This window comes from Vulpes lagopus, chromosome 20 (genome assembly GCF_018345385.1).
Source record: "Vulpes lagopus strain Blue_001 chromosome 20, ASM1834538v1, whole genome shotgun sequence".
In the NCBI taxonomy this organism is placed as follows: domain Eukaryota; kingdom Metazoa; phylum Chordata; class Mammalia; order Carnivora; family Canidae; genus Vulpes; species Vulpes lagopus.
The window spans coordinates 1,863,509-1,921,423 of record NC_054843.1 but is presented as its reverse complement, the minus strand read 5'-3'; the positions used below and the strand labels follow the sequence as shown (position 1 = coordinate 1,921,423).

At 60.4% G+C, this 57,915-nt stretch overlaps 3 protein-coding genes and 1 pseudogene across 4 annotated transcripts; 2 read left to right on the top strand and 2 right to left on the bottom strand.

The window, feature by feature from the left end:
* The first annotated feature begins 206 nt into the window (after positions 1–206).
* Positions 207–12,992, top strand: PWP2 (PWP2 small subunit processome component). The gene is made up of 21 exons (XM_041735134.1): positions 207–257; positions 502–614; positions 1,592–1,686; positions 1,916–2,015; positions 2,771–2,914; positions 3,662–3,797; positions 4,014–4,240; positions 4,503–4,646; positions 4,769–4,839; positions 5,200–5,336; positions 5,516–5,664; positions 5,819–5,966; positions 6,184–6,334; positions 6,779–6,959; positions 7,984–8,131; positions 8,533–8,641; positions 9,911–9,976; positions 10,778–10,996; positions 11,147–11,297; positions 11,414–11,488; positions 12,438–12,992. Exons 1-21 carry the CDS (start codon positions 240–242, stop codon positions 12,607–12,609), a joined length of 2,754 nt encoding a protein of 917 aa, XP_041591068.1. The 5' UTR covers positions 207–239; the 3' UTR covers positions 12,610–12,992.
* Positions 12,993–17,789: 4,797 nt separating this feature from the next.
* LOC121479227 lies at positions 17,790–21,360 on the bottom strand (annotated as a pseudogene).
* Positions 20,868–31,981, bottom strand: LOC121479226. The gene is given in 8 exon segments (XM_041734691.1): positions 20,868–21,194; positions 21,470–21,499; positions 21,677–21,724; positions 27,920–28,110; positions 28,113–28,947; positions 29,035–29,354; positions 29,357–29,869; positions 29,872–31,981. Coding segments are annotated over 8 exon segments (3,726 nt in total). The 5' UTR covers positions 31,334–31,981.
* A 5,388-nt stretch (positions 31,982–37,369) lies between these two features.
* GATD3A (glutamine amidotransferase class 1 domain containing 3A) lies at positions 37,370–46,863 on the top strand. 2 transcript variants are annotated; one of them, XM_041735170.1, is made up of 7 exons: positions 37,370–37,527; positions 37,640–37,692; positions 38,721–38,834; positions 39,573–39,692; positions 42,822–42,914; positions 44,887–45,043; positions 46,136–46,863. In XM_041735170.1, exons 1-7 carry the CDS (start codon positions 37,417–37,419, stop codon positions 46,262–46,264), a joined length of 777 nt encoding a protein of 258 aa, XP_041591104.1. In that variant the 5' UTR covers positions 37,370–37,416; the 3' UTR covers positions 46,265–46,863. The 2 variants fall into 2 exon arrangements, with proteins under 2 accessions (XP_041591104.1, XP_041591105.1); XM_041735171.1 differs by lacking the exons at positions 37,370–37,527; positions 37,640–37,692 and adding an exon at positions 38,157–38,565.
* Positions 46,864–57,915: the final 11,052 nt, after the last annotated feature.

The window sequence follows — 57,915 nt, the reverse complement described above, 5'->3', positions numbered from 1 at the left end:
GGGGCGGGGCCTGCGGCTGGGGCTCCGCCTCGGGATGCGGCGGGGGCGGGGCCTGCGGCTGGGGCTCCGCCTCGGGGCGCGGCGGGGGCGGGGCCTGCGGCTGGGCTCCTCCCTGCGGCCCCGCCCCTCCGGGCCGGCTGGGGGCGCTGTGGCGCGGCGCGGCGTGGCGGCGGGTCCCGGAAGTGCGCGCTTGGGGCCGCGGGCGAGCGCGGCGCACACGTGCGGCGGCGGCAGCAGAGATGAAGTTCGCGTACCGGGTGCGCGCGGGGTCCGGGTCGGGGTCGGGGCGAGGCGGGGCGGGGAGGGGCGGCGGCCTCCGCGGGTGGCGGGCGGGTCCCCGTCGGGCGGCCGGGGCTCGGGGCGGTGGCGCCCCCTGGGGTCCCCGGTGCCCCCTGCCCCCCCCGCCCGCCCCGGGAGGCGGCCCGAGGGACCCGGGGCTGAGCGGGGCCGGGGCGGGGCTGGCTCTCGGGCCCGGGACCACGGCGAGCGCCTTCCTTTCAGTTCTCCAACCTGCTGGGGACGGTCTATCGCTGCGGAAACTTGAACTTCACGTGCGACGGCGATTCCGTGATCAGCCCCGTGGGGAACAGAGTCACCGTATTCGACCTGAAAAAGCAAGTGGGCAGCGGCGACGGTCGGGTCCAAGCCGAGGGGCGCTTGTGCTTGACGTTCGCTTTCCTTGTTTTTTTAATGTATTTATTCATGAGAGAGAGAGAGAGACGCACAGGCAGAGGGAGAAGCAGGCTCCCCGCGGGGAGCCCTGTGGGACTGGATCCCGGGACCCTGGGGTCACGCCCTGAGCCGGAGGCAGACGCTCACCACTGAGCCCCCAGGTGCCCGCGCTTGCCCATTATTTTTTTTTTAATTTTTTATTTATTTATGATAGTCACACAGAGAGGGGCAGAGACACAGGCAGAGGGAGGAGCAGGCTCCATGCACCGGGAGCCCGATGTGGGATTCGATCCCGGGTCCCCAGGATCACGCCCTGGGCCAAAGGCAGGCGCCAAACCGCTGCGCCACCCAGGGATCCCCGCGCTTGCCCATTTTTACGCCGTTTCCCATTCTGTCCCGGCGGCTTCATGGGGACGCACTGTCCTCGGGGTTAATCCCTTCTGTTGAGCAGTTGGCTTGGGATGCCCTCGTACAAACAAAATCAGGAACAACCAAAGCTCCTCTGCCCCTTTTCTTTTTTTTTTGGTGAGAGAACTAGAGAGAGCAAGTGAGGGAGCCTGTGCGTGGGAGGAGGGCGAGGGAGAACGAAACAACCTGCAGGGCCCATCTTCTTCCTCAGGGGGCTCCATCCCACGACCCTGAGACCGTGACCTGAGCCAAAATCAAGAGTCGGACCCTCCACTGAGTCCCCAGGGGCCCCAAACCAAAGCCCATTTTTAAGGGCTTGAATTCACTTCGCCAAGTTTTCTCCAGGAACCTGGTCTTATTTCCTCTTCTCCAGCAGGGACCTGGGGACGAGCCGTGAGCTCTGGGCCCGGAGCCGGCCAGGGACAGGAGGGGGCAGGGGGTGGGTGGTCTGAGGCCACCCCCTCATCCGACAACTGGGACCAACTACCCGACTGTGGCTTTTGTTTTATAGCAACAAATCCAACACTCTGCCCTTGGCTACTCGGTACAACGTCAAGTGTGTAGGGCTGTCCCCAGACGGCCGTCTGGCCATCATCGTCGATGAAGGTAACCACCCTCGGCCAGGGGGACAGCAGCTCAGGTGGTCGGTGGGGGGCATGAGGCCAACACCCTGTCCTGCCTGGGATCCAAGCCACTGGGTCCTCTGCCCCGGTCACTTCCTTGCCTGGGGCCCTAGTGGGCTTTGGGGTGAGGGCGTGTGTGTGCAGGACGTGCATGTGTGGGCTGTTGGGGTCGTGGGTGGGGTGACAGCACGTGCCACTCCCCGTCCCTGCAGGGGGGGACGCGCTGCTGGTTAGCCTGGTCTGCAGGTCCGTGCTCCACCAGTTCCACTTCAAGGGCTCCGTGCACAGCGTCTGCTTCTCTCCCGATGGCAGGTAAGGGCCTGGCGCTTGGGGCAGGGAGCTCTCGAGGTCCAGACACCGTGACTGATGCAGCAGGGCTCTGGGGCTCTTCCAACCAGAGGCGTGTCCGTGGGAGCCGTGCTCCTGCCTCATCAGGCTGCTGGGTCTGGCTCCTGCGGGGCCGCATGGCCACAGTCCCTGCTCCCCCTGCTCCGGGGCTGGTGTTCCCACATGAAGATTCTCGACCAAAACCGCTTTCACGGCAGTTGTGGTCCTCAGGCGGGTCTTGTGGCCTCCAGGCAGCAGAGCCTCCAAGGAGCCCCTGCCCCCCAGCTTCGCCATCCACCGCGAGGAGAATGTGTGTGGACAGGGTCTAGGCCAGCCCCGGCCTTGCTGTGGGTCCCGGGCCACGGGAGAGGGCTCGTTCCCAGGTTGCTCCCCCGAGGCTGACCCGGATGTGCTGGGCAGGGGGCGGCTCTGGGTTTCAGCTGTGAGCCGCATCCTGTGTCCGGCCTCAGAAGGCCCTTGGAGGGCAGTGGCCGCTCCCCTGCACCCGTCGCGTGGAGCCCATGTTGTCCTTCCAGCTCCGCAGGGGTGGCCTGGCCTCAGCCACGGTCTCCCCGGCTGGCGGCAGCATCGGAGGAGCCTGTGCTCCGGGGTTCGGGGTCCCTGCCGGAGAAGAGGGGGCTCGGGGGCCGTGGAGAGGCAGGTGCACATGGCCTCCGGGCAGGGCGCTGTCCCCAGCCTCTGAGCTGGTCTTGGGTCACGACGCCCTGTTTCTGTGGCAGGAAGTTCGTTGTCACAAAAGGCAACCTTGCCCAGATGTACCACGCCCCTGGGAGGAAGCGGGAGTTCAACGCGTTTGTCCTGGACAAAACCTACTTTGGGCCGTACGATGAGACCACGTGCATCGACTGGACAGACGACTCGCGGTGAGGCCCGGGCGTGGGGCCTGAGGGGGACGCCGGAACCAGCCTCTTGTGGGGTGGTGAGCCCTGTGTGTCTTGTTGCATCCCGCAGTTCTGTTCTGAAATGGGCGCTCGGGCGTCCTGTGGGGTGGCAGGGCCGGGTGGGCTGCTGGTCCTGGGCTGGGCTGCACCGCCCTGGCGTCCGTCACTGGAAACCAGGGCGCAGACCTAGACCAGGATGCTCGAATCCGGAGCAGCTGTGTCAGTGGGACGTCGGGGCCTCCTGGAGCACGGGGCCGGTCCCGTCCTCTCACAGCGGTCACCCCTAACCACCCTGGGAGGCTACTGGCTCGTTCTCAGCTGCCCTGCACTGTGTGTGCAGGGAGCGGTGGGAGCTGGTGGTTGGTGCCAGTGTGTCCACCGGCCCACTGTGGCGGGCAGCCCTCGTGCTCCTAGCCGGTGGGTGTTCGGGCCGGGGTGGGTGCCCTGCAGCCAGGCCTTCTGCCTCTTCAGCGAGGCACCGCCTGTTCCGCTGGCTGTGTGTGTGCGGTAAGCGGGGTCCCTTCAGATTGGGACTTGGGGAGTCAGGGAGGCGGGTGCTCAGTGCTCTCCTGGGCCGCCTCCTGGAGGGACTGCTTCGTGCAGGGGGGTGGTGACCCATCCCCCAAGAGACGGACGGAGCCGCCAGCTCGGGAGGAGGTGCGGGCTGGGCAGACCCAGCTGCGGGCGTCCCCCAGGGCCCCTGAGGACGAGCGTGGGCTCCTCTGGCAGGTGCTTTGCGGTCGGGAGCAAAGACATGTCCACGTGGGTGTTCGGAGCTGAGCGCTGGGACAACCTCATCTACTACGCGCTGGGGGGACACAAGGACGCGATCGTTGCCTGCTTCTTCGAATCCAGCAGCCTAGACGTACGTTCCCGTGTCTGGGGTGTCTCACCCAGTGGCATCCCGGGTCTCAGTCAGGTGCCAGGCCTTCCCGGGTAGACACAGGTGGCCTCCCGGGTCACTGGGGTGCGTAGGAAGCAGTGGCGTCCCTTGGCGATCTCCTGGGCGTGGCCTCTGCCAGGTGGCTGACGTGGGCTGACGTCAGGGTGACCCGCGCCCACTCGCCCGCACCCCCTACAGCTGTACACGCTCAGCCAGGACGGCGCCCTGTGTGTGTGGCAGTGCGACACCCCCCCGGAGGGCCTGCGGCTGAAAGCCCCCACGGGCTGGAGGGCAGACCTGCTGCAGGCGGCGGCGGAGGAGAAGGAGGACGGAGAGGAGGGGGAGGAGGAGACCACCGTCCGGGGCAAAGCCACGCCGGCTGCCGAGGAGCAGCAGGGGAAAGTCAGATACTCTCGGCTGGCCAAGTAGGTGCCCCCCGGGGGTGAGGCAGGACCTCGCACCCTCCACGCTGAAACGTGGCACAGAGGCTGCCCCGTGTCCCAGGGACAGGGCCCGGGGCTGGGAGGGCGGAGCCCTGGGTGAGGGACGAGAGAGGCCAGGGCTGTAGGGCCGAGGGTCCTGCGTGGAGCTGGGGCCCTGTCCCGGGGTCTGGGGGCTGGGCGCAGGCTGACGCGGCCTGGCTCCCTGGTCGCCCGTCCACCGTCCTCTGACCCCCCACCCGCGTAGGTACTTTTTCAACAAAGAGGGAGATTTCAACAAGCTGACCGCTGCGGCCTACCACAAGAAGACCCACCTCTTGGTCACCGGCTTTGCTTCCGGAATCTTCCACCTTCACGAGCTGCCTGAGTTCAACCTCATCCACTCCCTGAGGTGAGCGCCCCGCTGGGTGCTGTGGGGGCCCGGCTGTGCGGGGTGGGGGTGCAGAGCGGCCGGGCGGGCAGCAGGCGGAGGGGCTCGCCGTGTCGCCTTCTCACACCGCGCTCTCCCGCCAGCATCTCTGACCAGAGCATCGCGTCCATCGCCGTCAACAGCTCCGGGGACTGGCTCGCCTTTGGCTGTTCAGGTTCGTCTCCTACAGAGTCAGGCGAGAACAGGAACAGGATCGCTGACCCCCCAAGGCCGTGGGGCTGCCCAGGTCCCGGGAGAAACCCCCCCGGGCCTGGGGCCCTGGGGCCAGGGGGCAGTGCAGGTCCAGGACTGGCGCTCCTCTGAGCTGCGAGCGCCTTGGTGCCTGAGCCGCCGGGCCTGTGAGCCGCCAGGCCTGTGTCTGGGGGGCGGGGGCACCCTGTGGCTGTCGGGGGGGTCGTGACACCACAGCAGGTGCCGCCCGCAGTGACTGCTGGGTCCCCTGCTCACGTGTGAAGGGGTCCTAGCCTCGGCGGCTCAGGTGCTCAGGCTCCCCTCCCCCACGTGTGCTCTGTAGGTCTGGGCCAGCTGCTGGTGTGGGAGTGGCAGAGCGAGTCCTGCGTGCTCAAGCAGCAGGGCCACTTCAACAGCATGGTGTCCCTGGCCTACTCCCCCGACGGGCAGTACATCGTGACCGGCGGGGACGACGGCAAGGTGGGGCTCCTCAGGCGGCTGTGGCCTGGGTGGGGGGACCCGAGCCCTCACCTGCCGCTCACCGGGAGGCAAGGGGCAGGTGCGCGTGCATCTCCGGGCTGGGGGACCCTGGTTGACGTGCCCGGGTGTGCGTGGTCCTGAGCCCTGGCCACCCCGCTCCTCACCCCGCCCACCTGCAGGTCAAGGTGTGGAACACCCTCAGTGGCTTCTGCTTCATCACTTTCACGGAGCACTCGAGTGGGGTCACCGGTGTGACCTTCACTGCCACCGGCTATGTCATCGTGACCTCTTCCATGGATGGGACCGTGCGTGCCTTTGACCTTCACAGGTGATCTTCATGTTCGTCCTCCCTGTGGGCAGGCGTGATAGCGGGGCTTTGGGCTCGTGGCACTGCTGGGGGGCACGTAGTGTAGACGGGCTCAGGGCAGCCCCAGGGACTCGGGGTGTGAGCGGTGCCTGCCTGGACTTGTGTCTTCGGGCAGGTACCGGAACTTCCGCACCTTCACGTCTCCGCGGCCCACCCAGTTCTCCTGCGTGGCCGTGGACTGCAGCGGGGAGGTGGTGTCTGCGGGGGCCCAGGACTCCTTCGAGGTCTTCATCTGGTCCATGCAGACAGGGAGGCTCCTGGACGTAAGGGCCGCGTGGCCGGGGGCCGGGGGCCGGTGTGGGGGTGGGGCGGGGGCACGGCCCACGCGGGAGGGCGTCTCTGCGGGCTCGAGGGCAGGAGCAGCAGGGTCCTTTGGCCGCGGACACCCCATGAGCCTGCCAACCCACAGCCTCAGGGTGAGGGCCTGGTGCACGGCGTGGCCCCACTTGTCCCTTCACACCCCTGCTCTGGACGCCGCAGGTTCTGTCTGGCCACGAGGGCCCCATCAGCAGCCTGTGCTTCAACCCGGTGAAGTCGGTCCTGGCCAGCGCCTCCTGGGACAAGACGGTGCGCCTGTGGGACATGGCGGACAGCTGGAGGACCACGGAGACGCTGGGCCTGACCTCGGACGGTGGGCGCCCGGGGACGGGGACCAGGTGCAGCCGCGGGAGGGAGGCCTGGTCTCAGGACCCCTGGGGTCCTGCCGGGCGTGTGTGGGTGAGGGTGGCCTGTGTCCGTAGGGCTTGACCACACTGACCTCCCGCCTCCCACCGCTGTGTTCCGAGTCTGTCCTGCGGTCCTCTCAGAGCCCCCTTGGCTGTGACCTCCGTGTGACTCCCCCTGCTCGGCCTGTCCTGGCCTTGTGCCTGTCAGGGACTCCATCTAGACCCCGGGGCCTCCCTCGCAGGGTGGAGCCTCTGAGAGCCGGGTGCCACTGCCCATCGTGCGCAGACTCAGGGCGCTGCTGCTGCACACCTGGCTCTCCTGGATGGAAGCTCGGGCAGGACTCGGGACGGTGCGGCCGCTGCGGGGGCCTCGGCTCCTCCTCGGGGCCTGATCACATGTGTCCTTTCAGCTCTGGCTGTGACCTTCCGCCCTGACGGTGCGGAGCTGGCTGTGGCCACGCTGAACTCCCAGATCACCTTCTGGGACCCTGAGAACGCCGTGCAGACGGGCTCCATCGAGGGCAGGCACGACCTCAAGACGGGCAGGAAGGAGCTGGACAAGGTCACCGCCAAGCACTCGGCCAAGGGGAAGTGAGTGCCTCCGCGAGCCGTTTATACGCCAAGAAATGGTTGAGGAGCCAACGATTTCTTGTTTTAGGCCCTTAAAAATCACAGTAACGGCGGGACTCCTCCCGGGGCGCGGAGCACGCATGGGGGTCATGATCGGTGTGTCCTCGTGCCCCGTGGGCTTCGGGAGCCCCGTTGGCGTTGGCGTGCGCGGCCGTCCTCACGTCTTTGAGCGTGTGTTGGAGGGGAATGGCCCGTGGTCACGCGGTAACCGGGGTTGCTTCTCTAGGGAGTCCGTGTCCTGCGAGGTGGCTGTGCCGTCCACAGCCCCAGCGGCCCCTTCCCATGTGCTTTCGAACCGGCAGCCCTTGGGCTGGGGTGGGCCGGTGTCTGCACGCGGTTGGGGTCTGCATGTCCGTGAGGGCTGGTGCGGTCCCGCGTCCTCTCTGCTGACCGGCCCCCCGGGGACGGGGACTGGGGAAGGTCTGTCCGGTGTGTGGTCTCGACTGGCGCCGTGAGAGTTCATGCGCTCGAGATGGGCGACGCCCCAGGGAACTGGGTTGGAAATCTCTTGGCGCCCTGGGGGCTCTTCTCACCCTCGACGGTGTCTTTGGGTTTGGTGAAGTCTCGCCGGTCCTCCTCCTGTGGCTTGTGCTCTCGGGTGTCGCAGGTGATGCTGCGTGGGGTCCTGTGAGCAGCCGGGCCAGTGCGTGCCTGGTGCTGCCCGCTTGGGGCCGCGTCGACAGCCCTGCCAGTGGTCATGGTCGCTGCGTGCGTGGCGGGCGGGGCAGCCTCCTTTGCCATCTGATTTCGACAAGGAAACCTTGCGGCATGAGCCACGTGGTCCTTCCCGTGAAGGGGTCCTGTCTTGGGAGGTCCCTCTGGGGTGTGCTGCTCCCACAGAGCGGAGCGGGTGACGGGGTCTCGTGGGGCCCAGGCCAGAGCCCTGCCCAGGATGCTGGGGGCGCTGGGTGCCCTCTGGGGTGCGGGGAGCGGAGCACATGCCAGGGGTGCCCGGGGCGACTGCGCTCCTGTCTCCCTGCCTCAGGGCCTTCACGACGCTGTGCTACTCTGCGGACGGCGAGAGCATCCTGGCAGGAGGGATGTCCAAGTTCGTGTGCATCTATCACGTCAAGGAGCAGATCCTCAGGAAGAAGTTTGAGATTTCCTGCAACCTGTCGCTGGACGCCATGGAGGTGAGGGCGCGAGGCTGCCCGGCCTCCCCTGCCCTCCGCACACCCTGGCGCCGCTGCGGGGCGACGCCTGTCCCTGCTGAGTGACCCCGGGGCATGGGTCCCGTTGCTTCCCTGAGGACCTGGGGCGGGCAGGCTAGCGAGCAGACGCCTGGCGTGACCCGGCCTCGCGGAGGCTGCCGAGAGCCCTTGTCCTGCTGCACTGGAGACTTGGGGCACCGCGGTGGCCGCAGGCTCTGGGGGCGAGGGCTGAGGACGGGCTGGTGGCCGTCTCAGGATCGTGCGGCCCATGTGCATTCCAGTGCTTGTGGCCTGTGAGCTGGGCAGGGGCTGGGGGCCGGGGGCCGGGGGCCGGGCTCAGGCCCTCCACCTGACGGCGAGACATCTGGGCTTTGTCCTTCCAGGAGTTTTTGAACCGAAGGAAAATGACAGAGTTTGGTAACCTGGCGCTGATCGATCAGGACGCTGGGGCGGAGGACGGAGTCGCCATACCATTGCCGGGCGTGAGGAAAGGTGAGCAGAGGGCCTCTGGTGTCCCCCAAGGCCCCGGCCGCCACAGGCTGCCCTGCCCACCGCCCACTTATCCTGGGTGACAGCAGCTGTGCTGTCTCGCTGGGGCCACAGGGATTGTGTCCAGGAGCTCTCGCCACACACGAGTGGTCCGCGCCCTCCCCTCGCCCCCCCGCCTGTCTGGGCCTGTGGTTTTGCTCATTGGCTGCCGCCCAGCCCTGTGCCTCGTGCTCACCCCCACGTGGGCTCCGGGGAGGGCTCCAGGGTCAGGGATCAGGGGATCCAGGAGGCCCAAGGGGTGCACACCCTTCAAAAGGTCAGGGCAGGAGAGTGGGGTCTGTCAGGCCCCAGTAGACTGTCAGGGGGGCCATCCGCCAGCCAGAAAGCCCGCATGCCGGCTTCCCCGCCGGCCTCCCCCTAGGCAGGCTCATTCCAGCCCTGCTCTTGCCACGGCCAGTGCCTGGGGCCCACCCTGCCTGGCCGCGTGGTGGAGGGAGGACTGCACCTTCCACGCAGGCCCTGGAGCAGCCCCTGCCTGTGCCACGTGTTCTCGGGAATCTCCTGATGAGCACGGCGTCCCTAATCCCTTAGTGACATGCACAGGTGGGTCTCAGCCTGTCTGGAGACGTCTCGATGGTCACTGGGCAGAGCAGGTGCTTGTTGGCACCAAGTGTGGAGAGACCGGGGGCTCTGCTGGACCCAGGTCATCCCGAGGTCGAGAGCCCCCAGCGGAGGGTTTCTGGGGAGCCAGGCATGAAACATCACTGAGGTGGTCTCCAGGTGGCCTGGGCCCGGCAGAGAGGAGCCCGATTGTTCTGACGATGGCCCGTCACTGGACTTCATGCTATGGGAACGTACCATCCCTGGGACCGCAGATTTGAAAATAAATTTCCAGAAGGGATTTGCATGGTGGTGGCCAGTGAGGATGAGCCTCCACCCACAGCTGCTCCATGCGGTCGTGGGACAGGCAGTGCACAAAGAGCCTGGCAGGACGGGCCCATGGGGGCTAGAGCCAGCCTGCCTCACAGCCCTGGGTGGGAAAAGCAGACGTGCCACTCACCGGCCAGGCGGGATGCCTGCGAGCGGTGCTCCAAGGGCTCGTCCGTGGAGGCCAGTGGCGCCCGTCACAGCCTCCGGGGCCCTGGCGCGGGACTCCCATGCTGCACCTGCAGACGGGGCAGGGAGGCCAGGGCAGGGCTGCGCAGATGGCCCAGAGCGGCAGGGGCCCTCCCTCCAGCCAGCAAGGGGCGAGGCGCTGCTGCTCTCTTCCAGGTGACATGAGCTCTCGGCACTTCAAGCCTGAAATCAGGGTGACTTCGCTTCGCTTCTCTCCCACCGGTGAGCCCCATGCAACTGGTGGTTGGTGCTGGGAGGGGTGGGGGGAGCCGCTGGGCTTCCGGGCTCACGGTGACGTGGTGCACCTGTCGCCTGTGTTCCCAGGGACGAGGCTGGTCACACTCCCGGCTGGCTCAGGGCCCTGCGTCCCCCATGGGTAACACGTGGTCACCTTTGTCCTCCTCCGAGGACGCCGAGGAGGTGGCCTCAGACGCGCTGGGCTCTCAGACTTGCCCTGGGCACCGTGGACATGTGCCAGTCTGGGAGGGGCTGCAGGGGAGAGTCTGTCCACGGGGCCTGGAGCCTGGGGCGGAGCACGCAGGAGGGAGGCTCATAGGGAGCTTGTCTGTGGGGTCACAGCCCCCCTCCCTGGCATCGAGCAAGTGCCCGAAGCAGCAGGGTGCAGAGCAGCACGGGGCCGCGTACCACAGTGCGACCAGGGGTGCAGACCGGGGCCCGGGGGGCGACTCGGGCAGCCCCTCGTCTGTGGGCCTGGGGTTCGGCTGCACGCCGTGCTGGGTCTCCCGTGTCTTCCCCGGGGCACCACAGCGTCGCAGCAGAGGCTGCGTGGCCCACAGAGCAGTGTGTGCCCCACGGAGGAGTTCCTGGGCCTGCTGCAGACGGGACGGCAGCGCACACGTGTGTGTCTGCTCACGCAAGCACATGCTGGCGGGGCCGGGAGTGGCGGGAAGGCAGCCCGTGCACCTCCCTGCTGTTACGGGGATAAGGCAGTACCTGTTCTTTAAAAAAGTGGGGAGAGTGGAAATGAGCGCGGAGGAAGGCCCTCGCTGCTTCGCTTCCCAGGGCACTGCTGGGCGGCCACCACCACCGAGGGGCTCCTCGTCTACTCCCTGGACGCCCAGATGCTGTTTGACCCGTTTGAGCTGGACGCCAGCATCACCCCCGCGCGGATCCGGGCGGCCCTGCGCCAGCAGGACTTCACCAGGGCCATCCTCATGGCCTTCCGGCTCAACGAGAAGAAGCTGCTGCAGGAGACCCTGGAGTCGGTGCCCTGGGACGAGGGTGAGCACGGGCCGACCCCGCGGGGGCTCGGCGCTCGAGGTCGGTCTCTGGGGACGCTGAGGGGCTGAGCCGTCCTCGCTCTTGCTCCTGACGGGGGCGGGGGGGGGGAGTTCTCTGCAAAGCGAACCCGGCTTTCTCCCTGTCCCCCAGTGGAAGTTGTCAGCTCCTCACTTCCTGACCTGTACGTGGAGAAAGTGCTGGAGTTCTTAGCTTCGTCCTTTGAAGTGTCTCGCCACCTGGAATTTTACCTCATCTGGACCCAGAAGCTGCTCATGGTGCACGGCCAGAAGCTGAAGTCCAGGTGGGACGTGCCCCCGGCCCCTCGCTGCACCTCGCACGTCGGGAGGGGGACGTCGTGCGCGGGGGGCCGGGCGGCCGTGGGCTGGCGCTGTGTACCAAGGCGGGTCTCCCTTGCAGGGCGGGGAAGGTGCTGCCGGCCGTTCAGTTCCTTCAGAAGAGCATCCAGCGGCACCTGGACGACGTCTCCAAACTGTACGTGTGGCCCACACGAGGGTGGCCGCCTGCGTCGTCTGTCTGGGGGACTGGGGGCCAATGTCGCGAGGGGCTTCTTCCCCACCTGGGCTGCCCCACGGTGGGACGCGAGGTTGGCCGGCTTCGGGTGTGGCCGGGAGCTGGAGGGAGAGCGCCCTCCGAGGAAACAAGTGTCCTCCGGGTCAGGGCGGTGGAGGCTGTGCCCCAGCGGAGAGGTGGGCACGCAGGGACCTGGCCGGGGTGTCCCCACGCCATCCCCGGAGCTGTGTTCTCTGCCCGGTGTGCACAGGTGCAGGCCCGTGTCTGTCCTTGACGGCGTCCTGGGTCTTTAGGAGCCGAGGACAAGCCTCCCTCCCGGAGGGTTTTCTTCCGAGAGTCCCGCCTGTGGGACGCCACAGAGCTCCTCTCGGACCAACGCTTGTACTTCGGCGTTGGCGTAAAGGCATCGTTCCCGGGACTCCCGCGTGGGGCCATTTGCTGCTGCTGCACAGGGTGCGGCCAGCTTTTGAGTATTCATCCGCGGGAGGCTGCAGTTACGTTGCCAAAGCTAGATTTTGTTTCGATTTCCCACGGGGGCAGTCGTGGCGCCCTGCGGGCCCTTTACCTCTACCTCGTTCTTGCCACGTGGTTTTCTATGTGGGAACAAGGATGTGATTTTTGTCTGTGTTCATGTGGGGAATTAACTGACTCGGGGCGTCCCTTCTGCTCTCAGGCGGCCGTGAAGCCGTGTGCCGGCCCCTCCCTCGGGGGCTGCTGGGGCTGCTGGGGCCGCCTGCGTCAGGCCCAGAGCAGGGCAGGGTGGCGAGGACAGACCAGCATGGGTGCATCGTGCCGCAGGGCAGGGCGGGCAGGTCGGGGGCTCACAGAAGGTGGTCGGGCGCCGGGCGAGCCAGAGTCCTGATGGGAGAGAAGAGCCATCACTGACGCGACCCCTGTGTGCTTTTAACAGCTGTGACTGGAACCGCTATAACATCCAGTACGTTCTGGCAGTGTCCAGGCAGCGGGGCAGAAAGCGCCCGTCAGAACCGCTGGGCAGCGAGGAGGAAGCAGACACGTCCGATGACGACACTCTGCACCTGCTCGGGGGAGGGCAGGGCGATGGGGCCGCGCAGCCGGTGTAGGGCCGGCCCGTCCCAGCCCCGCTTGTTTGGATGAAGACCCCCGAAGACATGGAGCCCGCAGCCCGGGCCCCGGAAGCGAGGGAGGGCAGTGCGCAGGGCTGGGGGGCACCGGCCCGGGGGACTCCTGCCGAGCCAGACGCGGCTGCAGCTCCGGAGCCAGCCGCTCCCCGGGCCAGCACGGGCTTGACGCACGGGCCGGGCACCCGCGCTCCGAGCAAACATGAGCTTGGCTCATCTGCTCTTGGAAACGCCTCTTCAGGGAGGCAGATGGGTTCGTGTTTATAGACTTGAACTTTGTAGGAGTGTAATTTATATTTTTAATACAGTTGGGATGATAGATGAAAATGAGGTTTTCTACAATAAAAGTGTGGAGTAAACCTGAACCCTGGATTGAAGATATTCAAGATGGATCCTGGGTCACGGGATCGGGGTCTGTGGCGGGGGAATGAGCAGGGCAGCCTGGCACGCCCCAGCCCTCGCCCCCAGAGTCCCTGCACACTGGGGAGGAACTGCACGGTGCTCTTGGGAGCTCGCTCGCCCCTGTGCCAGCTGGGCACGGGTGGACGGAGACGCTGCTCTTCCCTCCTGGGCCCTGGGGCTCGGTGGGGAGGTGGGGACAGCCTCCATCCAGGGGCAGGATGGGCACAGCTGGGTGCAGCACTTCCCCAACTGGTGGGCACAGTGTCCATCCACTGGGTCCCAGCCTGGGGCTCCCTGCAGGCGCTGCCAACCTCCCCAGGCCGGCCTCCGTGCCCGGGAGCCACTGTGGCCTGCACCCGCGCCTGGGGGCTCCGTGATCTGGGCTGTGCACTCACACTGCGCTCAGCCCCTGCAGTCACCGGGGTCTGCCCACACCCCCCCCCCACCCCATGCGCGGCTAACCCAGTCATCGCCTCTGTGGTTTTGGTAAGGTTCACGTATGCACACAGGTCTTGAAGGTTGGCAAAAGGGACTGTCCTTTAGAGCGGAGTCTGGAGGCCAGCGGGGGGAGCCCCCGGCCCATCCCTCCGGGGTTCCTGCAGACCAGCCGGGGAGAGGCTTCCAGCCCCCACTCTACTCCGATGGGCACTCGTTTTACAACAGCCCCGCCCCCCTTTCCTCTATAGAAGAGCCTCCGTGCTGTTCTCCTGACTCGTCTATGGTTTCCATTTTCCTGCTGAGTCCTCATGGTCTGCAATTCTCTGTTTTCCAGTGAACACACTTTTGTTGGTAAAACAACTCCGCTTTACTTTTAAGATTAGAGCTTCATGGGACGCCCGGGTGGCTCAGCGGTTGAGCGTCTGCCTGCAGCCCAGGGCGTGATCCTGGCGAGTCCCACATCGGGCTCCCTGCATGGAGCCTGCTTCTCCCTCTGCCTGTATCTCTGCCTCATGAATAAATAAAATCTTAAAAAAAAAAAAAAATTAGAGCGCCGTGAGCAGACCCCGGGGTGCAGAGGAGTGGGAGCAGAGCTCTGCACATCCCAGAGCTGTGGCCAGGCTCCTCCCCACACACAGTCTGGCAGCAGCAGCACCTGCCACAGGCCTGGGAGAGCGGCCGGCTGCAGCTCGGCTCCTGGACCCACCAAGGCACAGTCTGCATGTAGCATAACCTGAAAGGAGCGGGTCCCGCGATCCCACCACTCCGGCCAGCCCCTGGCCTGGGCGTGACACTGACCCGCTGGACCCCTGCTGCAGTGAAAGGACGAGAACGGCTCTCCTGGGTCCGGAGAAATTGGGTCCATGTGTAGAAACGGAGGGTCAGGGATGAAGGTTCAGGAAGCCGTGACTGTTCCAAGCTCATCTCTGGTTCTACTTTTATAATATCCACTGTTTACTCTCACTTCCCAGGAGAATCTCTGCAGACATTAACCGTAGAAGTCTTAAAAATTGGAACAACTGTGAGGGGCAGCCCCGGTGGCTCAGCGGAGAGCCCAGGCTGTTGTGCCCAAGATTGCGAATCTGAGAAACCACCAAGGAGCCGACACCGATGCAAGTACATGAGGGTTTATTTACAAGCTCTGGCTTGGGTCCGAGTATACTGCACACAGCGGAGCAGGGGCTTGGACCCCGAGGCTAAGAGGCGTAGCAGCTTTCTAGGGGCCCGTGGCCAATGGGATTGTAACACACATAGAGAGTTGCACAGTCATGTCAGGTCCACACGCAGGTGGCCAGTGGAATCACAATCCACCCTATAGTGACCATTTGCACTGGCCTATGGCCCTGGTCAGACTTGGTGCGCGGTTTTGGCGGGCACAAGGCGGGGTTACATTGTTATGAGCCAGTTTCTGTTAAGGGTGTGCTCAGCGGCCCGACTAGGGTGGGGAGCGCCCTGAGCACTAAGCAGGTCATGTGGGGGCCATACAGGAGAGGGCGGGTGCAGCACAAAATGGAGTTAGTCCTGCTCTGCTTGTCCAGGGGTAGGGGATTTTTGTTAAATTTCCTGGGTCCCACATTCCCCACCTTTTTCAGAGGATCCTATGCATGGGTTCTGGGTTTCTGTAGAAAGAGGCAGTGGTTGGCATTGTTGCCTGAATACCATGAGTTGGACTGTATTGACTCAGTCCTTGATGAAAGCTACTGCTCTATCAACAAGGCAGGGTCCGAAGGTCAGGAGGAGGAGGGTGACGAGTGGGCCCGCCAGGGAGGATAACACGGTAGTCAGCCAGGGGGAATGATGGTACCGGGATTCGAACCATCCTTGTTCTCGTTCCCGTTTTCGTCTAGCTAAACCTTCTCTAACCTTTGCCATAGATTCTCGGACTATTCCCAAGTGGTCAGTAAAGAAGCACCATTCTTCGTTTAGGGCACACATAACCCCCCGGTTGTAAAAAAAAAAAAAAAAAAAAAACAAACCTAAATCTAATCCCCTTCTGTTTTGAAGGACAACTTCAGACAAGGATGTTAGGGAGTCTTGGAGGTGAGAAATAGACTCGCTCTATATCCCGATCGATTGCTGCTCTGCTCGCAGACCTTTACAGTGGGACTGCGTAGTCCGTGAAGCGACACCTGTCCCTGCGCCTGTTAATCCTAATCCTACCGGCACAGCGATGGTGACAGCCGAGATGGGTTCTCTTTTATCCCGTCTGTGGGTACCCGCATCGAACCACTGAAGCACCTGCTCATCTGAGTGATAGATAATTTTAGGGAGTAGCTGTACTAGCACACAGAAGCCCCCAGTTCTGTGTAGACCGTGTCCATGAGCGCAGGGACAGGCCCTCAGAACAGGCCCACCAGCTGTCTTGGGGCGGTAGATGACACCCGGTACTGTTTACGGGCTGTGTAACGTTGCACAGAATCTGGTAGTGGCGTGGAGGAGGGCCTATGCAGAGCCTCTGGCCTGACACGGATTGTAAGGTGAGGCCTTTACTACCAGTCTTTGGGTTCCACCTGCAAGCATTAGGGTCTGTGGTTGTGTTATATTGACCCATTTTTGCAATTCCTTCATAGAAGGGGGGCCGGATGTCATAGCGCAGCCAGCGGGATCGGATAAGATTGGGTTTAGTTGCGTTGAGGAATTTGTAAGCTTGGGACATCAGGGCCCAAAGAGGGTATTGAGAAGGGTCGAAGGGAAGGCGAGTCGGGCCTGGGGTGCCCCAACCGGAGGAGTTGTGGGAAAATTTCAAGAGGGTGTTGTAGATGTTACTTGAGATTGAAGAGGCACTAGCACAGGGTCGGGGCCTATCCCTTGGGTTTGACCTTGCGGCTTCTCGACTTGTCTGATCATGAATAGGACTCCGTTATCATACCCGCTTTGGTAAAGTCGGAGTCCCCAGAGAAGTCCTACCCCCCAATTTGTATCTCGTTTTCCGGCCTCTGTGAAGGAAATGGTGACTTGATTACAGAGATAGCGGCCTGACTTCCCAGCGCCCGAGCATGTGGGGCTCGTGGCGTTTCGTTGGATTTTTATAAGGCCGGTCGGATTCTGTGACAGCCAATAACATGTCCCAGTCTGTTCACAACCCCATGTTTTACAGAAGTAATCCTCGGGGCCTCCACATCTGGAGACCTTATTATGGTCAGACAGAGAGGGGGCCGGGCATGCATAAAAGCAGGTGGCACGGAGGGAGCTTAAGCTCCACCTGCCGACACATCCGGGTATTCGGCCATGGAGAGCCGAGGGGCCGTGGTGGACCCCGAAAAGTTTTGGGTCGCATAAGTCAAAGGTTAGATTGGGCCACCAGGTTCCCCTAGGGTGTATTCCTGTCAGCTGGGTTATTATTTCCATTGAACTCGGGGTGAGGATTTGCCAGGTTAGATTTAGTGGCTGGTGGGGGTTAGTTTCAGCCGCGAGGGGATACAGTGCAAGTAATACTAGTGGGGTAAGTGGGAGCGACGCAGCCTTAGCTTTAGGGGATTGTCCTTGTCGGGCTGACTCTTCCATTCTGGAACAAAGTCCTTGAGGACGGCGTGTGGGTCAGCTGGCTGGACGTGGGTGTAGTGGACCCAGGGAGTAATCCCGTCGACCTTGAGAGCGGTGGGAGTGGTCAGGATCTCGATGTAGGGTCCCTTCCAGCGGGGTTGGAGTGTCCGTTGTTGGTGTCTCCGCACGTACACCCAGTCACCCGGTCGATACTGATGGGGGTCCGGGGGTGGCCCAGTCTCGCAGAGGGCCCTCAGCTTAGGCCACACCTGTTCGTGAGTTTTTTGTAACATTTGGAGGGAAAAAAAGGAGTTGGTGATCATCAAACTCAGCAAGCACCTCAGGTTTTAAATTGGGGATAATAGGTGGAGGAAGACCGAACATGATCTCCTAGGGAGTCAGTCCCATCTTATATGGGGAGTTCCTCACCCTATATAGGGCGAAGGGGAGGAGAGCCACCCAGTCCCCGCCAGTCTCCAGGCTGATTTAGTTAAGGTCTCCTTTACTGTTCTGTCCATCCTCTCTACCTGTCCTGAGCTCTGGGGCCTATGTGCACAATGTCATTTCCAATCTGCCCCAAGTACTAGGGCCACTCCCCGTGTTACCTTAGAGACGAATCCTGGGCCGTTGTCTGATCTGATCCTAACAGGAAAACTATACCTCGGTAAGATGTCTTCCAGCAGTTTCTTGGTCACGGTCTGTGCCGTTTCATGTTTGGTGGGAAATGCCTCTGTCCATCCTGAAAAGGTATCTACAAACACTAGTAAATACCTGCATCCGTATTTTCCAGGTTTCACCTCAGTGAAGTCCACTTCCCAGGAGGCTCCTGGGCAGTCCCTTCAGAGCCGGGTGCCCAGGTTAGATCCATGGGTGGCGGCATTAGTTACCTGGCATGTGTGGCAGCTCGCCACAGTTTGCTCGATCTTTGCTCGAGAGTCTTTAATCGTGATCTTTGCATGTCGTATGAGGTCTGCCATCTTCCTTGTCCCCATGTGAGCACCCCGATGCACTCTGGATAGGCCTCGCCGTCCTAGTTCCTCTGGCAGGATGATGCTGGAGTCTGCGGCCCTCCCCCAGCCACGCAAGCCCTGGGTCACAGGCAAGCGTTTGATCCAGTGTAAATCAGCATCAGTATAGTTGGGGGTGTTGGGCAGGGTCGGTGCCCCCGGATCGGGCAGCGTGGTTGCTAAGACTTTGGTCACCAAAAGGGCTGCCTCCTTTGCTTTTCAATCGGCTCCCCGGTTTCCCCTGGCTACTGGCGTGTCTGCCTTTTGGTGCCCTGGACAGTGGATGATGGCAGGGCCTTGGGCAGCCAGAGGGCCCTCAGGAGTTCAAGAATCTCCATTTGGTTTTTAACAGTCTTTCCCTCTGCTGCCAGGAGCCCTCTCTCCCTGTGAAGGGCTCCATGGATGTGAGCGGTGGCGAGGGCGGACCTGCGGTCGGTGTAGATGTTGATTCGTTTACCTTCTCCCATGGTCAGCGCCTTGGCCAGTGCGGTCAGCTCTGCCCGTTGAGCTGAGGTTCCGGCTGCCAATGGCTCAGCCCAGATAGTTTCCATCTCCGTGGTCACGGCTGCCCCCGCATATCTGACTCCTTCTCGGACAAAACTGCTGCCGTCCGTGTACCAGGTGGCGTCCGCGTTCGGCAGTGGCTGATCCTGGAGGTCAGCTCTGATTCCGTGCACCTGTGCCAAAATTTCTTGACAATCATGTAGAGGGGGGGTCCCAGTCTGGGTTAGGGAGTAGCATCGCCGGATTCAGGGTTGTTGGTGGCTTATATAAAATTCTGGTGGGGTTTAGCAGCAGGCTCTGATAATGGGTCAGACGGGCATTGCTGATCAGTGGTCCGGGGGCTGTTCGAGTACCCCTTCAATGGCGTGTGGGGTGGTAACATGCAGTTCTTGCCCCATGGCCAGGTTGTCTGTGTCTTTAACCATCGTGGCCACTGCAGCAATAATTTTTAAGCATGGGGGCCATCCAACGGCCACCGTGTCTAGCTTCTTGAAGAGATGGGTCTCTTCCAGGGACCTAAGTACCGGACAAAGACCCCTTTTGCCACTCCGTCTTTCTCGTCCACATACAGGTAGAAGGGCTTGGTTAGGTCTGGCAACCTGAGAGCCGGGGCAGACAGCAAAGTCCGTTTAAGGTCATTAAAGGCTTTGTCCATGGCCTTTGTCCATTCAAAATTTTGCTGGTGTCTCTGTTTGGTTTTTAACAGTCTTTCCCTCTGCTGTCAGGAGCCCTCATGGAGGGGTCTGGCCATCTCGGCAAAACCTGGAATCCATAATTGACAGAACTCTGCTGACCCCAGGAATTCACGTACCTGGCGGACGGTTCGTGGTTGTGGGATTCTTAGGACAGTTTCCTTCCTTGCATCCGTCAACCATCTTTGTCCATCTTTTAATTTGTACCCTAGGTAGCTCACCTCCGTTCTGCAGAGCTGAGCTTTTTTGGCTGAGGCCTGGTATCCTAGGGCCGCTATGGTCTGGAGCAAGTCCCTGGTGCCTCGCAGGCATGTGTCCTGGTCCTTTGCCGCCAACAGGATATCGTCTACATATTTAATAAGGTTAAATGAGGGTGCTTGGAACGGAACTCACCCAAGTCCTCATGTAAGGCTTCATCGAAAATGGTCGGTGAATTTTTAAATCCTTGCGGTAGTCGAGTCCACATGAGCTGTCCATTGATGCCTCTTTCGGGGTCTGTCCATTCAAAGGCAAAAAGGTCTTGGCTCTTGGGCACTAAAGGCAGGCTTAAAAAGGCGTCCTTTAAGTCTAATACCGTAAACCAAGTTTTATCTGGAGGCAGGGTGGAGAGGAGGGTGTATGGGTTTGGGACCGTAGGATGCATATCCTCTACTCGCCGGTTGATTTCCCTTAAGTCCTGGACTGCCTGTAATCGTTAGAGTGCGGTTTTCGCACCAGCAGCAAGGGGGTGTTCCATGCTGATTGGCAAGGCCCCAAAATGCCCGAGTCCAGTAGTCGCCGTATGTGGGGTGTGATTCCTGTTCGCACCACGAGAGGCACGGGGTCTTGGCGGACCCTGACAGGGTCTGCTCCCGGTTTCAGTTCTATGTATATGGCCGGTCGGTGTTGTGCCAGCCCAATTCCCCCCAGTTTCTGCCCACCCTTGGGGAAATTCTCGCAGCCAATGGTCAATGTCGGTCATCGGGGCTGAGGGTGTCTGGTGGAGACGATATTCGTCTTCTAAACTTAGGACAAGTACTTGGATCGGGTGCCCTTCCTTATTTAGGACTTTTGCCCCTTCGGGCTGGAAGAGAATCTGTGCCCCCCATTTTGGTGAGCAAGTCCCGACCTAATAACAGGTAGGGACACTCAGGGATAACCATGAAGGAACAGGATACCCGGCCTATGCCAAGATCTACAGAGCTTCAGGTAGTCCATGAGTGCCGTTTGGTGCCCGTGGCCCCTTGCACCCATGAAGTCTTGCTTGCCAATTTTCCTTGGGGTTGTAATAAGACCAAGTGTCGTGCCCCAGTGTCCACTAGGAATTCAACGGGTTGCCCCTCCACTCTGAGAGTTACCCTGGGCTCGGAGAGGGGTGCCGAACCCCGACTCCCCTAATCGTCCAGGTCCTCCATTTCTAAGATCTTGGCAGAGGCCTTAGGTCTTTTATTAGGGCAATCTTTTACCCAACGGCCCTCCTCTTTACAAGAAGCACGTTGGTTTTTGTTTAGTTTAGGATGCTCCTGACGGGGACCAGGGCCATCCTCCTTACCTGTCCCTGAAGCTAGTTTTTTGAGGTGTCTCCATTTTTCCTGGGGGTCGTCCATGGCCAGCAGGATCTTGGCCAGGTTTCGGGTCTGCCAGTCACTTAGTTTGATTTGTTGTTCTTCCGGACTTTCTCTATTATTATAGACTCGTTCTGCTACTGTTACTAAGTCCTGCAAGCTCTTCTCTCCTAGTGTTCTAAGAAGGCTACTGGACTCTCGTCCTTACCCTGTGTCACACCATAGACCTCGGCCAGATTGGGAGGCTTGCGCGCGGCAGCCTGGAGACCTGCCGGGAGAGTCTGGCGGTGGACCCGGGGTCTCTCCTTACCTTCAGCCAAGCTGTGGTCCCAGGTGGGGCGGGATAAGGGGAAGGCAGCGTTTATGAGGTCTGGGTTTTGAGTCGGCTGTCTGTCCTCTCCCAGGACAGACTTCCAGACTTCCACCTGAATTTGTTCTCTCTCCTCGGTGGTGAAGAGAACCTGCAAGAGCTGTGGGCAGTCCTCCCAAGTAGGCTGCTGGGTAAAGAGAACAGGATCTAAAAGCCCAATTAGACCTCTCGGATTATCAGAGAACTTTGCATTTTAAGTTTTCCAATTATATAAATCACTGGTGGAGAACGGCCAGTACATTAGCTGTCTGCCAGTCTTGGGGGGGCGGGGCCATGGTGCAGAGGGGAAGGGCAGGGGAGTGGGCCTGCCCTCCTTAGGGGGTGGGGCCGTCCTCGTGGCCCGCGCACAGGGACTCCCTCATCAGGGAGGGGGGCACCCCTTCTGCAGCCCCTGCCCCATACCTCTGATGGGGGCGGCGGGAGGATCAGGTCCTGCGGAGGGGAATCCTGTAAAACTGGATGAAGAGGCACTTTTGTCTTAGAGTCGGTCTCCTTCTCGGCCTTTCCGCAGGGCTAGAATCTTGGTAGGTCCTGCTTGGGGGGGAGAAATAGTTTTAGCCAAGGAGGGGGATTCTCGATCATGTCCTGCCCGGTCAGGATGCAGGGCACCTGGTCAGGGTGGCCGGCCGGTTTGTCCCTGAAGATCACGGCCTTAACCTGTGAGATAACAGGTAGGTGGAAAGTTCCTGCTCGGGGCCGTCCCACGTCAAGGGCTGGCCATTCTGACGCGCAGGAAGTTCGAAATTTCCCTCTCCGTAGGTCTGTGCTCAGGTTGTGAGCTCTTTCCTTAACATCCGAGAAGTGGGGGAGCATAAGGGACGGGGGTGGTTTGCGTCCGCCCCATTACGTCCCCGGTCCCCACCAAGGCACAGACAGGACAGTTAACAAGTAACACAGTCAAACGCACAAGCAGTTAACAGTGAACACGCTAACCCCGACCAGCGCGCACAGCCAACAAGGACGCCGTAACAGACAAACGTTCCCGAGCGGCCGCGGAGACAAGGTAACAGAAGGTAACAGAAGGTAACCCGGAGGGCTGGCAGCCGGCCCTCCTCACAGACAGGACCCCTCCTCCTCGCAGATGAGGACCCCGTCCTCGAGCCTCCGTCCTCCTCACGGATGAGGACCCCGTCTGTGGGCGGCCACGGACTAGCTGGAGTAACTAAACCAAACCAGGCCCGGGCTTGCGTCCCTCATTCACTCAAAAGGCTCGAGAGCCCAAAGGGTAAATAGTTGGTTGACGCTTGAGAAAGGGCTTGAGCAACGGTTTTCAGAGCTTGCTTGTACGTGGTCGCCCCCATAACACAACAGATACAATGTGCTCTGGCCTGGCCATAAAGTGAAATAGGGGCCTGTGCTGTCCTTGCTGGCCTGTTAGCCACATCTAATGTTCCTCCGAGGTATGTACATCTGGAGCAACAAACCCACCTCTTAACCAGGATCCTCTGGCGCCAGTGGGTCTGCCTTGCATGCTGATTAAGGGGAGGCTTGGAGGGTTTCACAAATATGCTAAGAATAGATACTTCCTTATCTTTGTTTTGCCTATAATGTTGTAGAACCTTGAAAAAAGCTGACACTGCTTGGACATCGTCCACTGTGTCCGTCCTGTCCTCATTTCTTTACTTTTCTTTTGTTTCCCCATCCCTTTCCGTCAGGACCCTGACCGTGTTGCCGCAGAGTGTGCAACAAGTGGTGCCCGAACAGGGACCTGAGCACATGCAAGAGAAAGTGCACATATAGGTAAGTCGTTGCTGACAATTAGGTAGGGGGAGCCTGGCTATTTAGGGCCCAACAGGAGTAAAAAAATAATGGGGCAATCGCAGTCTATGGAACGGGTCTTTTTCATGACCGCCTTGCAGGCCCTTATGAAGCGAGAAGGGTCCAAGGTCTCTAAAAAGGCCTTGCAGCAATTCTTTTGTACCGTATCGGACTTGTGTCCCTGGTTTCCAAAAGAGGGGACTGTCAGTCTGGACGCCTGGCAAAGGGTAGGACAGGAAATTAAAAATCAACTTAAAAAACGTGGTCCTATGGCCTGTCCTCCAGGCACCATGCAAATTTGGGAGGAAATAAGAGAAGCTTTAGATCCACAACACACTTTCGAATTAATCTCTATAGCCTCTCATGAATCCCTCCCTGAGAATGATGTTCAGACCTCTTCAGAGGAACAAAAGGAGAATAATAATTCGATGATTGAGTCACCATCACCACCAGGACAGATATCGCCCTCTCAATTCCCTCCCCGACAAAAACTGCAAAAGGAAACCATAAATATGCCTCAGACGAACATCCCTACGGCACCACCTTTACTTGAAACCAGAGATGAAATTGAAGGAGATGAGGTATATTTAGATGATGATAAGGAAATATTTTTTTTTCATCTTCAGCTCCAGGGCCATCAGGGCCCCCCCTCTAAGCAGGAATCTTATAAGCAACTTGCGCTCCTGATCATGATATTGATCCCTTTCCAGGCATGAGCAAAAAAATACGACCCTCTTCCATGGATCATGCCAAGCCACAGCTGTGCAATTTTGATCCTCCCTCTTACAGGAAAGATCTCCTTATGGTCATATAATGACACCTTACCCTCAGTCCGGGGTTCCATACAAGGAGGAAGGGCTGACTTCTAAAAGCATGTCGATATCCAATGGTCCATATCCCCCTGTATTTCCCAAACACCTTCCTAGCGGGCTGTCGCCTCTGAAAATAACTCCTCTTCAACAAACTCTCCATCAAGCACAACAAGCTGGAGAGGACACCTCTGCCTTTTCGGCTTTCCCTGTCATGCAAAATGGTAATGGCCAGAGAGCCTACTCTACTGTCAATTTTAAGATACTAAAAGAGATCAAGACAGCCACCGCCCAGTACGGGCCCACAGCTCCTTACACCCTGTCCTTGTGAGATAGTGTGGGACTGGACGCCCTCTGCCCAGGAGGCTGGAAGGTCATAGCTCAGGCCTGCCTATCAGGTGGTGACTATTTACTTTGGAAAACTGAATTTTGTGAAAGAGCTAATGAAATGGCTGTGTATGATCGTAGGACAAATATTCCGGTTCCTTATGAAATGCTAACTGGGGAAGGGGCTTCTGCTGAGGTAAATATGTAAACTGATTATCCAGCACTAGCATACAACCAGATTTCACAGTGTGCCCTTAAGGCCTGGAAAAGACTTCCTCCAACAGGGACCAGGTCGGAAGAGTTATCCAAAATCCCAAAATCCGACAAGGACCAGATGAGCCTTATCAAGATTTTGTGGCTCGCTTGTTAAAAGCAGTAGGACGCATAGCGCGTGGCGGTGGATGGGGAAGCAGGCACAATCACTGTGAAACAACTGGCTTTTGAAAATGCTAATTCTGCCTGCCACGCCACTGTACGACCCTGGAAAAAGGAACCTTGGAAGACTACATTCGTTTATGTGCTGAAATAGGGTCTTCATATATACAGGGAGTTACCCTAGCTGCAGCACTGAGGGGGGTTTCCCCTCAGGAAATGCAGAGGCGTATGCAGCAAAGAGGTAACCAAAAAAGACGAACTTGTTCTCGATGTGGACAGGCAGGCCATTTCAAGGCTAAATGCCCTCAGTTAATAGGTGGGCTGGAAAGACCTGGAGAAATAGGGAAAAAAACCCTCGTCTCTGTGCCCCAGATGTCAAAGAGGCTATCATTGGGCAAATGAGTGCCGTTCCCAAAAGGATAAATTTGGAAATATTATTCAGGGAAACTGGAGGCGGGCCCGCTGCGGCCCCAACAAACAATAGCAGCATTGTTTCCTCAGGTGTCCGCCCTAGGGCCAATACCGCCGACCTCCCAGACATCAGCAAATCACACCGGGGTACCCCCCCCCAGCACAGGATTAGACTTAGCCCCAGACACCCTGGTATATCTAGAAGCTGGACAAACCCCCAAAGCTATAACAACAGGAATATGGGGACCCCTTCCCAAGGGAACCTGGGGATTGCTTTTAGGAAGATCTAGTTGGACTATGAAAGGACTAAATGTTCACCCGGGAGTAATAAATGAAGATCATACAGGAGAAATTTAAATTATAGTAACACTAAAGGAGGGCATTCTCCACTTACAACCTAAAATGCCTATTGCCCAATTAATCATTATTCCTAGATAATGAAACTTCTAACCCATCTGTAAAAGGAAAGCGGGGAGCAAATGGCTTCGGCTCCACCAATATTTATTTGTTGGACTCAGCTTCTTTCAGCCGACAAGCCATATATAACCTTACAAATACAAGGTCGCCCCTTTGTCGGGTTGATAAATACTGGAGCTGATGTCTCTGGTACCGCCAGGCAACACTGGCCAAAGTGTTGGCCCCTTACAGGTTCAGAGGTTTCTATAAGGGGTGTAGGCTACGCGTGTGCCCCTCTGTTGGACCCTGGCTCACCGGGGCCAACGTGTCCCGGTGGACGCCCCAGAGACTCAGACCCCAGACAGGCAGATGCAACTACCAAGAGGGTTTTATTGAACGTTTCCGCAAACGGGCTCTCCGCCTCCGAGGTGGCAGAGCCCCGACTGGCAATTACAGGCGTCTTTTAAAGGCAAAACCCGCAGGAGTAGCATAGCATTCGGGTTATGACATGATCGATTTCTTTGAAGGTCAACACGGACATGTTCAGGGCCTTTCTAGTCAGGGCGTGGGGGGGGGGGGGTGGTTTTCTTATCTCGAAACCCCACAGAATGTTTTTCGTTGCCTAGATTCCAGGAAGGCGCCTGGATGGGCTGCCTCTGGGTTAGGCCTGGTCCTACATTTTCACGGGGGGGGGGGTGGGGTTCTTCATTCCCTCCTCTTTGTTTGGGCTGATTTTAACCTTAAAATCTTAGGGAACATTTATTTCTTCAGTTTGGAGGGCCCGATGTTGTTGAGTTAGTACCAGAGCTTGGGTAATGGACAGTCTTTCTCGGATGAACTGGAGCAGCCGGTTGAGGATGCAGGGGCCGAAAGTTAGCAGCAGGAGCAGGATAACTAGAGGGCCCATAATGGTAGAGATTAGGGTGGTCATCCAGGGAGACCGGTTAAACCAGCCTTCAAACCAGCCCTGCTGGGCCTCCCGGTCCCTTTGTCTCTTATTTAGCCTATCCCTGAGTTTGGCCATGGAGTCCCTGATGACTCCAGAATGGTCTGCATAGAAGCAGCATTCCTCTCCCAGGCCGCACACAGGCCTCCCTCTTTCAGGAATAGTAAATCCAAGCCTCTCCTGCTTTGAAGTGCTACTTCTGAGAGTGAGGTGAGGGACTGTTCTAACTTAGAAACGGACTGCTCTAGTGTCCGTAGATCCTCATCTACAGCTGCTTGGAGTTCCAGGTAGCATTGCGAACCCTGATTCAGGGCAGCTGCACCAGTGTCCACCCCTGTTGCGACTCCCAAACCCAGCATGACGGCCAGGGTTAGGGACACGGGCTCGCGCCGAAAACGGGTGGGGTGCCCATCATATTGATTTTCTAGAGTTTCAGCAGGGTGATAGAATACCCTGGGCATAATCTGCACCATAACACAGAAGTCCTCAGAGTCATTTAGGACCTGAGCAGATACACAGGGGGTGAGGCCTTTGTTGCATGCCCACCAGGCTCCCGGCTGGGGTACCAGGTAGGAGTCGGATCCTGAGATTGGGGTGGTGGTATTGCAGAGTTCCTGGTAACCTCGGGGAGGGGTTCCTATGCAGGTTCCTTGTCCTGAGACTTCTGTAAGGGTAAGTTGGGGATGGGAGTCGGGCATGCATTTTTGAACGTTAGTGGTATTGCTATAGTTTCCGAGGATGGCAATTCCTTCATAATAAGGGGGGGCGGATGCTAGGCAAAGCCAGCAGGATTTGGTTATGTCAGGACTGGTCTGGTTGAGAGCCAGGAAAGCCCCCGTGATGAGGTTGAATAATCGTTGTCCCGTGTTGGGCGGGGGTCGTGGGGTCGGTGTGGCCGTAAAGTTGTTGGGAGTGGCATTCGTTGCGGCCGGGGCCGGGGCTGTTGGTTTAATGGGAGCCCTCCGGCCCCCAAGGACCGTATTGGGTCCGACTGCCACGGGGTCTAGGGATTCTATTTCTAGCTTAATTCTGAACGTAAACCCGTCATCTGTTCTTTCCTTGTATAACCTGAGTCCCCATGAATACCCTTTTGCCCAGTTCGTGGCCTTCTGCCAGGTTCCGTGAAGGATATTTGCAGGGGATGACACCATCCTTGGCATGGCCCACGGCTTAGGGGTTTCCATTCGTTAAACGAGGAGGCGGGACCATGAATCGCCAGGCGGGTATAGTTAGCCTTGACAATGATGTAATCCCAGGAGGAGGAGGGTCTCCATCCTGTGTCCCCTGTCGTCTTGCACCCCCAATTTTTACAGTAGAAGTGTTCCTCTCCTCCACAAGTGGGATTTAACTTACGGTCTCTGTGGGACCCGGGGCAGACATAGAAGGGGAAGGTGCGTAACATGGCCCTCCTGTCCGGCGTGCCACATCCTCCCCAGGGGTCTAATCCTTTTCGTCCGGGGGGGCTTTCTCGGTTGGGGGCTTTAGAGGTGTCGGAATACCCCTCTAGGTCCCATGGGCTGGGGGCCCCTATGGTTAATTTACATAAGTCAGGATATAGGTTGGGCCACCAGGTTCCTATGGGAGCAGTCTTAGTTGTGGACCAGACCTCGTCACCCCCAGACGTTAGTACCTGCCAGGTTAACCTTTTGGGGGCATGAGGGTTACCTTTGGCGGGGGTGAAAAGCGCTAGGAGAGGTAGGAATATAACAACTGTCATTGAACAATTTTTGAAAGTCTTATCTTGAGCGGGTTTTGGGTGCGGTGGAGCTTCCATTGGAGTGGCTCGTCCGATCCGTCCTGGCTGGCGTCAGTGGTGCTCGTTGATGGGGCGCGCTTGACGTGTGAGGCGTGGACCCAAGCAGCAATACCATCTACTTTTAGGGCGGTTGGGGTGATTAGTAGTACAGTGTATGGGCCCTTCCAGCGGGGCTCAAGGGTCCTGGACTGATGTCTCCTGAGGTAGACGGAGTCACCGATCTGGAACAGGTGTGGGTTGGTTGTGTCTCCGGGGCGGTAGACAGCTGCAAGGGGTTCCAGATCTGGCGCTGGATAATCTGGAGCGCCTTTAGCCTGTCCTGTAAACTGGGAGTATTAGCAAGAGGGTCAATAGAAGAATCTAGTAAGTCCGTCACTGGTGGGGGACCTCCATAGAGAATCTCGTAAGGAGTTAGCCCATGGCGCGCGGGAGTGTTCCGGACTCGGAACAGGACCATGGGGGGGAGTTGGACCCAGTCTCTAGTGCCAGTCTCCAATGTCAATTTGGTTAGGGTCTCTTTAATTGTTCTATTCATTCTTTCTACCTGCCCTGAGCTCTGGGGTCTGTATGCGCAATGTAATTTCCAATTTATCCCCAGTAATCTGGCCACCAACTGACTTACCTGGGAGACGAAGGCAGGGCCGTTGTCCAACCCTATTACCTTGGGCAGTCCAAACCGGGGGAAAATTTCTTCTAAGATTTTCTTGACAACCACCTGGGCGGTTTCTCGCTTGGTGGGGAATGCTTCTGTCCATCCTGAAAAGGTATCTATAAACACTCGGAGGTACTTGTTACCATATTTACCTGGCTTGATTTCGGTGAAGTCTACTTCCCAATTAGTTCCGGGTCTGTCTCCCCTTATTCTAGTTCCCTCAGGTATCTTGAGGTGTTTGGCATTTACCTTAGCACAGGGTACGCAAGCGTCGGTTACCTGTTGGATCAGGGAGGGGAGTTTGGGAATGTAATAGGTCTGATCTCTCTGGAGGAGTGTTTTTAATTTTTTGTGTCCGAGGTGAGTCCACCGGTGGAGGTGAGTTACCAGTTCTTTGGCCCTTTGCTGGGGCAGGACCGTCTTCCCTTGGTGTTTCCAGACCTTCATTTGCTCGTCATATTTTGCCCCTATTTGCTGGATGATATCTAGGTCGCTGTCTGAGTATTCGAGAGAGAGTTGCCCTGGTGTCTGGACAACCTCTGGTACTTGTAGGGAGAGGGCCTGTGGGCCAGGTGCAGCGGCCCGTGCTGTTTCATCGGCCATCCTGTTCCCCTCTGCTACTGGGTCGCTGCCTCGCTGATGCCCAGGACAGTGAATTATACTCAATTTTCTTGGCAGAAAGAGGGAATGGAGAAGATCTTGTATTTCTTCTCTGTTTTTGATGTTTTTACCTGCAGAGGTCAGGAGACCCCTTCTTCGATATATTTCTCCATGAACATGGGCAGTTCCAAAAGCGTACCTGCTGTCAGTATAAATGTTGACCTTTTTGTCCTTAGCTTTTTTAAGGGCCTGAGTAGGGCTATAAGCTCTGCCCTTCGAGCTGAAGTCCCAGGCTTTAGGGCACTGGCCCAGATGACAGTTTTTCCATCTACCACGGCCACCCCAGCTTTACGTTCACCATTTCATAGAAAGCTACTCCCCTCGGTGTACCAGGTTGCTTCAGCATCTGGCAGAGGCTGGTCCGTCAAGTCCCCTCTGGTGCCATGGACCTCGGCTAGGATCTGGTGGCAATCATGCATTATCAGGGAGGGGGACTCGGTTTCTGGAAGCAAGGTGGCCGGGTTTAGGGATGTAGCTGTTTCGAACCGTATCCACTCGGAATTCAGTAACATGGCCTGATAATGGGTGACCCGAGCGTTTGTGAACCATCGATCAGGGGGCTGGCAGATGACTGTCTCTATGGCATGGGGGGCCACCACAGTGAGGGGTTGGCCAAAGGTCAACTTGTCTGAGTCTTTTACCAGGACTGCCACAGCCGCTATTATTCGGAGACATGGGGGCCATCCTGCAGCCACGCTGTCTAATTTTTTGAAAAGTATGCCACGGGCCTTTTTCAGGGTCCCAGTTTCTGAGTTAGGACCCCTTTGGCTATTCCTCGGCGTTCATCAGCATATAGCGTAAATGGCTTGGTTGCATCTGGGAGGCTCAGGGCAGGGGTGGTCAATAAGGCCCTTTTTATTTTGTCAAAAGCCAATTGTTGCTCCTTTCCCCAGTGGTAGGGGGTGTTGGATTTCGTGAGAGGATATAGGGGAGCCGCCAGCTCTGCAAACCCGGGTATCCAGAGGCTGCAGAACCCGGCACTGCCGAGGAACTCTCGTAGCCCTCTGGCATTAGTGGGTGCTGGGATCAGGGCTACGGCTTTTTTGCGGCTCTCCGTCAGCCACCTCTGGCCTCCTTCCAGGAGATATCCCAGATAGGTCACTCGTCTCTGGCCTATTTGGGCCTTTTTGGCGGAGGCCCTATACCCCAGTCCTCCCAGTCTCTCGAGCAGGGCCCCCGTACCTTTTACACAATCCTGTTCTGTCCTAGCTGCCAGGAGCAAATCATCCACGTACTGCAGGAGGACGAGGTCCGGATGGCCAACTTGGAAGTCTGCCAAGTCCTGATGCAAGGCTTCGTCGAACAAGGTGGGGGAGTTTTTAAATCCCTGTGGCAGCCTTGTCCAAGTGAGTTGTCCTGAGAATCCCGTCTCAGGATCTTTCCATTCAAAGGCAAAAATAGGCTGGCTTTGAGAGCTTAGCCTTAGGCAAAAGAATGCATCTTTTAGATCTAACACCGTATACCAGACGTGGCTTGGGGGTAAGGTGCTGAGTAAGTTGTAGGGATTCGGCACCGTGGGGTGTATGTCCTCCGTCCTTCGGTTAACCTCCCGTAAGTCTTGTACCGGCCGGTAATCTCCTGTGCCAGGTTTTTTTACGGGCAATAGAGGAGTGTTCCAGGGCGACTGACAAGGTATTAAGATGCCCAGTTGTAATAGTCTCTGTATATGTGGCCGAATGCCCTCTTTGGCCTCTTTGCTCATTGAATATTGCCGGATCGATATAGGGGTGGCCGAGGGTTTTAGGTTTATAATTATGGGTGGCTGGTTAACAGCTAGTCCCATTCCGGCTGTTTTCACCCAGGCCTGAGGGTAGTTAGTGAGTCATTCAGAATTTAGGGGCTGCACGGACGGTGGAGAGTCCTCGTGCAGCCGGTGTTCATCTTCTAGGAGCAAGGTCAGTACCTGGAGGGGCTGCCCTTCTGCGCCAGTAATGGTGGCCCCTTTTTGATGAAAATGGATCTGGGCCCCTACTTTTGAAAGAAGGTCTCTGCCTAGGAGGGGGTCGGGGCAGTCTGGGACCAGTAGGAAGGAATGTGTTACTTGCCCAGTGCTCAGGTGGACCTTCCGTTCGGTTGTCCATCGATATGACTTGCCTCCAGTTGCCCCCTGAACCCAAGACGTTTTAGAGCTCAAGGGTCCTTTTGCCTCAGTTAAAACTGAATGTTGAGCTCCCATATCAACCAGGAAGGTCACCGGTTGGCCCCCCACTTTAAGGGTTATCCGAGGCTCAGGGGAGGGGTCCTGGCCCTTACACCCCTAATCTTCATCTTTGAGGGACAGAACGGGAATGGGCTGCTTCTTAGGTCCCTGCGTTTGGCCCTTCTTTGGACAGTCTTTAACCCAATGTCCTCTTTCCTTGCAGTAGGCACACTGGTCTCGTTCGACCCGTGGTCTTCTTTTGTCTCCCAGGTCCTTACTCTGTCCTGACTTACTCTGCCCTGAGCCCTGTACTACAGTGGCCAGTATCTTAGTCAGTTCTTTATTACGTCTTTTATCTCTTTTATCCTCTCATTCCTCTTGCTCTTTACGGATCCTTTCCTCCCTTTCCTCTGGGGTCTCTCTCTTGTTAAAAATCTTTTCTGCCTCTTTCACTAAGTCCTGTAAGTCCCTCCAACCGTTGTAACTTATTACGAATATCCGAGGCCGATTGTCCAATGAAGGACATGATTACATCTGGTTGTTGATCTTCGGCCAAGGGGTCAAAGGGGGTGTACATACGGTAGCCCTCCATTAATCTTTCCAGAAAACCTGCCGGCGCCTCATCTTTTCCCTGCACTATAGCACGTACCTTTGCCAAATTGGTGGGGCGTTGCCCTGCCCCTTTAAGACCCGCTAGGAGTACCTGGCGATAGAGACGGAGCCGCTCCCTACCAGCAGCAGTGTCGTAGTCCCAGGTCGGGCGAACCAAGGGGAAAACGTCCTCGATTTCATTAGGCAGCTGGGTCGGCCTCCCATCCGCCCCGGGGACGTTTTTCCATGCTTCGAGGTAGATGCGCTGTCTCTCCTCCGTGGTGAGGAGAGTCTGCAGGAGCTGTTGGCAGGCATCCCAGGTCGGCTGGTGGGTCAACAGAATTGACTCAATTAACCCGGTTAGCGCCTGGGGCTCTTGGGAGAAAGTGGGGTTATGAGTTTTCCAGTTGTAAAGGTCAGAGGCAGAGAACGGCCAGGATTGCATCCTGCCTGGGAGGTCCAGACGTCTTCCGACTCTCCCCCGCGCTCTCGTCGGAAACGGAGGCGACTGGAGAGTGGAGGTGAAGCGAGGGGTTCCCTCTCTACCCCAGTAGAGTCGGGGGACAGAGCTGAGGGAGCGGAGGGAGAGGTAGGGGCCTCCAGGTGGGACGTTGGGGATTGGGCATAAGGGGGAGGGGAGGAGTCCAAGAGAAGGAGACTGTCCTGGTCCCCTAGGAGCACAGGCGGCTCCTAAGGTTTTGGTTCAGGAAATTTTAGGGGGCAAAGGGTGGAGGCAGAGGAAGGACGGGGAATAAGGGGAGTGACGCAGGGAGGGGGTGAGGGTCTCGGGCCCGGTTCCCCCTGAGAAGGGGTGAAGATTTTATCCAGGGGGATGGGTTTTTAGCGAGATCCTCCCAAACTATGATGTACGGCACCTGATCAGGGTGCCCATTGGGTCCTGGCTGAAAGACCCATTGGGTCCTGGCTGCAAGATAATGTCAATATTAAAAGTTCCGTTCCTGGGCCACCCGACGTTGAGAGTTGGCCATTCTGAGGAGCAGAAGGTGACCCATCTTCGTCTTCTGACTTTGACCGAAAGGTTGTGTGCCCGGCCGGCGACTTCTTTCCAGTGATCTAGAGTGAGGCTTAAGGGGGTGGTTACAGTCTGCCCCACGGGTGTAGAAAAGAGGTGAGCGGTGAGGAAGAGGACAGGAAGGAAGACACAGAACAGACAGATGCACACGAATGACAGGACCGGCACAGCGGATACGGATGGGAACGGTCGTGAACAACCACCCTCCCTGAAGAGGAGGGAGAGCCGGGCTCTCCTCCTTCCAGACTACTCCGGAGTCAGTCTCCGGAGCGGGACCAGGGGTCTCAGGGCACGTCTGCCTCCCCCGCTGGTCCAAAAACAGAAAACAGAGTACAGAGTCCTGCAGGCACAATTCAGACCCGGCCAGTCAGACAAACGGACAAGACAGATATGACATTAGCGAGCTCGGTCTTCCCTCCTACCGGTCTTAGGATTGAGCCTGGGGGTGCGCGTCTCGAATCCCAGACGAGCCCCCATTGGACCCTAGTTCAGTTCACGGGTGCCAACGTGTCCCCGCATAAAATATATACATGTCTCCATCGATACTTTCTTTGGGTATATCCACGCTACTGCACATTCTGGAGAAGCCTTTACTGATGTTCAAAATCATTTATTTTCAGCCTTCTCCCAAATGGGAACCCCTAAGGCCATAAAAACTGATAATGGCTCAGCTTATAGCTCCAAAGCTTTTCAGAACCTTTGTGCTACCTTTCAAATTAAGCACTCTACAGGAATTCCCTACAACTCACGAGGTCAAGCCGTAGTTGAAGGAGCTAACACTACTCTCAAATCTTACCTTAAAAAATTAAAAGGGGGAGATACTGCAGGGAACAGTGAAATACTCTCCCCATATACATTTAACTCTAACTCTTTATGTTTTAAATTTTTTGAATGTTGATGATATAGGACAGACGGCAGCTGAACGGTTTTGGCATCCAGATTTTTCTTCTCTCCCTTACACTAGGTGGAAAGATCCATTGACTGGCATTTGGAAAGGCCCCGACCCTGTCCTTCGCAAAGGGTGTGGGTTTGTCTGTATTTTCCTCCAGGATGAGGACACCCCGCGATGGCTCCCGGAACGATGGTGTTGACTCCTCGCCCCTAGCCGGAGACTGGCCAACCTGACGATAACTCGCCAACAAAAAAGAAGAAGGAGACGTCTCCTGTCCTACCGTTGGGCCCGGATAAGGGAACTGATCAATCAAGCGTTAAGTCTGGTTGAAGACACAGCCTAATGAGTCCTTACTTACAACCCTTCTTACTGTATTAGCTATTACAACCCCTCCTGTTAGCGAAGTGGCTGTATATTGGGCCTATGTACCTGACCCACCTACTATAAGGCTGGTTACTTGGGATGATCCTACTCCCCAAATACACACCAATATGACAGAATATTTTGGAGGGAGTAGTTCTGATGGCATGGAGGTTGCAAACCATTCTATCAGTTGGACGGGCCTGGCCGCTCAGGTACCCATGTGCTTCCAATTACCACTATGTAACCAAAAACCACTTAATGGTTGTTTGGTAGTTCAGCCAGTACCTCACATAGTGACATCTCTCAGAAACAGAAAAGAATGAAAACCCTCCATCCCGACTTAACATAATGTTAGAAAGGTGGATCGTCTATGAGGTCACTGGTGACACCCCTCCCAGTGACCCTCAACAAGGTAGGCGCCCTCCCGGGTACCCCAATTGTCCTCAAAACTTAACCCATGCTATTTCAGGTCCTATTTGGATGGAGTGCCTTCAGAAGACACCTTTGGTCATCTCTCCTCTCGGCATCCCTGAATTTTCTATCACGGACTGGTCGAGAATGACAAGAACGGAGCCTCTGCGCTATATTGCATATCTACCTGGTCGACCAATGCATAATGTGACTATACCCAGAGGAATTTTTTCTACTGTCGGAGAAATGTACCACGAACTCTGAAAATTTGTCGCCGCAATGGGACCAGCCAAGATGCAGATGGCTAAGAACGCTACACAAACACAAAGGACTCCAATCTTACTATAAGGGCCTGTGTGCCTAGGACATTCCTATTGGTGGTAGGATATGGGACGACAAATATGTCGTCCCATATCCTACCTTTATGCAACGACAAATATGTCGTCACATATCCTTTATGCAAAATAATGGAACTAATATGTTATTTGAACTAGGACGTAAAAATTGCGTATTGACCAATTGTTTGCCTGTGCTCTTGCCCTCACTTCACACAGGTCCTGTCTCTATCTTTTTGACTATGCAACCGCCTTATTTACTATTACCTGTTGAGACTGAAGGCCCTTGGTATGCTAATTATGGTTATCAGTTTGCAGTGGAAATGCAGCTACAATTGAAGAGATTGAAACTACTTCCTTGGGCTGTTGATAGCCGGTATTGCTGCATTGGTTGCTCTTATAGCTACTGCTGCCGCAGCCTCTGTGGCCTTATCCCAGGGTGTACAGACAGCACGATACGTTAACCACTTAGCAAAAAACGTCTCTTATGTACTGTCTACTGAGGAGCGTATAGATCAAAAAATTCTCAGTCGTCTTGATGGGCTTGAAGAAGCAGTAGAATTTCTGGGGAATCAACTATCCCTGTTGAAAACCCAGATGTCCTTGGTTTCCCATGGCGGGTTTCAGCATATATGTGTCACCCCTATGAAGACCACTAATGTAACACGGGGACAAGTTAGAAAACATCTACAAGGAATATGGTTTCATAGTAATATGAGTCTTGATTTGTTGGAGTTGCAAAAGGAAATTTCCATTATCAGCCATTCTCAGATAGGTATGACAAACCCGGCTGAAATGGTGGCTCATATCTTGGATGGCCTGCGCAGATTTAATCCAGGCAACCTATTAAGGTATCCATTCTGGACATTTATAATTATATTTACTATTGTGATTATTCTACTTTTTGCATGGTGTGTGGTTCAAGGCAAGACGACACAGATTCAACATGGATGCTCAATTACATTTCCTCAATCTTAAGACAAAAAAGGGGGAAATGTAGGCGGCCGTGGACTAGCCGGAGTAACTAAACCAAACCAGGCTCGGACTTGCATCCCTCATTCACTCAAAAGGCTCAAGAGCCCAAAGGGTAAATAAGTTGGTTGACGCTTGAGAAAGGGCTTGAGCAACGGTTTTCAGAGCTCACTTGTACGTGGTTGCCCCCATAACACAACAGATACAATGTGCTCTGGCCTGGCCATAAAGTGAAATAGGGGCCTGTGCTGTCCTTGCTGGCCTGTTAGCCACATCTAATGTTCCTCCGAGGTATGTACATCTGGAGCAACAAACCCACCTCTTAACCAGGATCCTCTGGCGCCAGTGGGTCTGCTTTGCATGCTGATTAAGGGGAGGCTTGGAGGGTTTCACAAATATGCTAAGAATAGATACTTCCTTATCTTTGTTTTGCCTATAATGTTGTAGAACCTTGAAAAAAGCTGACACTGCTTGGACATCGTCCACTGTGTCCGTCCTGTCCTCATTTCTTTACTTTTCTTTTATTTCCCCATCCCTTTCCCTCAGGACCCCGATCGTGTTGCTGCAGAGTGTGCAACACCCGTCCTCCTTACAGATGAGGACCCCGTTCTCCAGGCAGGGGCAAGGGACATCTCAAGACCCCCGGTCGACGGCCCGCCAGCGCGTCCACCTAAGCCGATGCTGACCCAATACAGACTGGAATTCCTACAGGTAAAAGTACGGTTTAGAGCTCTCAGAGAATATGCGCGCAAAAAGGTGGGAAAAGTTGAGTGCACTCACCACGTGTGGGACCCTCCGGATGAGGATGAGGTCCTGGGGGGTCCCTCGGATCCCGGACCAGCCCCCAAATGTTGCGCCCAAGATCACAAACCCGAGAAACCACCGAGGAGCCGACACCGATGCAAACCGACGAGGGCTTATTTACAAGCTGGAGCTTGGGTCCAAGGGCACCCGACCGCGGGGCAGGGCCTTGGGCCCCGGGGCTAGGAGGCGTAGCAGCTTCCTGGGGCCAATGGAGTCCCGACGCCCCCTATAGTGACCGCTTGAACTGGCCTATCGCTCTGGTTTCCGGTCGGAATTGGCGCGCGGTTTTGGCGGGCACAGGGCGGGCCCCGTGGCTGTGAGCCGGTTTCCGGGACGGGGGTGCTGCGCGGGCTGCCTAGGGTGGGGGGCGCCCTGGGCACTAAGCAGGTCCTGTGCGGTCACGCCGGAGAGGGCGGGCGCGGCACAGCATGGAGTGATCCTGCTCTGCTGGTGCAGGGTGGGGGATTCTTGTTGAATTTCCTGGGTCCCCCGGGGCCGGCACGGAGGGCCCCGCATCCCCGCGGGCGACGACTCGGGCCGGGAGGCGGGGGCGGGGGCGGGGGCGCCTCGGCAGGTGCGGGCGGGAGCCGAGGCCGGGTCGCACGGGGGCGGGGCCTGGCTGTGCGCAGGCGCGGCCCCGCCCACCGTTGCGCTCGCGGGCGGGGCCGGGCCGGCCGTGCGCAGGCGCAGACGCAGACGCAGACGCAGCCGCGCGGTCATGGCAGCGGTCAGGGCGCTGGGGGCGTCCAGGCTCCGGGCGGCCTCCGCGTTCGCCCCGCGCGCGGCCTTCCACGGCTCCGCGCCGCGCCCGGGGGCCAGGGTCGCGCTGGTAGGCGGGCGGCGGGCGGCGGGCGGCGGGCGGGCCCCTCCCGGGTTGCGGCGTCCCCCCCCCCCCCCCGCCGGCTGCCCCGGGCGGACCCCGTGACCGCTGCCGCCCGCAGGTGCTGTCGGGATGCGGGGTCTACGACGGGACCGAGCTCCAGGAGGCCGCAGCGTAAGCCCCGGAGCCGCGGGGGACGCGGGCGGGCGCGGAGGGCCAGGGCGACCCCGCCTGGGCCGCGGGCGCAGGGAGCCGTGGCGGCCGCCGCCGAGCGCGTCGGGCGCTGTTCCCCGGGGCCCAGCCGGAGCCAGCCCTGGCCGCGGCCGCCTCCGCGGGGACCTGCCAGCGAGGGGCGGCGGGGGCGGGGCGGGGGCGCGTCCCTGCGGCCGGCAGGTGGCGGCGGGGCGGGGCGGGGCGGGGCGGGGGCGGAGCTAGGGCGGGGCGGGGGGCACGTCCCTTGCAGCCTGCAGCTGGCTGCGGGGAGCGGAGCTAGGGCGGGGCGGGGGCGGAGCTAGGGCGGGGCGGGGGGCACGTCCCTCGCGGCCTGCAGGTGGCGGCGGGGGCGGGGCGGGGGCGGAGCTAGGGCGGGGCGCGTCCCTTGCAGCCTGCAGCTGGCTGCGGGGGGCGGGGCGGGGGCACGTCCCTCGCGGCCTGCGGGGGGGGGGGCGCCTGGGGGCGCCGGGCCTGGAACAGACTTTGCACTGGGCGGTCGGCCCCGACAGCTTCCAGCCCGGGCTGCGGGTGCAGAGCCCTGCGGGTGCCAGAGGTCAGGGCCTGAGCACCGGCGTGCTGCTGGCTCTTCCCCGCACCTTATGCCGCCGCCTCCTCCGAAGGGGGAGCCGTGGCACAGAGCGGGACCTGGACTGAGTGTCGGGCCCTGCGTCCGCTGGCCCGCGGGAGGGAGTGCATCCCGAAGCAGCAGCCTGGGAACCTCGGCGTCCAGGCTCTGACACCAGTCACCCGTCCTCTGCACCCCGGTTTGTAAAGGGAGCCTGGGGCCAGCTGGGCTCCGCAGGCTAGTTCGGGGACAGCGAGTTGGCGCCGTGGGTAAGGCAACCCTAGCTTCCTGTTACCCAGTACGACGGTCCTATACGGGAGGGGTTTCCACGGGGCATCCACAAAAGCGCTGCTCGCAGACGCACGTTAGCAGGGACGCCGGGTCGGGTGCGGCTCAGAGCCTTGTCTGATTTTCTTCCGTGCAGGGTGCTGGTTCACTTGAGTCGTGGCGGGGCCGAGGTGCAGACCTTTGCTCCTGACATCCCTCAGATGCACGTGGTTGACCACACCAAGGGGCAGCCTTCTGAGAGCGAAAGCAGGTGCAGGTCCTGGCGCCGGCGGCCTGGAGGGTGGACAAGGCCTGATAGAAGCTCCCTGAGAACCTGCATGCTTAGGTCCTCTGTCCCGCTGGGAATCTGGCTGTGTTCCGAGGCACGTGTCCCGGGATGGGAGCCTGGAACGTTGGGCCGTTCTGTGACGGCGCCCTGATGATGCTCTTGTGACTTTGTCACACTTGCCAGACGTCCTCCTGCCATGGGGCTCAGTTTGGACTCTGGCCTCCTGCCCCTGCGTGGGCCCCAATGTGTCGGGGCGTTTCTGTCCTGAGGGCTCATGCAGTTTCTGCACACTTTGAGCTTCTCCATCCCCGTCCTGTCCGACTCTGGCAGCAGGGCATTTTCCAGCCAGTCCAGACAGTGAGAGCTGCAGTGCCCCCGGCGGCCCCCAGGCTTTGTCCTGCTGCCTGGGACGTGGGCCTCGGGCTGCACAGCCTGGGGAAGCAGCGCCTGCCGTGGCTGACCCCAGGTTCCTTCCCTCGCGCCCTGCGCTGCCGTGACCTTCCCACCGCTGTCCTGTTTTTTGTCGGCCCACACGACTGAGTGGTCCAGATGCTCAGAGGGGCTCTACTGTTTTCTGTAGGCCCCGACCTCCAGCACACGTGCCAGTGCCTTCCCTGGAGCAGAGGAAGTGTTTCCTGGCTGTGGGGTGGCCTCCCCTGCACCCCGCTCTGCTCTCTGCAGGCCGACGCTGGCTTCAGGCCTCCCTGTGTTCTCTCCCAGGAATGTCCTGACGGAGTCCGCAAGGATCACCCGGGGCAAGATCACCGATCTGGCCAGGCTCAGCGCAGCCAATCACGACGCTGCCATCTTCCCTGGAGGCTTTGGAGCCGCCAAAAACTTGTGCGTGTTGGAGCTCTGGGGTCTCTGCTTTTCACCTGTACCACAGCGGTAGATGGGGCTGGGGGGCCACCGGAGCGGCGGCTGGGGGGCTGGGGTTCCACAGGCTGCATGGAGGACACTGCTCTGGGACGGGGCGTGGACGGAGCTCTAGCAGCACGTGGATTTTTCTCCTTTCTGGGCGCTCCCAGTACCAGCCACCGTGTGTTGGGGGAATGGGGGGGCGGGGGGCGGAGGCGTTCTCTGATTAACCACCGTGCTGGCCGGTCTTGTCACATCGGGACTGAGTCCTGTACATGTCCCTCACCGACACCGACTCACCTGTTGACCTTGCAGCAGGGAACCCGCTGTTCTAGCGGGCCGTGCGGAGCCTGGTTCCCGCCAGAGGAAGGGAGGCCCCTTGCTTGGGCCATTGCTGGGGAGCTGGCCCTCAAGCTATCACCACACCAGCATGACGCGCTCCCGGTATCAGGTCCTCTTTCTGTTCTCATTTGTTGACCTCTTCTTTCTGGGCACCTCATGGAAATTCTTCACTGGCCTCAGCGTGCCAGCGTGTCCCTTCCGGGGTGGCTTCCTCGCAAATGGCATGGAAGACCACGAGCAGCTGCACCTCACGCGTCGGGCTTCAAACGTGTGCTGTGGGGGTGACAGCCTGGACCGTGCGGTTTTCATTGGAAACAATATGTAGGCATGTTGGGCTCTGGGTGGAGCATTTTCCTGTGTCGTGGACAAGGCAGCCACTCTGTCCCACGCCCAGGGGCCCCTGACGGAGTGTGTGGCTGTGAACTCAGACGGCCGGCCCTGGCCCTCCGCCTCCCTGCTCCCAGACCGCGTGGGTGCTGGGTGCCGCCTGCACCCTCCCTGCATGGGCTTGGCCAGCACGCGCCCCTCAGGCTCCCCTGCTGTGCCATCTGGGTCTCCTGTCCAAGGTCTCGGCCGCCACTGCCTCCTGTGACAGGCTCTTACCCTCCTTGTCCTCCTCTGTGCTCTCCAGGTCTCTGTGAGCCCTGTGGGACCTGGCCAGGCCCTCTCCCCTGCTGTTCCTGCCCCAGCACCCCCTCAGACCTCCCCTTCCCTGACCTGTGTGCCACTGCCTGCCTGAAACTCAGCCGGGACCTCACGTTGGTGTTCAAAGCTGCTTCCCCTAACCTGGGCTGACTGTCAGCTCATCTCCTCCCTCTGGCCTCCTTGTACTCAGGGCACCAGGTGGGGCAGGGTGCAAGCCAGATGCCTTGGACCCCTGTGCTCGCTGCACCCCCGCTTAGGTTAGCTGACGGGCTGCAGTGCAGTGGGTGGCGTCTTGTGCCCAGAAGTGAGGGAGGCGCCCAGGCAGGCTCCCTACGTGTTTGGACAGCTGTGGCTGCCCTCGGCCTGCAGACATCTGAATGGCTCTTGTCCAGGGCCCAGCCAGGTGTCCCGAGCCCCTCGAGGCAGTGCCCAGACTCCTGCCTCCTTCTGGGAGCCCTGCCTCCCCTCACATCCACTTTGTCTTCCAAATCCAGCCTTTCAGGTGATCGCGCCTTGTCACCGCCCCCTTCCCCCTTCCCACACCCTCTGGTGGTGGGGGACAGAGGACGGCCTCTGGGCCAGACTTACACTTCTGCCAGGATCAGGGTTTTTTTCTCGGGAAATGAGCTTTATCTCTGGCCAGCAGCACCGCCCCTGGGGTGAGGGCCCTTTAGGGATCTGCCGGGGTGCTGTCTGTGGCCCAGCCGACCACCCACACGCGGTTGACCTGGAAGCACAGGTGCGGTGTGCTGGACTGTTGGTGGGTCTTCGTCTCTGCATTTGAGGGAGCGGTGGCCTCGGGTCAGTGCTCCTGTCTGTGAGCTCGCCCCTCCTGGGGGAAGCTGTAGCTTGCGGTCCTTTACCCCAGTCTCCCTGACCTTTCTAGAAGAGAGGCCGGCTCCCGGGGGTTGGCCTCCTTAGCCGTGGCTGTCGGCTGTGTAGTGCGCACGCAGCAGGAGCGGCAGGTGAGATCGCTGGGGCAGAGGTTCACGGTGGGAACTCGGTTCCTCCTGGTTGGGGCCCTGGGCCCCTCCCTGCACCGTTTCCCCCGTTCTGCGTGTACTTCCCGAGGGTCCGTGTGGTTGTGTTAAAGATCTACCTGGGGGCTCCTGTCTGGTGTGGTTGGTCCAGCGTCCAGCTCTTGATTTTGGTTCAGGTCGTGAGCTCGGGGTCATAGGATTGAGCCCCTGCTGGGCCCCACACCCAGTGGGGCGTCTGCTGGAGATTCTCCCTCCTTCTCCCCCTACTCCTATGCTGCGTGCACACATGCCTTCTGCCGCCTTCTCTCTGAAATAAGTAAATAAGTCTTAAAAAAAAAAAATAGAAAAAAACCCGACTCTAACCAGACGGAGGCCTGTTAAGCTTGTCGTCCTGAACTTTGTGTTTTTCACAAACGGCGTGGCTTACTGGTGGCCTGTGAGCCACCTCACAGCGGCACAGGCGGATCCGTCAGGTAGATGACCCAACCGATGGACGCTTGTGTGGCCTGATGGCTTCGGGGGGGGGGGCAGGTGTGAGTATTTAAGGTGTAAGACCTGGTACATAAGGACGTGCGTGCCTACCCTGAGCTTCTGTCGGTGCCTGGGCAGCTCACGGGCACTGACGCAGCAGCAGACCTCGCGGGATGGCGGCGTCCACATGCGCACGGGGCAGAGAGCGTGTACTCTGGGATCCGGTGGGTCCCGCCAGTTGCCTCCCATGGAGGTGCCAGCATGTAGCCGCCAGCTGTGGGGGGAGGCCGCCCAGACCCCTGAGCCGCTCGCCTGGGGAGAGGAGCCGCGTCATCTCACACGTGCCTCTTCCTCGTCTGTGGGGTGCTTGTCGCAGCTTCTGGGCCCATGCGGGTTTCGCTGCTCCTTGGCTTACGGAGCAGAGCTCTGAGGACCCACGCACCTGCTGGCTTTGGTTCACTCTGGGGTCTGCTTCCCCTCCCCCTCTCTCTCCCTCCTTACTTTTCCCTGATTTAAAAAGTAGGAAAAAATTATATGTAGTTACGTGTAAAGCCACGCAGGCAAGCATGTTACCTGCTTATGTCGGGTGCTGGGAGTTAGAGCCACACGTTCGTCTCCGGGGGGGTCGGAGGCTCCCCAGGCACACAGACCTGAGGACGCCTTTTCTTGTCAGGAGCACATTCGCCGTTGACGGGAAAGACTGCAGAGTCCACGAGGATGTGGAGAGGGTCCTGAAGGAGTTCCACAAGGCCGGCAAGCCCATCGGGTACGTGGGGCGGGGAGGGCAGGGCCGCGTGGTCCTAAGGCTGACTTCACTGAGGGGGTTCACGTGCCGTCACGGGTGCCTTCCAGCTTGGAGAATTCCCCGGTCATGTGGTTACGTCAATTTCTCCTGGTGACATAATGGGAAGGAGAGCTTCTAGAAAGTTCCCCCGGCAGCCCTCCCTGCCCCCCAGCCTTTTCCAGCACCCCTTCCCTCGCCTGGCGTCTGCCTTCCTGTCCTCACGCCGGGCAGCCTGGTGCGTTACCGGTGAGCACCATTCCCCACGCCCTCCTGTGGGGCCGCGTGCCCCCTGCATGCTCAGGCCGGCTGGCACAGCCACTATGCACCAGATCTGGCCTGCGTGGACCTCCCAGCGGACACCCCTGGGCTTGTGCACCAGCGCATGTGTTCGCCGTCCACGTCAGCGTGCTGGAGCGTGGAGAGGCCTCGGCTTGGAGTCCACGGTGGGAGAAGCTCCCTCGCAGCCCTGCTCTGCCTGGCGCACCGAGGACCGCTCCCTGGGGCTGTGTGAGCAGGGTCCTCTTAGGACAGGCTCTGTGCGGGAGCTCCCTCCTCGTGAAGGTGGCAGCCGTGGGTCCGGAGGTCAGGCTCGTCTGCTCGGAAGAGACCGTGCGGAGCCGCCAGGGAACTGGTGACAGCGGTGCCACCTGCCTCTCCCCTCCCGGGATGCCATCCCTGGAGCGGCACCCCACGTGGGGGTGAGTGCCGGGGAGGACCCTGGTGCCCTGCTTGCTGGGAGCACAGCTGGGGGCGAGGGTCCGATGGTGGTACCACCTTGCTCGCGTGCCCCCTGACCTCGGAGCGGGAGTGGTGCCCGCAAGCACCTGCGTCTGGAGCACATGGCTCAGGCAGCTTCCGTGTCCACAGCCCGAGACGGGGCGGGTGCTGGTGTGTGTGCGTCTTGTGCTGGCTGCCAGGTCCCCCGCGGGCCTGTGACCTGGGGTGCTTTGGAGACTCCACACCTGGTGACTCTACCTACTTGGTGGCTGAGGGACGTTTCCCCCCACAGGTTTTTAAGCAAGTTGTTTAGGTTTTGTGATGTTTGAAAACAGACGTAAATATGTTTTGACACTATTTTTTCACAGCTTATTTTGGCAGGTTGTGCACAGAGCCTGTCTGGTGGGCACGGGAGAAGCAGGCCCGCTGAAGATGAGCGGGGGGAGAGGGCTGGGCTGCTGCTGGCAGTGTGCGTGGACCCCGAGGGAGGGTAGGGCCGTCCCCGCCAGCCTCACGACGGGGTGGCCCAGCCTGCAGCCGAGCCGTGGATGCCACACGCATCCCCCGAGTGCACACAGCTGCAGGCAGGGCTCTGGTCCCGTGTCTGGCACCTGGGGGTCTCGTGTTGGCCGAACGCCAGGCTCAGGAGCTGCAGGGCAGCGGGGCCCCGGGCGAAGAGCAGAGCCTTAGAGGAGCCCCAAGGGCACACACGGGCCACACCGCCCTGCATGCCACCATGTGCACCTGGGAATGAACAGCGGGGCTCAGGTGCTGTGGGCGTGGCCTGGGTGGGGGTGCAGTGGGGCTGGCACTGCTGCGAGGGGCCCCTGGAGGCTGTGGTGAAGCACAGCTGCTGGCATCTGGCACGTGGGGCAGCGGGTGTGCGTCCACACGCCCTTGCTCTCCAGCAGGTCCCATGAGACTGCTTCTGGCACCCTCTCTAGAGAAGGGTCCCTGAGTAGTCCGTGCCCTGCGGTGAGCTGCGGTTGTGTGAAAAGCCCCCAAAAGTCGGGCCTAAGTCCATTGCTGCCATCCATTCCCCTCTGCGAGGTGGCCCGGCACCCACTGGCATCCTGCTGTGTTCCCGGGGCCCGTGGGGCGGTGGGCTGAGGCTCAGGGCACATGTGGCAGCCGGCGCCCCTCCCCGAGGCCACTTCCATTCCTTCCATGTGCCCCGCTGCGCCCCGGCCCGCCGTCCACGTGCGGCCCCGCGCTCACCCGGTCCCTCACTTTTTAGCTTGTGCTGCATCGCTTCTGTCCTCGCAGCCAAAGTGCTCCGTGGCGTTGAGGTCACCGTGGGCCACGAGCAAGAGGAAGGTGGCAAGTGGCCGTATGCGGGGACTGCGGAAGCCATCAAAGCCCTGGGCGCCAAGCATTGTGTGAAGGAAGTGACCATATCCTTTCCGGCAGCCAGGGTGGCGGGTGGTGATGGGACCCCCCTCTGGGCCTGGGGGACTGCGCTGCTGGGGGCGTCTGGGAGCACGTGCATCACAGGCGTAGCACCCGTCCCCTGGCCGCGTTTCTAAGTCGGCCGGCCATTGCTGCCCCGGCCCAGAGCTCCGCTGGGCTGCCTGGTCGGGTGAGTGGATGGCCTCAGGCTCGATGGGGCAACACTGTGCCCCGAGGGCAGGGAGCGCACCCCCGAGGGATGCAGGCTGCAGGTGGAAGAAGCACGGGGGCTTGCCTGGCTTTGCTGGAAGTGCTCTGGGCGGTGGGGATGGGCAGGCAGCCCAGGCGCTCCTCCTCCTGCAGGGGACTCAGGCCGAGCACGTTCCAGGTCCACACCTGGACCCAGAGTCCATGTGGGCCAGAGTCCGGGAACAGAGCTGCACAACATCCCAGAAGGTGCTGGAGACGACAGGGTGACCCCTGGGTGTCTGCCTTTCCTTGCAGGCGGTTTAAGAGTCTCCCTGCTGCGCAGAGTGGCCAGCAGAGCCAGTGGCTGCCTGGGTAGAGCTGGCCGCAGGGCCTTTGCACTGAGTCCAGGGAGGTGTGTGTTCGCTGGGGCGGAGCGAGGGCCAGGCCTGTCACTGCCTGGTGTTGGTGTGACCAGGACAAGAGTGCAGCCATGTAGGAAGGGCCCCGGTTGGACTGGCCTCTTGCTGCGGGCATTCGGACGAGCTGTTATAGTTTCTTGGTGGGAAGACCAGAGGTGCTTCTGCTGTGTCCGGGGTTGCTGTGGGGCAGCCCAGGTGTGCAGGTGTGTCCAGTCCCTGGGCTATGCCGCCCTGGGGTGTCTTGTGAAGCCAGCACCCTACTCGGGTGCTCCTCTCCTCCTCGTGGGTGTGTGCTCCGCTCATGGAGCGCAGGCGGTGCAGGCCGTGCAGGCTGCGGGTCGGTGTGGGTTGTGGGCCCTGTGGGCAGAGGCAGCAGGAGGAGGAGCCCTTGGGGCGGAGGCGGGGGGGGGGGGGGGGGGCGGGGGGAGCTTCACGCCTGCACACCCTCTGGTCCTTGCTGGGTGAGCTGCTTCCATAACTTCTGTGCACGAAGCCCACGTGGACAAGAAAAACAAGGTGGTCACGACCCCGGCCTTCATGTGCGAGACGGAGCTTCACCACGTCCACGACGGCATCGGGGCCATGGTGAAGAAGGTGCTGGAACTCTGCGCCAAGTGACGCGGCCGCAGCCCTGCCTCCTCCAGCAGGGGGAGCTGCTGGCCTGTTTTCCTCCGCTGCTCGCTTGCTTGGGGCAGGAATTCGCTGTCCCGTCTGTAGCTGTAGCTATGTCCGCAGCTATGTCCCGTCTGAAGAGGCGTCCTTGGGGTGGGGCTGGATCGGGGTGCACGTTCCGTCCCCGTGGCAGAGGTTGGACTCCTGTGTGACCGAAGATCAAAGTGGGGCCTGCTTTTCCAGGAAGAGAATCGGGACTGACGTCACCCTGCTCTCACGTTTGACCGGCTTAGGGTACTTGGTGTTGGGGGAAGAGTTTCTGTAAGTTCACGAACTAGTCATTAGGAAATCCAAGTGTCACTTATCGATAATTGGAAGCTATCTAATCTGTAATAAATATGCACTAAAATGACGGGGCTGCATTTGAGGCAGAGAGGACGACCGTGCGCGGCGCCTTCTAAAGCTGGCACGTGAGGGGCGCTAGCGAGGGTTCCTGCCCTCCAGGAAGGAGAGGTCACGGAGGCCCCGCCGGGTGGCCCCAGGCCACGAGCAGTGGCCCACCTGAGGTGTACGAAGAAGGACCAATAAAGCATCTGGCAGCACCACCAGCTGGTGTCCGTCGTCGTGCGTGTCGTGCGTGCGTCCATCGTGGGGAGATGCGTTCAGGGCGGCAGCCTGGGTGCGGTGCGGCCTTCACCCCCGGAGGCACGTTTCCCCCTCTGGTCCGGGTGCTGTGACCCCCAGGAGGGTGTCCCCACCCCAGACGCCGTAGCGTTTGTGCTTCTTTTGGATTTGACGGAGCTGCTGGGGTCCACACAGCGGCCATTGAGTTTGGTCCAGCTCACACTGAGCCGTGTCGGTGCCGGCCTGGGAACAGGGCACAGATGCGTGGGCCCCTACCTACCCCCCATAAGGGGTAAGTGACACTGAGCCCGTGGTTTCCCCTGGCGGGAGCACGGGCACATGTGGATGCAGCAGTAGCGCCGGGTATCACACCCCCCGGAGCCCCCAGTGCCCCGCTCACCTGGCGCCTGTGCCCACTGGCTGCACGTCTCTGACCCTTCCTCCAACGCCCCTCTGTGCTCTAGGGGCCTCCCTTTGTCCCGCTGCAGCAGGAGCCCCCTCGGCCCACCCGCGGGCCCAGCCGCCCTGGCCACGATCGCCCTTGGCCGGGGAGGCGGCACGCAGCGAACACCGCTGTGGACGGGGAGCAGACTCCAACCCCCGGGGCCGCCCTCAGGGTGATGGCGCACCGTGTGGCTGTCCCCTGGGCCGTGTTCCCAAATGGGCCTCCGCCGGGGCTCTCCCGTGTCCTGCGAGCACTGCGTCTGCGGTGTCCTTGGGGGTGCGCTGGCCGTGTCCCAGTGTGGGGCCCCTGGGCGGGGGGCGTCCCCAGCTCTCCTGGAGGAGCTGCAGCAGTGCACGGGCATCCCGGCGGCCCCAGCCCACGTGGCGCCTGCGCCTGATGGGCCTTGCTGGTGTCCTCGCCCCCCGGCGGGTGAGCACACTGTGGCCCTGATGTCCGCTGAGGCTGATCACCCCTTTGTCTTTTTCTGTGTCTTCGGCGACCTGCTTTGGTGAAGCGCGCATTTGGTTTCTTGTTTGTTACCGGAGCTACGTGTGCGTTCGGGTTACGGGTCCTCTGTCGGGCACGTGGGCCCTCGTGACTTCTCCCGTTCTCCCTGGGGGCCTCGGGGAGCAGACCCTCCTAGTTGCCGCGGAGGCCCGTCCCCGGCCCTTCGTGTGGAGGACGACCCCTGCTCTTGGGTCGGGGAGGCCTCTTCCGTGCTCCGTGTCGTGGGCCCACCTTTACGTCACCAGGTCATCCCGAAGCAGTGCGTGTCCATCTGCTCTGCGGTGCAGCTCATGTCTCCTGGAAATGCCCGGGGACGTGCCCCCCAGCAGAGTGGTGTCCAGCGGCCCAGGAGCCATCACCATGCAGCCGGGTGCCCTCGGGAAGCAGGCCCTGTGCCTGTGCCCGGGCAGCCCCTGGTGCCGCCGGGAGCCCCCACCCGCCTGCACCCCCTCAGGGGTCTGCTCGGGGCGTGGGTGATCTCGGGACACAGATCTGTGCCGTGGGGCGCAGAGCCCGTGCTCGGGACACGGCAGGCTGACCGGTCCCCTCCCGCAGTGCTTCACGGGCAGGGCGGGTGAGCAGAGAAGGAAGGAGAACGTAAGGAAAAGCCCCCCAGCAATGCTCGCGAGACCGGGTGGCATCCGCGCAGCTCTGTGCTGGCCGTCGGGGTCCCTCCGGTACCTTAATAAAGGATGGAGCGTCTGACCGCCCAGTTCAGAAGGGCGCGTGCATGTCCTGCGTTCCTGGAATCCCACGGCGGTGATGAGGCCACGTACCGGAGTCCGGTGCACTCGTACCCGCTCGCCTCGCTGACTGCCCACGCGGGAGGGTCAGGCAGGAGGACCAGGCCGGAGGACCGGCGTGGGGCCCGGGCTCGGGAAGTGCACCTGAAGCGGTGGGAACGCCCGGAGGGTGGCCCCGGCAGACCGGAACCAGAGGGAGTCCAGGTGTTTATTTGTGGACAATGATTGAGCGCCTCCTGCATGCCCGGCACTGTTCGGATCCAATGGGGGGGCAACAGGTGGATGCGCCGTGGCCGGCTGTATGTGAAGAACGTTCCAGATGGAGGCCAGCAGGAACGGCCGGAGAGGGAGTTCAAGGGCATCCCGGGGGTGGGGCCACGGAGGTCACGGGTGATGTGCCTGCTGTCCTTGACAAGGCTGTAGATGGGGGGCCCCGGAAACTCCTTGACGCCCCCCAGGCCGGGGACATGCCTGTGGCCCAGACCCTTTACCCCTTGTCCCTTCCCCTGCAAAGCCCAGGCCCCTGTGCCCCTCAGCCCTTGCTTCAGCATCACCCCACGGGGGGTTCCTACACCCCCCGGCCTGCTGTCGTGAGCTTGCGGCCCTGCCTACCTGTTCCTAGTTTGTCGTGTGCCCTCGGCATGGCCCAGGGGCTCCAGGAAGGCAGCCGCCAGCGTCCCCAGGGCCAGACGGGAGCCCCGGCGGTGGTGGGCTTGGCATGAGCTTGCCGCCCGGCCTGCGTCACGCGGGGCCCCCGGTGCCCGCCCTCAGTGCCCACGGGGTGGCCCCAGCTCCTCCTCCGTTTCTTTTTTCAGCAAGATTTCCCTTGGAAGCACGTTTTATTCATCTGTTTTCTATCGACTTCATTTTTTTACAGTGGTCTTAGGTTCTCAGCAAAACTGAGCAGAAAGGGGCAGGGGGCACCCAGGGGGCTCGGCAGTTTGGCGCCACCTTCAGCCCAGGGCGTGATCCCGGGTCCCAGGATCGAGTCCCACGTCTGGCTCCCTGCATGGAGCCTGCTTCTCCCTCTGCCTGTGGCTCTGCCTCTCTTTCTGTGTCTCATGAATAAATAAATTAAAAGAATCTTAAAAAACAAAACAAAACAGTAAGTACAGAGGTTTCCCGCAGCCCTCCTCTCCCCGCCACATCCCGCACCCGCGCTGTGTGTGTGACCCCAGGTGAACCCGCACCCACACGTCGTCATCACCCGAGCCCGTGGGGGAAGTGAGGTCGGCAGGGGTTGGGTGACGACGTGCCCAGCACTGCGGCCCCTCACGGGTGCTGGCCCTGGGAATCCTCCTCCCTCCCCACCCCCCCTACCCCCGGCGCCCCCAGCCTGCCCCATCCCCCCTGGCTGTGCCTGCCCCAGACCGTTGCACAGTGCACAGCCCTCCCGCCCTGGCTGCTGTCACCGGGTCACCTGCCCTCACGGTTCCTCCGGGTCCCTGGGGGGGGGGTGGCCCGCTCCCCCTTAGTGCTGGATGTGCTCCCGCTGCCCGCTGGGCCATCTCCCGTCCATGCCCCTGCTGAGCAGCAGTGTGGGCGCCCCAGGGCCCAGCCGTCCCGCAAAGAGCTGCTATGGACACTGCGTGGGTGTCGCATGGACACCAGGGCCGAGGTCGCGGAGCGCCCGGAGGAGCGCGGGTGATCCTGGGAGACGCCACCCGCTGCCCTCCGGGGAGGCAGCCCGTCCCGCAGCCCCGCCAGCGGTGAACCAGCGCCTGTCGCCCATCCTCACCACCCGAGCCGTGGCCCGGGGCCTGGGTGGCGGCCGTTCTCAGAGGCCGTGCGTCACCCATGTCTTCGTCGCCGTCTCCCTGACGGCCTGGGACGCGGAGCAGCTTCTCATATACTCGCATATTCTTCAGCCAAGTGCCTTCTGGATTTTTTGCCCAATTTAAAGCCTGATGTTTATTTTCTTGAATTTATAAAAGTGGTCGTGGGGGTCCGCATCTTCTCCGATGTTTCGCGTGCAGCCCTTTTCCCCAGCGTGTAGTTCGTCTCCCGTGGGTGGTGGTCCTGGCACAGCCCTCGTTCTCCCTGCCGGCGACTCTAGCTCACCAGTCCCGTCCCACGCGCCGTGGCTGCAAGGTCGTCTCTAAAGAGGCATCACCGCCAGGCCCGCCGCGGTCTTCTCTGTTGTCTTCTAGGAGTTTTATAGTTTGCCTTTTACATTTATGCCTGTGACCTGTTTGGAGTTGATTTCTGTGGATTTGGGTATTTGCCTGTGGAGACCGGGTGTTCCGGCGCCGGCTGTCGGATGGGCGGTGTTTCCCCCCGTCCTGCCTCTGCTCCTTTGTCGAAGTCGGCTGGTCGGGCCCCGTGGGTCTGTGATCTCCCGCTCTGCTGTCCCCGACCCCATACTGCCGGGAGTCGAGGGCCCGGGATAGTTCTCGGGGCGGGGAGTGTCACCTGTTGGGACTTCGCTCCTCTTCAAGGTGTCGTGTGCATCCACCTTGTGCCCTGCAACGTTGCTGCAATGGCTCACCAGCTCCAGGAGGGTTTTTTGTTGACTCTTGGATCTTCTCATTGAAAATCGCATCATCTGTGAACACAGTTTTGTTTTTTCCTCCCCAAACCCCACACCTTTTGTTTTCTTACCTTATTGCATTAACAAGGTTAATTCAGCATCGTGCGAGATTTCCCGCAAGATGCTGAAAAGGAGTGGTGAGAGGGGGCCATCCTTGCCTTGTACCTGGTCTTAGTGGGAAAGCTGAGTTCCTCGCCGTCAAGTGTGCTTTGTAGGCGTTCTTCATCAGGTTGAGGAAGTTCCCCTCTAATTTCCTAGGAGTTATCATAAATTGGTGTTGGGATTTCTCAGATGCTTTCTCTACATCTGTTGATACTATCATGTGATTTTTTTTCTTTAATCTGCTGATGTGATGGATTCTCTTTGACTTTTTTAATTTTTATTGGTGGATTTTTTTTTTCTCTCGGTGATTTTAAATATTCGCTGCACTGTCCTGCTCGTGCTGGTGTCTGAGGACTCTTTGGAAAGTCATCTTTGCTCCTTGGTTGGTAACGTGGTTTTTTCTTAAACTTCTTTTGAGACTTGATCTTGATCCTGATTTTGTGCAGTCTGAATGCGGTAGGCCTAGTTGTAGGTCTTTGGGGTATTGCCTGCAGCGTGCTCTACACTGAGGGCAAGATTTTGCTCCGGGGCCCTGGCTTTCACCCAGCCGACCAGCAGTGTCTTCTCTGTGTCCCACTTGTGCAGGAAGGTCGTGTGGCTTTGGTTCTTGTAGGACCTGGAAGTGCTCCCTGGTGCCGACTCCTTCCTCTGTGTGAGAAAGGAGTGGGTGGGTGCCAAGGGAGGGGCCGTGCTGGCTTGAGAGATGCGCCGCAGCTGTGCTGTGCGGTCGTGGGAGGCAGATGCTGTGTCCAGGGCCAAGTGCTCCCGAGAGACGGGGAGCTGGAGCGCCGGACGTCCTGCTCCGAGGGGCAGCTGGGGGTCCACGTCTGACAGCTGGACCCGTGAGTGAATGGTGACAGGCGCACGGGCTGCCCAGTCTGTGGACTCGCAGAACTGTGAGCAAATAAAATGAAGTTTTAAGCCACTAAATGTGGGGGTAGTTTGTTACTCCAAAGAGGTAAGGGGTCGAGACCCTGCCCAGGCTGGGCCCGGGGCCTGTCCAGCGAGCGTAGGGTGTCCTGTGCCACGGGCTCCGTGCCTCTGGCTGAGCCCCAGGGGCTGCGCAGGGCTATGGTTGCTCGTGTTGGGGCCGAGTCCCCCGCACAGGGCCTGCCGTGAGGGGTGCAGTCAGCACTGGTGGGCTGAACAAGGACATTGAGCGCGCCAGGACCTTCGCAGCCGCCCCCGATGAGCCTTTTCCCCCAGTCTGACCAGTCGGCACGGGCTGGGATCTGGAGCGGTCTCTGGGAAGACTGCAGCCGCCTGCACACCCAGGCGGGCGGCCCAAGGACGTGGCTGGGGCGGCTGGGTGCAGGAGAGGCCTGAGCTCCGCAGGGTGCAGCGGGACGGGCATCTGCAGCTTCAGGAGAACATCAGACCTTCCCAGGGGATGGGGGGCAGGGGGGTGGGAGGGCGGGGGGCTGAGGCCCTGAGGCTCAGGAGGAGGGAGAACAGGAGGGGGATGGCCAGGCACAGGGTGCTGGGCGGCCGGGTGGGCATCAGGGCTGCACTGCACTGGGGTCACCCCGCTGCAGCTCCGGGCTGGCTGCCCTCCTGTCAGGTTTTCTTCTTTCTTAAACATTCTCTCTTTTTTATTATAGTAAAATACACATAACAAAGCTTATCGTTGTAACCATCGTGGAACGTACCCGTGAGTGGTGCTGAGTCCCCAGCGCCCACCTCCAGGATCCGTCTCTACCTCCCAGCCCCCAGCCCCGCCCGGCCCCCCCAGAGTACTTTCTGTGTCTGAATCTGGCCACTCGAGCCCCTCGGCTCAGGGAGCCCACACGGTGTTTGTGTTCCGTGACGGGCGTACGTCCCTGAGCGTGAGGTCGTCCGGCTTCATCCGCGTTGTAGCAGGTGTCAGGACGTCCTTCCTTCGGGTGGCTGGATGGCGTTCAGCGTTCCGTTTGTCCAGTCGTGTGTTGATGACCCCGGGTGGCTTCCACCCTCAGGCTTTGTGTGTAACGAACGTACCAGGTGCCTGGCCGGCCCTCTGTGCGGCGGGTGCAGCGGTGGGATCCCTACCTCACATGGTGGCTCCCATTTTCGAGCCCCCTCCCCCCGTGCTGTTGTGCCCAGTGGCTGCCCCATTTTGTGTTACCGCCAACTGCACAGGGTCCGACTTCGGCACCTCCTTGCCTACGCTTGTCATGTTCAGATAATCGCCCCCCTAGTGGGTGTGAGGTGGTCGTGGCGGTTTCTTGCTGGACCTTGTCTATGGTGTTCCTTCCCCAGGCAGCCGCTCTTGGCCCGGTGGGTCATGTGTCAGTGGTTTTGCTGTCCCCGCCCACCAGCCGTTCTGGACACCAAGTGACCTGGAGCCCCGCTGTGACCTTGTGCATATCCTCATTCATCGGTTGTTGAGCGGCTGCCGCACGTGGGGCCCCGAGCTAGACTGTGGGTGGACAGCAGGACCCGGAGAGAGGGGTGCTCGGGAGCAGCGTTGCCGGTCCTCTGGGCCTGCAGAGACCCGGTCAGGAAGCCTGGCTGGACGCATGTCTGAGCCCACCCCGGGTGTCAGTGTCCAGGGAGCATCCACGGCCGGTGCTGGAGCCGCAGGGGCAGGGGTGGGACTTGGGGGGAGGTGCGTGCGAGGGGTCAGGGGGTCACTGATAAAAGCCCAAACCATCGTCCATCCAAGAGAAAAACAGGTTTTAGTGAGGAAGCAGTGTGCTAGGTATTTGTGTGCTCGGGGTCCACCCGCGTGTGAAGAGGGGCTTCGTACAAGCGTCCCCAGCAGGGCAGGCCCGGCCCCCCCACGTGCACGTGCTGTGGGGCTCCATCAGGCCCCAGCCCCATCCTCCCCCCGCACATGCAGGTCCTCTGGGGAGCCGCTCGGGGAGCCACAGACTCCCCCATAATCACTGGGCGCCGCCAGTCCACGCTGGTTGCCCGGGTGAGACCCCGCGACCCAGGGTGCCTCCTGTTCCAGGGGCAGTGTTGGTCACTCAGTGCCGGACTCTTGTACTGGCGGCGTCAGGCAGATGACGGGACTGCCGTGGCCGCAGAGAAGGGAGGTGAGAACGCTTGCTCACGGGGCTCACGAGGGTGGGGTGTGGGCATGCCGGTGTGCGGGCGTGTGTATGTGGTGTGTACGCGCGTGGACAGCTAGGTGTGCTCGTAGGTCCGTGTGTGGGTGTGTGGTCGTGTGTGCGTGTGTGTGCATGCAGGACGTGTTGCGGACGCGTGCAGGCTTGCAGGGATGAGCGTGCACGGGAGCCCCTAGGATGGCGTCGGGCACCGTGGGTGCGGCACGTGTGCGTGTGTTCATCGCTGTGCAGTATGAGTTTCCTTCTTAGAAAGTGGTGCGGCCGCAGGGAAACGAGCACCAGCCAGGCCTCCGGAGACCCGACCGGTGCCCGGCACCGTAGACCACGGAGCACCGGGCGGGGGGCGGCAAGGGAGAGGCAGCGTGGACGCCGCTTCTGGCCACGGCCCTTGCTGTGTGACAGCGGGCCGGCCTCCTGCCCCACCTCCACCTTGCTCAGAGAAGCTTTGAGCAGCTCCCGGGACCCTGGCTCTCCACCTGGAGGGCGGACCTCGGGGGGACTGCGCGTGCTCAGCGGGAAGCCAGAGGAGGCCTGACGGACACGACCCACGTGAGTGTGGGGGCTGCTTTGGAGCGTCTGTGATTCGTGGGACGAGAGCTGAGGTCCAGGGTCAGTGGCGCCCAGGGCGGTGGCCGGCCTGCCCTGTCCACAGGCTGCCGCAGGGGTGTCCTCAGCAGTTGCCTGCACCCTTCTGTCCACACGGTCCTGGGGGGCAAGCAGGGTGGCACCCACATCGGTGCTCTGAGAACGGAGGCTGCAAACGCAGAGGCGCCCCACGGTCATAGGCGTCCCACGTCCGCTGCTGAGCGGGGCGGCCGCCAAGCCCCTCCGCAGGGAGCCCCTGGAGTTTGCCGCGGGGCTGTCCAGGTCCGCTCTGGGCTCACAGGCCTTGCTCTAGGCGTTGGTCGGGCTCAGGGCACAGCTCACACCCCCCTCCTCCTTTAGCCCCTCCGGAACCTTCCAGTTCCCAGGCTCCCCTTGCTCACATCAGCCCGTTTTCCCTAGGTGTGCCCCAACGTGCCGGGCGCTGTCCATACCTGGTCTCCCTGACTCATCGCTGCACACCTGTGACAGGCATGTAACGTCCTGCGTGCACACACGCACACGCACACACACCCGCACACCTACACGTGTACCTGTGAGCACACCTACGCCCCGGAGGACGCCCACCTCCCAGGCTCACGGGCCTTGGGTCCACTCGGAGTCTCCCAGCACCCCCTAGCGCCTCTCGGAGGTCCAGGCCCAGGCCTCTGCCCCGGGAATACGGGGCCACGGGGCCCTCCGCGCACGACGGGCCCCCAGCACCTGACAGCGTCCCCGCATGTGGCCCCCGCGCCCTGCTCCGCCTGTGCCCGTGTCACCCGAGCTCTTGGCTGCAGAGCAGTCTGTTCTGCGGGGAGAGCAGCAGGGACGTGGGAAAAATCCATGGAATCGTCCTGGGAAAGTGCTAACGTCACTGTGTTTTTTTAATGATCTCGTCAATGTTTTCTGCCCCGTTTTCTCGCTTCCCTGCACTTCCTGGTGGGGCTGCGGTCAGATAGCAGAAGTACTGAAATATTCCTCCCGCGGCGTCTCGTGGTGCTTCTTGTCTGGCCCGAAACAGGAAGTTCTGTGAAACGTGTCTCCAGGAGTCTCTGTGTCCACCTGGGGCGCCGTGCACGTGGCCGGGGTCCCACGGGCGCCCAGACCCTCCGCTCCGGCCCGGGGGAGGTGGGCGCCCATCTGTGCCACGTCCTGGGGAGGCCACAGCACGCCGAGTCCCGGAGGCCCGTGTGTGCGGGGGCGGGGGGGTGGGCAGGGCCGCTCCCCTGCCGTGTCTCCCCGACTGTAGGCGCCGTCGTGTCCTGCATCCTCATGGGACGAGGTCCTGCTGCTTTAGGGCCACCCAGTGAGCTCCCTTGAACTGGATCCCCGTCTCTGCAGCCCCGTTCTGGGGTGCTGGGGGCCAGGGCTTCAACGTGCAGGTTTAGGGGGACCCGATTCAGCCCATTAGACCATCTTTGTTAGGTCCCTGCAGAGGTGGAGGTGAAGCCAGGAGCTGTCCTGAGTCAGAGCCCACCTTCAACGGGACAGTGGGTCCTGGGGCGCGTGAGGGGGACCTTCCCGGAGCCTCGGGAGCAGGACCACGGTGGGCGGACTCGCGCTCCCCACTCCGAAGGTTTTCTGGGGGCACATGGACTGTGCATTTTAATTTGGGAAAATTCATGCACGAGTTGCCTACCGTAGGGTCGGGAGGCAGTGAGGACAGTCAGCACCGTCTGGTTCCGGGACCCTCGCCACCCGCCCAGCCACCCCCTGCCCGCCTCCAGGGGCTCCTCCAGCTGTGGGCACAGGCCAGGCCTGAACGGGCCACGGACCGAGGTGCCTTCTGTCGCGACTGTCCCTGCCCATGGGGCCCCAGACGCCATCCTGACTGCTGCTCCAGAAACAACCAGAGACGGAGTCCAGGGAGTTACGGGGGAGGTTGTGCTGTGGGGGCAACAGGTTGGGGTGAGGCGGGGCCCCGGTGATGGCTCTGGAGGAGGGGGTGCACCCCGGGGTCAGGCAGGGCAGGGTGAGCCCCCCGTCCGTCAGTCCCGAGCGCCTCTCGGCCCAGACAACCCAGGGTGCCGGCCTCGGAGCCTGTGCCCGGGTGCCCCTCGGTGTGGGGGCGAGGGGGTGCCCAGCCTGGGTCCACCGCCGGCTGCTCCTGCGGGGCAGGGCCTGCACGGGGGCTGGAGCCAGGCAGTGATGCAGGCCCCATAGGCCTCAGCTGGCCCCGGTGGAGGAAGTAGGTCTGTGGAGCCCAGCAGGGGATTTTGGGGGGGATTTCCAGCCGGGGACCAGAGTTTATTGAAAGCGCTTAATGGGTCTCAAAGGTCTGTCCCTTATCAAACGGGTCACCTTGGAGGAGAGCGCGGCCACCGCATCCTCGGGCCTCAGGCTGGGCCCTGGCGTGGCTGCAGGGTGGGGGCCCGGCTCCGAGGACGGGCCACGGGAGCCTCCCCAGCTCCACGCTTCCTCCGGGTCTGCGCGGTTCCTTCTGTGTGTCCCCTGTGCCACGGGGGCCCGGGGGGCCCTGTGACGTGTGTCGGTGAGGGGGCTTCCTGGGAGTGTGCCCCCTGCCCCCGCCACGCCAGCGCCACGCAGAGCCCCGACACCTGCCCCGTGGGTGTCCGTGAGGACCTGGATGCTGGCTCTCGCCCCAGCCTGGGCCCCCTCGCTGGCCGAGCCAGGGACGCCCGAACCCAGCACTGCTGGCTGGGGAGGGGGGGCCGCACCCCCCTGCTTTGTGAGGCTCCCGGGAGGCCGGGCCGGCCGCGAGGGTGGGCGGCGGGGAGGGCGGCCTGCCTGGTGGAGGGGAGCGGCCCCCGCGTTCCCGCCTGGACGTGCTGCCAGCCAGCGGGCATCTGCGGAGAGCGCCCTCCCCACGGCGTTGGACCTGACGGTGCGATGTTTGCAACTTCTCCTCAATGAAGGAGGTCGTGGGGGCGCCTGCTGGCCCCGCGCTGAGCGTCCGACTCCTGGTGTTGGCTCAGGCCGTGACCTCGGGGTCGCGGGGGGAGCCCACGTCCAGCTCCGCGCTCAGCACCAAGCCGCCGCGTCGGCTGGAGAGTCTCCCCCTCTGCCCCTCACCCCGGCTCCCGCGCTCTCTCTCCTAAAGAGTCATTTCT

Bases quoted from the DNA above. Each gene is read 5' to 3' on its own strand.
- GATD3A (XM_041735170.1), top strand. From the start codon at position 37,417: ATGGCAGCGGTCAGGGCGCTGGGGGCGTCCAGGCTCCGGGCGGCCTCC. The intron at 37,693-38,720 runs GTAAGCCCCGGA...TCTTCCGTGCAG, and splicing joins GAGCTCCAGGAGGCCGCAGC to GGTGCTGGTTCACTTGAGTC. The intron at 39,693-42,821 runs GTGCGTGTTGGA...TTTTCTTGTCAG, and splicing joins TTTGGAGCCGCCAAAAACTT to GAGCACATTCGCCGTTGACG.
- PWP2 (XM_041735134.1), top strand. The intron at 5,967-6,183 runs GTAAGGGCCGCG...TGGACGCCGCAG, and splicing joins AGACAGGGAGGCTCCTGGAC to GTTCTGTCTGGCCACGAGGG. The intron at 6,335-6,778 runs GTGGGCGCCCGG...GTGTCCTTTCAG, and splicing joins GCTGGGCCTGACCTCGGACG to CTCTGGCTGTGACCTTCCGC.